At 35.5% G+C, this 72089-nt stretch overlaps 4 protein-coding genes and 1 long non-coding RNA gene across 5 annotated transcripts; 2 read left to right on the forward strand and 3 right to left on the reverse strand.

The window, feature by feature from the left end:
• Nucleotides 1–9130: 9130 nt before the first annotated feature.
• LOC121266771 (syntaxin-81) lies at nucleotides 9131–19540 on the reverse strand. Its single transcript, XM_041170583.1, has 9 exons — nucleotides 19067–19540; nucleotides 18917–18973; nucleotides 17262–17400; nucleotides 16872–16955; nucleotides 16626–16730; nucleotides 16056–16199; nucleotides 14051–14293; nucleotides 13790–13921; nucleotides 9131–9377 (listed from the first exon to the last, which is right to left on the reverse strand). The coding sequence occupies exons 3-9, from the start codon at nucleotides 17337–17339 to the stop codon at nucleotides 9234–9236; spliced, it is 930 nt and encodes a 309-aa protein (XP_041026517.1). The 5' UTR covers nucleotides 17340–17400; nucleotides 18917–18973; nucleotides 19067–19540; the 3' UTR covers nucleotides 9131–9233.
• Nucleotides 19541–35262: 15722 nt separating this feature from the next.
• On the forward strand, nucleotides 35263–39541 carry LOC121266772 (5-oxoprolinase). The gene is made up of 2 exons (XM_041170584.1): nucleotides 35263–35462; nucleotides 35579–39541. Exon 2 carries the CDS (start codon nucleotides 35581–35583, stop codon nucleotides 39385–39387), a length of 3807 nt encoding a protein of 1268 aa, XP_041026518.1. The 5' UTR covers nucleotides 35263–35462; nucleotides 35579–35580; the 3' UTR covers nucleotides 39388–39541.
• Nucleotides 39542–44259: 4718 nt separating this feature from the next.
• Nucleotides 44260–47574, forward strand: LOC121267250. Its single transcript, XM_041171098.1, has 3 exons — nucleotides 44260–45550; nucleotides 46133–46605; nucleotides 46693–47574. The coding sequence occupies exons 1-3, from the start codon at nucleotides 44260–44262 to the stop codon at nucleotides 47572–47574; spliced, it is 2646 nt and encodes an 881-aa protein (XP_041027032.1).
• Nucleotides 47575–48950: 1376 nt separating this feature from the next.
• On the reverse strand, nucleotides 48951–54441 carry LOC121266773 (RNA polymerase sigma factor sigF, chloroplastic). Its single transcript, XM_041170585.1, is given in 10 exon segments — nucleotides 48951–49323; nucleotides 49326–49419; nucleotides 50117–50317; nucleotides 50847–50987; nucleotides 51750–51980; nucleotides 52070–52334; nucleotides 52427–52633; nucleotides 52751–52878; nucleotides 53099–53265; nucleotides 54188–54441. Coding segments are annotated over 10 exon segments (1722 nt in total). The 5' UTR covers nucleotides 54285–54441; the 3' UTR covers nucleotides 48951–49132.
• Nucleotides 54442–65502: 11061 nt separating this feature from the next.
• On the reverse strand, nucleotides 65503–69000 carry LOC121266774. Its single transcript, XR_005940916.1, has 2 exons — nucleotides 66761–69000; nucleotides 65503–66396 (listed from the first exon to the last, which is right to left on the reverse strand). It is a non-coding gene; the product is annotated as an uncharacterized LOC121266774 (long non-coding RNA).
• Nucleotides 69001–72089: the final 3089 nt, after the last annotated feature.

The raw sequence follows: 72089 nt of genomic DNA on the forward strand, positions 1-72089 counted from the left end.
GAAATGACGTTATTTGGTTTCAAACTAAACGGCGTCATTCTACTTAAATTTTTTTTAATACGTTATGAATAAAACATCATTTTAATTTTGTTTAAAACACAATTACAAGATTAAAACGATGTCATTCCACTTAAACTTAAGTAGAACGACATCGTTTTGAGTACAAAATATATAAAAATATATATAATTTCTTTAATCGGCCGGTACAGCGGTTTGAACCAGATTCGAACCGGCCGATATCGGTTTTCTCTATTTTCTGTCGCACACCTACCGGTTCTCCACAGGTTGCTGCCAGTTCCGTGCTTTAGCAGCCGGTCTGATCAATTTCCGGCTAGTTTTGATAGTTCCTATATAGCCCTAGTACATTTGGCTTTAAAACTTTTGTTTTAATTAAATCAAATATTCATTAAAATAAATCATAAATAAAAATAGAAGAGGATGCGGTGGGGTATCCCATACGAAAAATCAATTATAAGTATTAGAGCTTTTTCACCCGACCCGCAGGGTAACGAGCAGGGCTAGCCGATTTCTTTAGAGTGAAGCGAGCGGAGGGTGGGTGCAGGGCAAGACCCGCTCGTCCCACCTTTACTAATAACTTAAAATTTTATCCTTAAGATGACTATTTTACCCCTAAAAATCCTAACAACATTTATTTTTCTCCCTTCCTACTTCCTGTACCATTCATCCTTTCTCTCCCTCTCCTTCTCTCTGTTCTTCTTCCCCCTTTTTTGCTTTTACCTTCTTCTTATCTCTTTATTTTTCTTCATTATAACATGGACAAACCGTGGTCATTACCATGATCCTAACACAAAAAACTTCTTCACTTGCTCTTTCCTTCTATGTCTTCTTTTTTGTTTTCGTGATTGTGCTAATTATATTCATGGCAAGTATCTATTCTCACAGTTGGATTTTCTATTTGGGTTTCTCTGTAGTTGGAAATCTGATTTATTTTTTATTACTTGCTGGGAGATTTGTTGTATTTGTTAGGTTTCTTTGTTACTTGCAATATAGCCTTTCATGGGGATTTTTGCCTTAAAAGTTTGGTAGTTGCAAAGATTTGTCTCAAATGGTTTACGGACGAAAAATGACAAAAATATATCCAATCGCCTATTTGATATATGTAAGTGGGATGAGATTGATGCGGGGCCGGGGTGTGGTGCGAAAAAGTGCCCCCAACCCAGGCAGGAGCGGGGGGTGAAGAGGGTTGTTGCCTGCCCATATAAGGCAGGTAGCACCACTAATTATTGTGATGACCTGCATAGTGCTCGAAGGGAGGTGACTGCCAAAGATTTTCTTTGATCAAACAAGTGGATCAACTCGATGCAGGCCATTACTGTTAATCATACAAGAAGTGTTTGGGGGTACAGGAGGCCTTGGTGCGTAGTGATCCAAGTTGGTGGTAATTAAACAAGTGTGTTGGGGATATGAAGCTTGATCGAGCGGAACATACGAAGAATTATCTAGCTAAGTCCAAATGGATGCACTCAAGGTGCATGATTTCTAAAATATTTAGGGGGGTCTTCAATGATTTATTCATAATTTGGTACCTTTTTATAGGTTTGGATCGGACAACTTTCTTTTCTTTTGACATGACTTGTAGGTTGTAGTAGGCCAAGAGCCTTTGGGCCAAGTGGCCTATCTTGTGCGTGGGTAGAATATCTGTCTTGCAAGTCCCCAAAACCCCGAATCATATTGCTTGAAAAAGTGTAGGTTGAAAAAAATGCGGGCGTTTGGATAGGGGGTAAGGAATCCTAAAAGATTACCTTGTTTAGAGGTGTTAAGTGAAGGGATCTATATGCCCATGAATTTGGATTCCCTCTCAACTCTCATTTGATGGCACTACGGATTCCCATCACCCTAAGAATGTTTTTTATTTGGAAAAATATTGGGAGTAGCCACTTTTGTACACCTTACGTGGCATCATCCAAACCACACATCTCCCAAATTCAAAATTACTACCGGACTGAGAGAGAGACGATGAGAGAGAGAGACCGAGATGAGAGAGAGAGACGATGAGAGAGAGATCTGATGAGAGAGAGAGTCGAGGAGAGAGAGAGAGAGCAGGTGAGAGAGAGACGATGAGAGAGAGAGAGTTGATGAGCATAGAGAGAGAGATCTGATGAGAGAGAGAGTCGAGGAGAGAGAGATCTGATGAGAGAGAGTCGAGGAGAGAGAGAGACGATGAGAGAGACGATGAGGGATGAGAGAGAGTCAAGGAGAGAGAAAGGGCTAATGAGAGAGAGAGCCGCTAATGAGAGAGATGCTGGAGAGAGATGATAAGAGAGAAGGGTAGAAGCCAGAAAGTCTGGTGCGTTTTGCTCCAAAAAAAGTAAAAATAAAAAAGACCAGAAGCAGACACGTAGTGTGTGCAATGTGTGCACAGGTACAGTGGTTGTTCTTTAGCAATACTGTTTTTATTTTGGATGAAAATATCTTGATAATTTATTTAATTACATAAATTATTTATACAAATGATTGGGGTTGCTTTACGTATATGTTGGTTGACGTTAATGGTGTACAAGAAAAGTTGCTTGTTTATATTAAATTTTGTTACGATTAATTTTTTATATATGCTATATGTGAAGTGTGCAATTGTTTTATTCCATACAAAACATAAGGAAACATGTTTTAATTGGTACTAAATAATATACAAAAAAAATATTTCAAACAAGATATCCAGCTTTATTTTTTTAAAATGAATAGAAAAAACCATAGTTTATATATAATTTTTTTATTTTCTATACACTTTATTTAATTTTCAAATATTTTATATATATCAAATTAACGGCCTTATATATACATTTGGAATGAAAATATAAGGATATTTTGAGAATAATAAATAATTTCTATAGGATAACTAGGAAGAAATTATACATGAGAATATCATATCTCGAGCATCACATTTCTAAGAACATGCATGCCGAAGGGAATGTATTAGATTCCCGAACCAAACGCTGCCTTAGTTTTTTAATCTTACCTTACTCATCTTCATCACGTATAACGAGTACCTATTATCTCATTTGATTTCAGGGAGACTCCCATCAAAGCAGTAGCCGAATATTTAAATGGTTATATATACAGTCTATATGAGGAATGGGTCTGGCGACCTTGCTTCTATTGACACGCGAATGATAGGTTTGAAATTTCCATTCTTTGGTTAAGATTTATATAGCTTGATTGGAGGATAGAGTACTTAACATTCTCTCAATGCAATTAGTTAGTATGGGTTCCTCATTTAAATAATCAGTTCTACTCATGGACAAGGAAAAGCAGTATTTTTTTCAAAGCATCTGTGTGCATGGTTGGGTATATGCACATGTATGCTCAGATGGTGATTTATGAACTCACATGCCCTTATGCTTGTGTGTGGAAAATGGTCTTAAGTTCTAAATCCAAAACACGAGGCACTTACTAATTCATTCTTCTAATACATGAATCATTTCCATTTACCTTCACTTCAATCAAATTTTCTTCAGCTTACATGTATTCTCTGTAATTTGCACAACAATACCATACTTTCATCAACATATTTTATATCTAATTCAGTATTGAAGTCAAATGAAAGTAAAGTCAAGACAAACATAGAGGATTATCTACAATTGTAATTTAGATTATGATTATCCATGCGCGGCTGATCTATTCCTGTTTATATGTGATAATTCTATTTTGAACTTTGAAAATGGTAATTTCATTGTTTTGTATAGATTTATTTGTACTCATAAAAGAAATGTATTGTATTGGTTTCCCCTGTTAGTATGCTCTATTTGGCTATTAAGAAATATTCTGATCATTTTATTAAAGCTATTGAAACATATTTGTTAAAAGCTATTGAACTTGACACCTGGTAATATTAAAATTTTGATGTTTCCTTTAGTGGTTTCGTTGGTTTATTTTGCTATTTTCAATTCGATTGTCTTGGTAATTTTCTAAATTCCATTGTTTAGAGCAACTGCTTCATAGACTAGATTGATGAGGTTTGAGGACTACACTACTAGCAGTGTAGTGTGTATAGATTGTCAATGCACTTCCCTTATCATTTCTGCCAATCAGTTTATAAGTTTGATTTATAATCGTAAACATCATAAACATCTTCATCACCATCATTTACAAGCATATTTGTTATGTTAGTGTTACTATTGTTATACTTCAATAGATTGACTTTGACATAAACAGAGGTATTGATTATGCAGATGCAAATTCTGCTGTTCCATGCAAATATCAGAGTCATTTGCAGCTTGTCGACATATAAGGCAAGTTGCATTAAATTAGAGTCAGTTTTTAGTGGTCATGGTTCTTACCTAGTCATTGACTTTATACAATGTACCCTAAATTAAAATCTTACTATACATAATTCTTGCAAGATCAGGAGCTTCATTTTGTATATCAATTTCTTATGATTTCATATGGTTTTGTTGGATAGGGTGTGGAGACCCATCATACAGAAATGTCTTGCGTCAATTGATCTGAAAAGTAGTTAAACATTCGGTGCTCAACCAAATAGCCAACAGACGACCTTAACACACGTTCTTTTCTTCATCTACTGCATCATAGAGAATTTCATCATCCACTATGTCCTCCTCAACGCAAAGAAAATTAAAAGGTTTATCATTGTACTCATTCACATGATAACTTAAAACACCTTTAATGATTTTGTGGAAGGGGGAACCAGTTGCGTGCGGTGTTATCATCAACAGACATCCAACAAATAATGACACTACTAAAATCACATGATATGAATTTCCATGGTTTTTTCAAAGTTCAAAACATGGTCAGAAAAATTACTGATAAATGAAATACATCTAGTCTGGTTTGAACAAGCAACAATAATAAATCACGAGGAAAAAGCCTTCAATCCCTTATAAAAAAAAAAAAAAAGTTTTGTTATGATATTAGTAATAATCGGTATAGACTAGAGAACCAATTTTCCGAGTCAAAACATCATTTCTTCCACTAGGAGATTGATATTATCATTAATTTCTGATTTCCAGCATCAGCAAATTTATAACCCACGCTATATCTGAGAAAACATCATTTCTTATGACGTGAAATGATGAAATATGGCTCCGCCATTCAAACCCACTCCTTGCAGAGTAAACTTCATACATGACCCCATCATCGTGAAATAGTGATAACGTTTCTGGCCAATAAGTACAATGCATATCACTATGAACTACACAAAGTCTGCTTAAAATATGTATCATATGAGGAGGCCTTATTTGATGGGACATCCATGGTGGACAAACCTGTTTGAGAGTGGCTATGTGAAAGGTGGGCCAACGGCAAATTCAAGGTAAATTTTATAGTGTTGAGCATTGTGCATTATTTTTAGTTCATATTCTTGTTTGTATTATAGTACCTGTTTTTCAGTTAGTCATTTTACTGGCTTTCTACAATCAAGCAATAAGTACATATCTGGGAGTTGATATTTTCCATAATATTTCAGGAGTAATTTCGAAGAAACACTATTAATAGGAAAAAAACTAAAGGTGAAACATACAAGCGGGAGGAAATCCTTTGTTAGGATTTTGGGAGGGAAGGTAAGCATGATTGGAGGCTATATAATATATGTCACAAATACATTTGAGCTTGAGCCTTACCTATTGATTTTTATTTGAAGCATGAGACGGCACCAAATATGATTGCTTTCTATAAAGAGACGCACTGGTCAAGGCAGAAAGGCAAATTTATCAATGCCATAGTTGAACACAATTATGTGAGTGAGAGTATGATTTAAATTCTGCTGGACTATGTATTGACTAACTAAAGAATGGCTTAATTTCTTTCTTATCATTTTCAAAATCTTTTTTTTATAAGTAATTTTCAAAATCTTATGGTGGAGAAGTTGAACGAGAAAGACCCCGAAGAGGACGTTGATGATGAGGTTGCGTCTATTTTCAAAGAGTTTTAGGGTTCAGACCTAAATATGCACAAAGAATAGGGCACTTAGTCATGCCCCCCATCTCCTTCAATTTTAAAAAACAAGGCATTCTATGGTTGGCCGATGAGAATGAAAGGAACAAGAGTAGTGCATAAATTTACAAGAGTAAACTAGACCAAATTATGGGTGATATGGCTTCCATGAGAAAAGATTTTTCTGAGAATGAGAAAGGAATGAACTTCCAGATGTCTAAGTTGGAGTTCGATAATGAAGGTCATAGAGAGACTCAGGGAGATTCTTAGTCATCTCTGTTGTTGGAAAGACAAGATTTTTTGTGGATTGTATCAATCCAATGGCCATGGCAGTGTGTTTCAATGCCAATATGTTGATTTATGGATTATGTGAAGTGTTAGGGGTGTTATGTAAATACAAGTGGCAAGGGTTAGTTCTCCTTATATAACTATAATATCATTTTTTGGAAGTTGCAAGCATCATACATTCAAGTGCACAGCTACAAGGCATGCTGATGGTATGTAATTTGCTGAAGCTTGTGGTTTTATGATGGGGTGATTATCTTCTCCCTTAATCCTCGCAGCTTTGTAGTGCTTATTAAACTGATTACCGAACTGGTCATATTAAAGACAAATCTGATTCCACACCTGCATGCATGTAGCTGCAAATAACAGGGGTTCTAGCAAACTTATAGGGGCTGTTTGGTGGAAGGCAGTTGTGGAGAAAAAGTGAAGAGAATTGACAACCACCAACCATTTGAAAAATATAAATGGACAGAAGTAACCAACAAAAAAAAAAAAAAAAAAAACACTGATGCTTTCATATTTCTGAAGCAGATTGTAGGTTTCTTTTCCTAGTTCATCATGTTTGCATATGGAAGTCATCAAGAATTAAAATAGTTTGGTCCTCATCTTAAATAGGTTGATATGCGAGTAGTGGAAATGGTAAGTTTGGATTAGTTATTTGATGGTGCATCTTAGATAGTTGGACCTATCATGTATAAAGACATAATATTGGAGTGTTTCATAAGGGTTTGTTGAAATAAAACATGGAGGATTTTATATGGCTGATCAACCTGTGGAGTTGTATACCTTCACTAAAAAAGCATACTAAAGTGATTTCATGGACTCCTCGTCTTGTTCAATGGAGCCTAAGCATATTTTATAACCACATTGCAATTAACACAATGGATATCTATGGGTTGTTTTAGTTAGTTGATTTTTGGGGGTCTGGTCATGAGGATCTTATGATAAATTGGAGTAAGGTGTATGAAATCACCAGTTGGATTTGGGGCAGATTTATAAAGCCATGATAATGTCCTAGATTCTCTATGGGTATCAGCTTTTGATTGATTTGTTGTAGTGACCTAGTACTATAGAAATGCTAATTATTGACTAATATGCTTTGACTTTTCTTATGATTTCAGGTAACTATCAGCCCCTAATATGTGTGGATGAAGAGGCTATGTGGTTTCTTTTTTGGGGAGATGAATTGGAGCTTGTCTCAGCAACATGGAATTCAGTGCAGTGGCTACGTGTGTCTAGAGCTCCAAACATGTATACATGTAGTTAGGGGTGTAAGGAGTTCGGTCCAAACTAGGACCAAAGTTGAGACCAGTCGATCTCAGTCCCACAAATTGTGTACCATAGAAATTCGGTCCGGTCTCAGAGTCTATAAATTTTGGACCAGACTGGACCCCTATAGATATATTAAAAATATTTTTAGTAATTTAATATATTATTTTTATATTATAATTATATAAGTTAATGATATAATTTTCATCTAATTTATTATCATTAACCATATAAAAATAAAATAATATATGCTATCAATTAAAATAAATCATAAATCATGTGATAATTTATGTCATTATATGTAAATAGTTAATACATTATACATTCATACATACTCTACTATTTACACTTAATTAAAGCAATTAGGATTTTTTTTTTAAATACTTAAGTTGTAAGCAAGCATGAATAATTTATGTACAATGAAATTATTTTATATTCGTTAATCATAAAAAAATGTATGACATTATTCATAATTATACATATTAAAAAGTAAAATCTAAGTTAGTAAGTAGTAACTATCAACATTATAAATATAATTATAGTTAAATATTTTTTTAATGAATTAGTTACATAATTCAAATTAATAGTTCACTTAATTTTAATTTTAGTAATTTAAATAATTTTTTTATTAATTTATTTGAAAAAAAAATGAAACAAAATAAAAAAATAATTGGGCCTGACCGACCGATAGCTACTAGTCCGGTCCGGGAAAATGGACCGAAAATTTCGTTCCATCACCCCACGGACCGGACCAGACCAATTTACACCTCTACATGTAGTTACAAGCAAATATATGTTATGAACAATACAATATGCATGTAGGCTTCCCTCTTGTACTTCCCATTTTCCATGTATTGATGTATTTCCATTGGCTTAATTGACGTCGGAGTCTGGGACACGTTGTAATGAAGCAAATTCTATGTTATATAATTTCACTGTTATATGGATCTAGTTGATGTTTTTCCCATGGTTTTCATATGCATGTTTTTCCCGTATTTTGGACACAGGAATGGCCATTGGAGGAAAAACTTATTATTCTTTTTGACAGTTGTAGAAACATTGGTGGGTGCAAAAAACAAAAATTGTTGAATTTTTCATTCGAAGCCTTTGTATACGTGTAGTGATGGTCATGGTTCGTGGAAAAAGGTTCAAATCACAGGTATTTCCCATAAGCAGTTTCTATGGAAAAATACCTACTCGCGAGAACATGTTTATAGAAAATGGGTAATCTAAATATGGTTCTGAACTTTTACCTACAAGTTGAGTTCATGGAAATTCACAGAACCGGCGAGGTTTTGTGGGAAAAGGGGTAGGGCTCCTCACCTTTACTGACGACCACCAGGTTTGGTTGGGAAGGAAGTAATTTCCACCAACAGTTTGTATCGGTTAAACTGTAACCCACGATAACATTTCGTGGCAAAATGTCCTATTTATCACAAGAACTTTGAAAATCATTGCTTATATGCGGCGAGGTCAAAAGCGTTTCACAACCGTTATCGTCGTGGGAAAAAGTGGTTTTACGCCACGAACTGGGCTTTTGGTGGGAAAAGTGATTTTAACACTTTCATTCTATGAGCTCCCATGGACTGGAATTGGTGGGAAAAACGTTTTTCCCACGGTAATCATGCTTTTTGCCACCATCTAAAACTAATGTCACAATATAATATTGTCACAAAATTTTGGATCATTTTTTTTTCCTCTTATCAAATATACAAATAGTACAATGTATTTCTCTCGAGTAAAGCATTAAAATCATTGGATCAATCCATTCAACTATACCAATCAAGAAAGATGATAGAGAAGGTAAGTACAAAAAGAAAAAGAATAAGAAAGGTCCTGCTGCTACTATTCCGCTGAATAGCTTGGGTTAACTCTTTGTTACCAAGCTCTACATTCTTTGTAGCTTCAACAGCCTGTAAAAGTAAAAGAGCAAAAGACATGATAACGAAAAAGAGAAACACAAGTTAGACTAAACGCCGCATCTAGAATAGCATGGGAAAAACAGCAGTCATCACATTTAGCTGTTACTAAAAAGAACAGTGGAGAAAAGGCATGTTGCATTGTGTACAGTTCAAGTATTGCACCACACTTGCTGCCCTAGGAAGCTGGTAATGCAGTGTTTGGGTGACAGCCAAAGTCATGTTCAATACCCAGCATGCCTATTCATGTCTTGTTGGTTTTAAATGTTCCTCAGAAGGTTTTGATATCTATAAGAAACTTTAGAAAAAGTGGGTGGCTTAGAGCAATATGTATAAACCTTATGAGGAAGGAGGATTGGGTATTAGGGATCTTCAAGAAATAACTTATCAAAAAAAGTGGTCTTCAAGAAATAAAAATTGCTCTACATATGAAACTTGCATGGAAGTTTTTGTATCATAGATTCATAATTCCTTGTGCATTTCTGGGTCTCTTCCATTTCTGGCAACTGCCACTTGGAGGGATTCATCCCTGTGGTGATCAATCCTTTCCCTGATTAAAGATGTAATAAAGAAAAAGGGGAAACTCAATTTCTGGTTTGATAATTGGTCTGCACTGGGTATTTTAGCTGAGAAGGTTGATAATGTGCAGCATCCTGAGACCAAGCCACATGATGTGTTGACCCCAGCTAAATGGGAGGGGGAAAAGTTGTAAGTAATGTTGGAAACAGATCTTTCTAGACAAATCAGTGCCTTGTCAGTGGCCCTGAAATGGGGGAAGATATTCCTATTTGGAAAGCTTCCGAAGATGGCAAATTCTCAACCAAATCCACATGGTAAGTAAGCCGGGAGAGGGGACAAGTGGCTGGTTGGTATAAATGGTTTTGGTGTAGTATGCTTCCCCTGAAAGTCCCTCAAAAGAGTTTTGTGGCTTCACAAAGCAAATAAAAATGATCAATTTGGTTTGTTGATTAGTGTGCTTCCTTCTATTATAAGTTGAAATTTTTGGGTGAGATGTTGCTCAGCTAGGATGGAGAATCGACATGGAGATTTTGCTGGTCATATTTGAAGATCAAATTCTCTTGCAGAGGCTCTCTCTGAAGTTTCTTGGGTGAAGAGCTGGGCATGTCCATTGTGATGTATTCTAGGGGTGGGCAAAATTTATGATTTTCCGACTCCGGTCAAATTCTGACAAGGCTACGACTCTGACGGAGTCAGAGCCCACATAGACTCCGAACTCCGATATTTATTTTTTAAAAAACATATAATCAAAACAACGTCGGTTCACTTTTAGAGGAACGACGTCGAGATTGTTCGATCGAGCTTTCGTTCGAGTGTGGCTTGAGCGAACATCACATAGATTGTTCACTCGAGCCTTCGACTCAAATGCATGGACTATCAAGACTGATGCGGGGGATTGTGGTTATTTCATATTTGAATGAAATGTATGACATTATTAATATTTTGATGCTGTAAATTTAAATTTATTGCGACTTGTAGTTTTAAATTTAAATTTATCATTTGCGAGTTGTAGTTTGATTTAGTCATTGTATTTAAATTTTAGCTTTTTAACTTATTTTTTTACAGTATTTTAGATTTTTTAATTATTTTTTTTACATTATTTTATTTTTTTAAAAAATATTTTTAAACAAGGGTGGGCCAATCTAAATTTCAGATTGGGCCTTGGATATTGGGTTGTGGGCCTAGGCCCAACTGAGTAGGGCAAATGGGGCCCAATTGTTGGGAAGCCCACTTCTACTCCGGTCAGATCTCTGAGCTCCAACTTCGAGCTTTGAACTCCGATCAGAGTCAAAGTCGGAGTCGGAGCAGTTTTTGGCCTCTGACCCTAGTCAGAGTCGGAGGTCGGAGGTGGGCATTCCAACTCTGTCAGAGTAGAGTCGGAGCCCACCCCTAGTGTATTCTCATATCTTGGGTTAACATTAATTTTATGTAAACAACCAAGTCATAGGTTGTTAAATGGGTTAGACCAAGAGCAGGGTGGTTTAAACTTAATTTGGATGGAAGCAGCAATGGAAATCCTGGTTTTTGTGGCTGCGGTTGTATTATTGGGGATTGCTTTGGGTGTTGTATAGGAGGTTTTTATTTTTTCTATGGATGGGTTCAAATGTTATGGCAGAAATGAGAGCCATACTATATGGTTTGAGATTGTGCATTTCAAGGAACATTTGTCCTGTTGAATATAATTCTGGTGTTGGTCTGGGTGAAGTATATTGGGAACATTTGGAAGTTTGGGAGGAGATTAAGGGGATGTTTGGTAAAAGTTTCCATCTCATCCCATTCATTTCCTTCCCAAATATCATTCACACACAAACACTTTTAAACTAATTCATTACAACTTTTTCAAACTAATCATTACAATTTTTCCAAATGAATGACATGTGCTTTAATAACAAGGAGCGTGCAGCGGGAAAAATCTGGAACTTTTTTGTATTCTCTCTTTTCCAGTGGTTTTCTGCTATTGTATTGAAGGGAGGGAATGTTCATGAGTTTTTATCTTCTTTCTAGCCTACTAGAATGTAATTAGGTGTCTCACTTTGTATACTTCCTATGTACTTGGGCATCGCCTAATTTCATTCACATCAATAAAGATTATTATTTATAAAAAAAAAAAAAACTTTCCCAAACATCCAAATAAAAAACAAAAAATAATTCAACTTTTTCAAATTCCAAAACAAAAATTATATTAAAAAATTATATTCTAACAATATTTTACTTTTAACTTTTTTTCTCTCCTTTTCCAAAACCTAATAAATACTTAACTCAAACTATCTCACTACTATTCACAAACCATCTTACTACTATTTCACAAAATTCTCATCTCATCTCATTCCTCAAGCATCCTCTAAAACTGCCAAAGTGAAGCTCAATGTTCAATTTCAGCATGTGTGCAGAGAAGTTAACCAAACCAAGGATTTTTTTTTTTTTTTTTATAAGTGAATTTTTAGTTTTAGATGAAAGTTTAAAATATTATTTTTTAATATTATTATTGTTTTAAGATTTGAAAAAGTTGAATTGGGATTTGAAAAAGTTGAATTGTTTATTATATTTTGTGTGAAAATTTGAAAAAGTTGTAATGATGAGATGAGATAAGATGAGAAGAGAATTTTGTGTTTTGTCTTTACCCCAAACCTGCCTAATGTGAACAAGAAAACCAAACCAATGATTTTCTTGCAAACAAGGGTGGTACTTTATCTGTGCTAGATGCACAACATGTTCTTAAAGAGGCTATAGGAGTCTTGAGGTTAGAAAGGGCTGATTTTGCCTACCTAAGATTTAAAGGAGTTTTGTAGAGGTGTCTTTTGCTTTTATGAGACTGTTTTTGTTATGTTTGTGTAGGGGTTGATCATACCCTGATGTAAGTTTGTTAATGAAAGTTTTCTTTGTTAAAAAAATAGTCACGCTCAAGAATACTCAAAAGAATTCAAAACGACGTCCTTCCCGAATACCTGATACACGATATTAAGATTGGGCTATAATCATTTTAACAGAGGAAGAACGGAGAAACAAAAAGTTAAACCTGAGAGAAGTATCTACATATTGCCACATATTGCCAATACCCCTGACTGCAAAAATTCTTAATCTGATCATATATTAGATCATGAGCCTAATCAGTCGACGCCCCCCCCCCCCCCCCCCCCCCCCAGCCGGCGGGGAACAAAATAAACCCGTGACTATGATTCATACTCAGGTCAGGTATTGGTCTAACATATTTAGAGTTTATATGATAACCTTGTATTTCCAAGTTTCATGAAAGGATGGATCGGTGGGCTTCCTCTTCGCTATATGTACAATATAGCGAAAGAACGGAGAAACGAAATTTTAATCCTGAAAGAAATGCACACTGGCATACCCCTGACTGTAAGCTTGCAATTCTTAATCTGATCTCCCCCCCCCCCCCCCCCCAAACAACAAAACCACCAAAAAAAAAAAAAAAAAAACAAGAAGTTCACTATGATTCGTACCTAGTTCAGGTGTTGGTCTAAGGTATTTGAAGTTTATATGATAACCTTGTATTTCAAAGTTTCATGAAAGGATGGATCGGTGGGCTTCTTCTTTGGTAAACATACAATAGGACCTGACAAGAGAAGACATGCAAGAGATCTAACAGAGAATAGAGTTTTTCCTTCCCTTTTCTTTCTGTTTGGGGGCATGGCTTGTTGATGAGTTTTTTGCCCTCTAACCATATAAAAAAGTTAAGGCTGACTGAGCAGCCACCTTGGCAGCCTTCACCCGCAATGCATGATGTAGAGTTTTGAACCCAGAGTACCAATGTTTCCTCAGTTACTGCCTTGTAGCTTGATGGCATTTGCCTCCCTATTAGGGATGTCCGTGGATAGTATCCCCCCCCCCCCCCACACATATAAGAAAAATATGGAATATGCTCTAACCTGCTCGTATAAAATTTCTATTTGTTGAGCTTGTTGCAAAACATGTGTGGACATAAGGTGATTCAATGCTGACAATTCCACCATCTTAGTTTCAGTTTCTTGAACAACATCAAGGAGACTTGACAACTCTACCTGCATAAGGAATAGAAACAAATAAATTTAGCCATACAAGGACCTCAAAGTCCAGAATTGAACAAGAGAGGAAACACCTGTATAGAAGCATCAAACAAAATGTCATCAGAGAATCAATAAGCTCGCTACCTGAAGGGCACGTGTTTCATCATCCAAATGCTGCTGCTGTAGTCTCAGAGGATCAGATTGAAGTTCATTGAGCTCCCTGAGCTCTGATGCATTTGGTTTAGATGAATCTTCAGAATTTGAATTTGCATTACGTTTAAGTTTTCTTCTAGGCATTGCTCTACTAATGGCATCCTGAAAGCGTATGGCTCTTAGCTGATCAAACTGTATTGTGACCGAATGAAGTCTCTCGCTTAATATTAAAACCTGCAAATCAACAAAGTCGAAATAAAATAAATCTAGCATTCATACCATGCAAAAAACAAAAAAATGATAGGTAAACAAAATTTTATTGATAATAGGGATAGGCAATAGCCCAAGTGCACGGGACATTTCATCACCTATGCTTGATGATCTAGTGATACCAAAAAAAATATACCAATCAGATACTAGAAATTCTTACAGATTGATTAAAACTATTAGCCACAAAACATATTTATATAAGTCACCCACATCTAAGTCAGTTAGAAGGAGGGATTCCATATCAGAGCAGAGAAGCCAGTTTATGTGAGCATATCAATGAAAATATGAATTTGATCTCACAAAAAGGTTTAAATAAACTAATTGGTCACTTCCAGATCGGGTATGATCAGACTTTTCAAATCCAGCCTTTTCAAGTTGGTCAATTGCACAAAATCCAGTGGCGAATGGCAAGGTGGCCATGGCCCCCCAAAAACTCAGAAACCTGGCCCCCTCCCTCAGCTTTTAATATTTATAAGGGATAGATACAAAATTAATGCCATGGAATGCCTCAATTAATTTGCTCCCCGTCTTTTTGTTTTATAGATAAAAGAATTGTTCCATGTTTTTTCAACTATTTTACTCCTAGAGGTTTTAAGATTGATCAAATTGGTCCCTCCATTAAAAATCAGTTAGTAAACCAGTAACTATGCTGACATGGCTGCCACATGTCAAAAGACTCAAAACAAATTTTAAAATTGTTTAAACTTATATATTGTTTAAAAAAACATTAATAAAGAACAAAAAGAATTAGAAAATATGATAAATATAAAACTTAAAAATCAGAAAATGAAACTATAAACTTAAAAATAAAATTGAGTTCAACATAAAATAAAACTACGGGAAAAAAAAAATAACTCCAGTGGCCTCCCACCACTAGCCACCCATCCAATGGGTGTCTTTGGGATGGTCACCCCTGAGCCGCCACAGGCTGATGCACAGGGGTGGGTTAGAGAGCCACCAAATCGGGTCGCCTCAAAGTGGCTTGTGATGGCACCACCACAAGGTGGCCAGCAGTGGGAGGGACAACGCTCACCTCCCTCACACGCTTTTTTTTTTTTTTTAAATCAGTTTTTAAGCTATAATTTTTTTTTTCAGATTTTGATTTTGAGGCAAACTATAAGGAATAATTTTTCATTTAACCATAATTTACAAAAAAATATCTCCTACCCCCTGCCCCCTTCCCTTTTTTTTATTGGCACCGGGTGTCCAAAAACAAAGTCCCGACTAATCCCGAGAGTGCACAAACCCTTGGCAAGAAGTTTTCTGTAAGTACACCTCGGGTAATTCACAGGGAAGTTCCCCCAATCTGATGGCCCTAGAAATTATTTGCACCCAAGAGGAATCGAACCTTGGACCTGGAGGGAGCATACCACCAAGACCAAAGCCTTTATCACTTGAGCCAACTCCTAGGGTTCCCTCTCCCTTTAAACAATAGAAAAAAGAAATAACCTCCTTTGTCCTCCAAAAATCTATGATGACTACTAAAACTCAAAATTTAGCCTCAAAAAATTTCCATAAGTCAAAAAAAATCTTTTCCAAAAACACATAGTACATGAATTCCTTCAACCTCTCAGGCATATAGATTAAATTTTTTATTTATTATGACATTAGTTCCCTTAGCTTTTTTTTTCTGGATTGGGGAGAGTGGGGAGGGGGGCATATTACAGCCAACACGAACTCCCATACGACTAGACAAATTTTAGTAAAGCATGTAAAAGAAGCATACCACGCCATGTTTGTGTGCTATAGTATCAACATTTGAATTATCGGCCCTTATGCCAAGCCATCCTTTAGAGTCTGATTCTTCACTATTTATGCCATTTTTTAAAATATCAATTTGTTCCTGGCATGCTTTAATGAAAGCACTAACCTGCAAAGCATTAATTTGGGAGACAAAGTAAGCATTTCCTGATGCCAATGCAGCTCATTACAAGAAATGACAGGTGGATTTACCTACTCAGAATGATAAGCAAAACATATCGTTATTCTGTTCTGGAGAATGAAAGCAAGCGAGACTAGACAATTAATCACTTGCAATAAAAATTGAAATAGGGTCAATGTGAAAGGAACTACAATGTTTCTTAGATGTACAGATAACATACTTAAGAAAGAAATCATATTGAATGCCTGGCAGATCTAACCATGGATAATATGAGAATTTTTTTATAAGTATGAGAAAAGATTACCACAAAAACATTAACTTTGCGTTAATTGTTGATGATGATATTAATATTTCATTAAAAGGGATATTAATATTTCATTAAAAGGGTTTCTGAGGATAAGTTTGACAACTTACTTCATGCTCAATGTTGTCTCTCTCCTGTACAGTAGTACGATGAAGATCCACATAATCCTTTCGATGTTTCAACATAAACTGTTCCAAAGCTTTGATGCTTTCAAGCTTATAGATGACAAGGAAAAAAGTTAACTACAAAACCGTACCTAAACATTCACATGCCCCCCTTCTTTCAGAGGAAAATATATGCTCTTATAGAACTATTATTTATGATCAAACTCTACTGAACTTATAAAAAGAGTGTACCGTCTTCAGTGCAGCTTTTGTGAAAGATGACCTTTGTAGAGGTTTATGAATTATGAAAGATGCCAAAATGGCTGCCAATTTCGACTGCATAAGGAAACAAGACTTGATTTAGAGTGAGAAAAAGGAAGGGTGCAAGGAATTTACAATGGTAACAAAATTGGGCTTCGTGCAAAGACAAGATACTGAATGGGAAAACAAATTATATGAAAAAAGATTTATGCAGATACATGTACCTACAGAATTACAGGAAAACAGAAAAAGTTACAACTTGTATATTTATCCATACATCATGCCAAACCCTATTTTTCAGAACATTTATCATGCAAAGCTTCCACTCAAGAACGTCATCTTAAATATGACTAGAGAGAAAATGGATCCTAAGTAACGAACCTCATCATATCCCAAAGATAGGGCAGTCTGCCGTACAACATCCTTAAAATCCTCAGTCCTGTCTCTTATTCTCGACATTCTTCACTATCAACCAGCTTAGAACAAATCCTCTATAAGCTTGAACAGAACCCAAAGCACACTACAGAGAGCACAAAAAAGGCAAATTCCCAGAAATTACATTACAATAACAATTGATCATAGATTTCACGATAAAGACTGTAGTTAACCTGGATATACGAACCCCAATTTTTAATCTGCAATGAATTTGAAATTACGATTTTTGATCATTCGCCATTTCTAGTGAAACAATCCTGGATCAGAGACTGATAGGGGAGAGAGAGAGAGAGAGAGAGAGAGAGAGAGAGAGAGAGAGAGAGAGAGGACCTTGGGTTGTTATGTCTCAAGACGCAGTGGGAGGCTAGAAGCTGGGGATTGTGAAGAGGACTAAAGAAGTTGAGAGAGGCGATTGCCGATGAGCAATGATTTATGGTTCGGGACTTTCCATTGAGCAAGGTGTGAAATTTGGTTCTTGCCACTAAAACTGCACTGTTTTTGTCACATGATTTTTTTGTTTTTTATATTTTTGTGACCAAAAGGTTAGAAGGTGTTGGTGGTGACTTGTACCATTTTCATACTCTATAAATCCAAAACAAATCTGAAATTATATCCTACAAAGTAAAAAATTAAAAATGGATAGTTGAAATAATGCAATTCATTTCATTCCAACTAAAGCATGTAGAACTTAAAGCATACTCTTTAAAAAAATAATTCTAGCTGTCAATTTGCATACTCATTAAAAAACAAAACGCAAACAGAATTTCATGATTAATGGTGCATGCAATTCAGTACTCTATATATATAAAACCAGTGTCCCAACATTACAGCATGTCTGATGCAATTCAGTACTCTCTATATATGCAAGTCAGTATGCAAACAGAATTTCATGTCTAATGCTTTTTGGACCAGACTAGACTGACATTACAGCATTAGATCATATATAAGCCCTAAGCCATCCTATATTATATAAATGCCAAGTACCTTAATATCAAAACCATGAAATTAAATTATGGGCCCTGCAATATCGAAGTATCCCAACTGGTATAGAGTATATCTGTATATTTAATTTTCATGATACTGATTTTAGTAAGTGCAGAGACCATTTAATTTCGTTGCCAAACCAAGTAACAAAAAATGCCATCGTTTTCAAAACTCCCACTATAATTAGGTTGGCCTTGAAGCATTTCTCTTCCATGCATGCAAAAATTAGCAGAGATTGAAACATAGATTACCATGGAGAGCACTAAAATTACTACTACCAAAGTGCCAATCATCGATGCAATTACAGTCATCATAAATGAATAATCACAAAAAAGAATAACCACAATCTGGCAATCTGTAATTTAGATTAAATTTGTAAATCTATAATCACAGATGAACCACATCATTAATCAATCCCAAAACAGATTTATGTAACCCAGCTGAGGACAAAAAAAAAGAAGTCTAAATCCACCAATTATATACGAATTTATAATCACTAAAAGTCTAAATCTACCAACTATATACCAAATATATGAATCTAAAAAATCCAAATCTACCAATTATATACCCAGCGATGGAGGGGCTGCGAGAAAGAGAGAAAAAATCCAAGACCGTACCTTAGGGGGCTGCGACGGAGGGCTGGAGAGGGGAGGGATAACGACGGAGGGGATGCTCTGCTAGGGTTCTGAGGGAAAATGTGAGAGAGAGGGAGAGAAGAAAAATGCTAGCACACCCTCCAAATCAGCATTGTGAAATATCTATTTTACCCCCATTTAAATCGCAACCTTCCTCTCTCCCTTGCTGCTCACCAGACACCCACGACGGATTAGATTCCCCTTTCTCCCATCTTCTTTTTCCAGTAGAAGTGCCCACGATGGATTCAGATCCTTTCTCCCATCTCCAGCAGCAGTTCGATGCAGGAATCGTGGGTTACTCTTTTTTCCTTCAATTTTTCCTTGGCAAGAGGTTACGCTTTTTGCCCTCCCTCTTTCCCCTTCAACATTTGTGGACAGTTAGGATGATACATTGGTCTGCGATTTTTTTGCCCATTGATGAAATCGTATTTGTGATTTTTTGTAGCTTCGATTTTTGGTCTGTGATAACTGTGATGAGATCGCGATGAAGAATAGTGAAATGAGAATATTATTGAGATCGTTTGTAGCTTCGAAACAGTGATGAGATCATGAAATTTTGTCTGTGATGACGAATTTTTTTGGTCTGTGATTTGGTGTTGCGCAGATTAGAGATTTGGTCTATATATCTGTCAGATGATAGAATCTCAAACTATTTATTTTAAATAATTCAATAATTTTACCAAATATTATTTGGTTACAATTCTCAAACAGGTCTAAAGTTCAATTGCTTATAAAAATAAGTTTGAAATACATCTAACTCCTAACTAGTAAACCAAGTTATTAGTAAACCAACTTTTACGACTATCACGTTCCAAATAACCAACAATATATATAAGTAGAAGTATTAATAATTATTTAAGTGGGAGATAATTCATATATTTCTTATTTTTTAAGTATTAATTATAATTTAAATTTACTTATTTTTTTAATTATACCTCATAGTTTTTAACCTCATTATCTTTTAAGTATTAATTCTAATTTAAGTATTAATAAATCTTATGTTTCTCATTTTTAAGTATTAATTATAATTTAAATTAAAGTATTTTTTAATTATACCTTATAGCTTTTAACCTCATTATCTTTTAAGTATTAATTCTAATTTAAGTATTAATAAATCTTATGTTTCTTATTTTTTAAGTATTAATTATAATTTAAATGTACTTATTTTTAAATTATACCTTATAGTTTTTAATAAATTATCTTTTAAGTATAAATTTAGTATTAATGCCCATCTTATGTTTCTTATTTTTTAATTATACCTTATAGTTTTTAATAAATTTTCTTTTAAGTATTAAATTTGAGTTTAAGTATTACAACATAGGTGTACACCCATTAGAATACTTCAAGATCTGTTAGAACATGATAACGTGTTCGAACGGGAAATCATTATGTTTGAACGGTTGCAACCCAGATTTCAGACACGAAATAGTGACAAACACAATCTCAGAGAACATATTTATGGGAGAAACACAAATTCATGAGATGAATATTTCACAAATATTGTACAAACACAAATATATTTTCATATTTGTTCAAAAACACAAATATATTCCTACATCCAAACACAAATATATTTACATGTTTCTCACATCTAAACACAAATATATTCTTCTAACCTTAATTTTTTGTTCAAAAACAGAAGAGAAAATAACTAATTTGAGTTTAAGAGAACATAAATTTGAGTTTTTTAATAAAACAATCCAATGGAAATAGAATATTAAAATAAAAGAACTTACCAATTTGAAGAGAAATAAAGAGTTGATGTCTTGCCCTCTCACGGTCTCTCTCACGCTCTCTGTATCTCAAGAAAAATGTAGCACAAATGTCCGGCACGTTTATGCTTTTGGACGTCTTATTTCTTATTTTCCAATTCGAACGTAATTTACTAATCGTTTAAATCCAAAAACAGCAAGAAAGTTGAAAACGTCTTGTTCTATAGATGGCCCCAGAAGAAAGAACACAAAAAAAGTAAAAATCTAGCTCTTTTCCGGACTGGGAATTTTTTTCCCTTTTTGCATAACTAAAAGGACATGGCTTGAGTTGTATACATCACTCTCCAACAACCATTTTGATGGCAGTCTGGATTTACAATGGTATTTGACAATCTCAAAAACAAGGAATATGTGGAGGTGAACCACTTCATTCAATTGCTTGCTTTTAGTACATTCCAAAATCTTAATTGTGGTGGCTAGCTCACCAGACATTATTGTAAAGTCCCACACAACTCAATCTCCCTGAAATGATCTTAAAATACAGCCCCACTAACATCCATTGCTTTACTTGTTTGGAGATAAGAACAGTTTTCTAGAATGTGAGAGTAATTTGTAGGAATGATTCTCATTAAAAATTGTAATATAGGTACAAGGCAGTATATATAAATTACAGCTGAAGAAAAAAAGGAAAGAATAAAGTAGGAAAAAATATATTAAATGCTAACTTCTAAGGAAACTAAATCTCCTAGAATATTCACACATTTACAGTCAATATCTCCTAGAATATAACATAGTTGACTAGACAGATTTTAGAAACTTTCCAACACTCCCCCTCAAGCTGGTTTGAAGATGTCTTCATAGCTAGCTTGCTGATTAAGTTTTCAAATTGTTTCTTAGAGAATCCCTTTGTAAGTATGTTGCTACTTGCTCAGCTGTAGAAATATAGGGCAAACAGATTACCCCACTATCTATTTTTTCCTTGATAAAATGTTTGTCACCTTTACACGTTTTGTTCTGTCATGAAGAACTTGATTGTGAGCAATAGCTATTGCAGCTTTATTATCACAATGCAATTTCATTGGCAATGAACTAGTAACTTTCAACTCTTCCATCAATCTTTTAATCTACAGTGCTTCACAAATTCCATGAGCAACAGCCCTAAACTCAGCCTTTGCACTACTCCTTGCCACCACATTTTGTTTCTTGATATGCCATGTTACTAAATTTCCTCCAACAAATGTGCAATAGCCAGCAGTTGATCTTCTATCAGTGACACTTCTAACCCAATATGCATTAGTGTATATTTCAACTTGTAAAAGCCCATGACCTCCAAACAATAAGCCTTTACCTGGAGTCCCCTTTAGGTACATTAGGATTTTGTATACAACATCAAAATGTTCAGGTCCTGGTGAGTGTATAAACTGGTTTACCACACTTGTTGCAAATGTTATGTCAAGCCGTGTGTGAGAGAGATACAGGAGTTTCCCTACCAATCTTTGGTATTGTTCTCTATTGATTACTTCTTTAGGTTTAGCTGGTTGGAGTCTTAGATTTGGCTCTATAGGTGTTTCTGCAGCTTTACACCCTAATAAACATGTTTCTCCAAGTAAATCAAGAACATATTTTCGTTGGGAAACAAATATACCTTTCTTTGACCTTGCAAACTCCATGCCAAGAAAATATTTCAAGTTACCTAAGTCTTTGATTTTAAACTCCTTAGCAAGAATCTTCTTTAATCTGTAAATTTCATTGTTGTCATCCCCTGTCATAATAATATTATCAACATAGACAATAGTATAGCTAATTTGCCTCCACCAGTGTGTCTATAGAACATAGTGTGGTCAGCTTGACCTTGGCAATAGCTGTGACTCTTTACCACCTTTCCAAATCGTTCAAATCAAGCTCTAGGAGATTGCTTAAGTCCATACAAGACTTCCTCAAGCTGCACACCTTCCCCCTTACCTTCTTTACCTTTAAATCCTGGTGGTAGATCTATAAAAACTTCCTCCTCTAGGTCTCCAATTGAGAAACTATTCTTCACATCTAATTGATATAAGGGCCCATTGGAATGGACTGCTAGGGATAGTAACACAGATTGAGTTCATCTTGGCTACAGGAGCAAAAGTTTCCTGGTAGTCAATTCTATATGTTTGAGTGAATCCCTTTGCCACAAGTCTTGTTTTGTACCTCTCTACATTACCATCAGCCTTGAATTTGGCTGTAAATACCCATTTACAACCCACAGTCTTCTTCTCCTCTGGTAGATCACCAATTTCCCAAGTGTCATTAGCAATTAGTGCATTCATCTCTTATTGAACAGCCAATCTCCATTCCGAGTGATCTGAGGCTTCTTGAATGGTTCTTGGAATAAACAAATGAGAAATATTGAATGTAAAGGCTTTATGAGTATCAGAGATCTACGATAGGATAGATGTTTGTCAATAGGATGTATGGTGCAGGTTCTTACTCCTTTCCTAAGGGCTATAGATAAGTCTAGATCAGCAGAATATTCTTTAAAAGGAGTAGGACTGGAAGAGTTACCTGGTGTATTGGAAGGATCAACTTGTAGAGGTGATGATGATTGACTTTGCTCCAAATTGGAAGAAGGATTTTTGTTATTCTGACAATCTCTTCTTCTAGTATAAACACGAATTTCATATGAGGTAATATCTGGGAGTATTTCTCCCCCTGGTTGTGAATCACTTATGCCTTGTACAGGTAAACTTGGAATTCCATTATTTTCACTAGATAAATTTTTATGTTTCCTGACCTTTTAAAGGAGTATGGATGTTCATCTCCATGTCAATGAAAACATTAGGAAAAGATTAGAAGTTTGCCAGAACTCATCTTCACTTTTCTCTCTCTCCCCTGAAGATAGTTATGACTAAAGTAAGGTTGTTTTTCAAGGAAAAAGACATCCATATTGATGTGAGCTTTCTTTCTAATAGGGTTAAAACATTTGTACCCTCTTTTATTAGGAGCGTATCCAAGGAAAACACATTTTTCTGACCTGGGGTCAAGTTTGGACCGAAGATGGGTTGGTATATGAACAAAAACAGTGCACCCAAAAACTTTTAATTGTAAATCTAATGTTACTCAATAAGTAAGGAAAAACTCCTTTAGGCAGGCTAAATGAGTGATATATTTTAAAACACGAGTAAGCATCCTATTAATGAGATAATAGGCAGTCGAAATAGCATCACCCCATAAATATTTAGGAACATGCATAGAAAACATTAGGGCACGTGCAACCTCTAATAAATGATGATATTTCCTATCTGCAATACCATTTTGTTGTCGGGTGTTATGACAAGTAGATTGATGTTGAACACATTTTGCTGACAAAAAAGTTCCTAAACATTTGTTAAAGTATTCAGTACCATGATCAGTTCTAAGAATATTGATTTGTGATTGGAACTAATTTTCAACCATATGATAAAAATCCTTGAATAATTTTTCAACTTCAAATTTATCACTCATCAAATACACCCAACACAACTGTGTATGATCGTCAATAAACGTCACAAACTATTTTTTTTCCAGATGCAGTAGTATTTTTGAGGGACCCAAAACATCACTATGAATTAAATAAAAATGTTTTGATGCGTAATAACCTTTTGATTAATAAGTGTTCCGATGACTCTTGGATAAATGAGAAGTATCACGATGAAGAGAGTTGCAATCAACAATTTTAAATAAGCTGGGAAACAAATGTTTTAGATAGAGAAAACTAGGATGTCCAAGTCTAATATGCCAAAACATAATTTGTTCTCGTATAAGCATTGAACTAGTACTACTACTACTACTAAAACCCTGAGCTTATTAATGTTGAATAGGGTCTCATCAAAATAATAGAGTCCATCAATCATCCTAGCACTGCCAATCATCCTCTCCGAGAATTGGTCCTGAAATTCACAATGGGAGTCAAAGAATATGACATGGCAGTTAGAATCCCGTGAGAGTTTACTGGCAGACAGAGAATTACAAGCAAGTTTAAGAACATGAAGGACAGATTTTAGTTCAACTTTGTCAAAGATTTGGACAGAACCTATTCCTGCAATGGATAAGAAACTTCCATCTTTTTTATTACCAGGACAAAGGTAATAAGATTGAAAAAATTGTTAAGTACTAGTCATATGGTTGAATGCACCAAAATCAATAATTCATGGTGCAAGAGTTAAGCTACAAGAGTAGGTACTAGGGGGTATCACCTGTTTGGGCCAAGAAACTAGTAGGAGGACCAGATATAGGAGTGTATTTCAACAATTGAAGAAGATAATCCACCTGCTTAGCACTTAGGAAATTAGCATTTGCTTCATTGGCTCTAGGGGCTATATAGTTGATGCCAGAGGTTCTAGATTTGCTGCTCTTCCAATTTGCAAGCTTTCCATGGAGTTTCCAACAAGTCTCTCTAGTGTGGTATGGTTTATTGCAACAATCACACCATATCCGAGGCTTATCTTCAAACCTCCTTTGGTTAGAATAGGACCGTTGTGCAGAAATATTGGCAGTGGATAGATCTGTGATAGTAGCACAATAAGGAGCAAGGTTGGCAACAACTAATGCAGAGTTCTCCACAGTTTCATCCTCCTTTTTTTTCATCATGACATCCCGACGACAATCTTCTCTTTGCACCTCTAGAAATACCTCTCCAAGTGGTGGTAATGGCTGTCTCCCTAGAATTCTTCCCCTAACTTCATCAAATTCATCATTAAGTCCAGTCAAGAATTTAAAAATTATGGCATTCTCCACCATCTTCTTATTATGATTGTAATTATCAAAATTTTTCCATTCATAATCATTGAATAAGTCTAAATCCTGCCAAAGTCTCTTAAGAACATTGAAATACCTGGTCACATTGCCTTCTCCTTTGTGAGGACTGCTGATTTTCTACTGCAATTCTTATATCTGAGAGTAATTTCCAAGGTCAGAATACATCTGACTAACATTGTCCCATAGCTCCTTTGTAGTCGAATAGCACATGTAGTTGGCACTAATTTCTTTATCCATAGCATTCACAAGCCACGCCATCACCATGGAATTTTCTGCATCCCATACATCATAGAATGAGTCTGTTTTCTCGGGCTCTTTGGTTTCACCAGTCAAGTACCCTATTTTCCCTCTCTCTCAAATATACATCCTGACTGATTGTGACCATCGTAGGAAGTTAGTCTCATTCAGTCTTATGTTTGTGATTTGGACAGAGTAGGGTTCAAAATGAGTAGGTTTTGGTTATGGTATGTTCTTGGATTTGGCCTCGTTTGAAGTATCAGCCATTGTAAAAGGCTTGACAACAACAGAAGAGAAAGGTAAAGATGAAGAAGGAAGAAAACTCAAGATATTAGGGGCTGATTTGAGCCGCCAGAGGGAATAGGATTTTTAGATGAATTGAAAAATGAACGTTGTTCTTGATACCATATAGAATGTGAGAGTAATTTGTAGGAATGATTCTCATTAAAATTTGTAATATAGGTACAATGCAGTACAGGGGCTGAAATAGTTATAACATTGGGAGGACGAACTAGTTATAAGGTTTGGGGGGCGATTTTTTTTTAAAAATTAATATAATATGTAAATAAATTAAATTTTTCTTTATATAATTAAAATTGCCCCACCCCAATACTCAGACTTCTAAAATTTTTATTGAAATTGTACCCCCAAATCCCAATACTCACATAATCTCATTCTAACTTTTCACTTCACTTCACCTGACAACTGACACATAAATCTGCTACTTATCAATAAAGTACAAATATCTAGAAGTAAACTTAAATCTTACATGTAGATAACACATCACGGAGAGAGGAGAAAATAACAACCGCAACTCAAGTCTGGCCTTTGCGACTTTCTCAACCTTTCCACATCTCAAGTGAGCTTCGCCTTCACCTTTAAGTTGTTGTGGGCTACCTTCTAGTAATCTAGTTCTTGACCTTTCGGTGATGAAGTAAGTTCAGACTCTCAGTTTTTTTTTGGTTTTTTTCTTTTCTTTTTTTCTTTTTTGTAGAAAAATGTGTTCTTAAATCTTAAGGTATAGAGCCTTTGGCCGATGGGTTTTGTTTTTAAAATTTTAATAGTCAATGCAAGTGTGAGTCTACGACTCAGTGACTTGGCCCTTCGTAGTTCGTCCTTCGAGTTCAAGTATTATTATATTAAGCGTCTAAAACCCCTTGCCTAAGTTGCCTTGACGACTGATAAAGTAAAATGCTAAAAGTTTTGATTGGAAACAGAACACAAAAATTCAAAGGTGTATATTAATATAATATATTATTTATTGTGATTCTTGTGAGTTGTAAACAATAATTAAACAAGTACTAGTAACTGGAAGTCTGGAAGGTTTTCTTTTCTTGCAAGTTGGAGATTTCTTCCAATCCAGTGCGTGATGACTCATGAGTGTTCTACATGCCTTTTTTTAAATAAGAAAAAAAATTAGTTGGGATTTTTATTTTGATTCCTATGAAATGCTGAAAATTGAAAAAAAAATAAGTTTGTTTTTTTGTGTAGGTTACCCATAAACTTTTAAGTAGTGTTATCTAATTTGTTTGCATTTTTTCTATGAGTTTATTTCAGGGATCAAATGCTCATAAAAGGTACTTTATGATCTTTGAGAGAGGGCCATGCTGCCATAAGCTTCTAAAAAGTATTTTATGAATTTTTCAATTCTACCATCTTGATGATTATTCTGTTGTTGATAGCGTGATAGAACATTTGCATCTAGTTTTTTTGTTCACTTTAATAAATACAAACTATACAAAAAAATCTAACAACTTTATATCATTACTTATTAGGTACTTCTCAGGTTTATTCTTGATCTATAATTTTTTTTAAAGTATAAAAAAATATAAGCAAGCCAAGAACAATTGATTCCTTTTTCTAAAAAGAAAGATGTGGACAATTCGGAGAATAATATACATTTAGAGAGCTCGGTAACAAAGAAAGGTGATACTTTTATCACTGACGAGTGTCCCTCTAAAACTTCAAGAACCCAAACTGGAGAGATGGATGCTACCTCTTTGAAACGTGATCCAGGATTACGTCCACAAATATGAAAATTTCCTACTAACCTACAAGAAGAGATCAGACGTGCCTATCTTAAAGTTGGTCCATATCAACCTAAACTTTCAGAATATCCATTTTCAGGAATAGGCAATCAATGTCGTCGATTTCAATTTTCTTAGTTTCAAAGATATTCAAATTGGTTGGAATAGTCACTATCGAAGAATGCTATATTTTGTCTTCCATGCTACATTTTTGCTAAGAAATCAACAAGGCCATCCAGGATCAGATGCATTTACCAATAAAGGTTTTGACAATTGAAAAAAAATGAATGATAGAATGAATTGTCCTTTAATAGGACACATGGGGAGAGATCCAAATTCACAACATAAAAATGCTGTAAAATGTTGTGAGGATCTAATGAATCTGTCAAGACATATTGATAAGTTAGTTGAAAACAAGTATCACAAGAGATGGAGAATAATCAGTTGTGGCACAAAACTTCGATAAAAAGTGTTCGATGGCTTACGTTCCAAGCTTGTGTCTTTAGAGGTCATGATGAAAGCTCTAACTCAAAAAATCAAGGTAATTTCATTGAACTGATAAAACTTTTGGCAAGTTATAATGATCAAGTTAATGGAGTTGTCATGGAAAATACTCCACAGAATGCCAAATATACATCACCCACAATTCAAAAGGAAATTTTGCATATATTTACAAATAAAGTGTGAAATATGATTTGCAAAGAAATCAAAGATGCCAAATTTTGTATTCTTGTTGATGAAAAGCTCGGGATGAGTCTAAAAGAGAACAAATGTCTATTATTTTGAGGTTTGTTGATAAAGATGGTTTTATTAGATATTGATTTTTTCATATTGTGGGTGTCAAAAATACTATGACACTAACTCTAAAAAATGAAATATATGTTTTTCTTTCTCGTTATGACCTTCAAATTGAGAATATTTGAGGTTAGGGATATGATGGAGAAAGTAATATGCGTAGTGAATGGAATGGATTACAAGTTTTATTTCTTAAAGATTGTCCCTATACATATTATGTGCATTGTTGGACTCATAAACTACAATTAGCTTTAGTTGCAGCCTCTAGAGAAGTCAAACATGTTCATCAGTTCTTTGTCCATTTGACATTCATTATCAATATTGTTGTTGGTTCTTCTAAACGTAATGATGAATTACAATTGCTCAAACTGCTAAAATTGAAAGTTTGATTGCTTCCAATGAGATTGAGACTGGAAAAAGGGCAAATCAAATTGGTACGCTACGAGCTGGAGATACTAGATGGCGATCTCATTTTCAATCTGTTTGTAACTTGATGAAGATGTTCATTGCTACTTGCACAGTTATCAATACTATCTCAATGAGGGATCAAATTATTCCCAATGTGGTGATGCTGAAGCGACTTACATGGTATTAACATCTTTTGAATTTATTCTAATATTACATATCATAAAAAAAAATCATGAAAATCACTAATACACTTTACCAATCTTTACAACAAAATTTTCAAGATATTGTGAATACCATAAGCCTAGTTTCAACCATAAAAATACTCATTCAAAAGCTAAGAGATGATGGGTGTGAGTTTTTGCTTACTGATATTAAATCATTTTGTAAAAAACACCAAATTGATATGAATGATATGAATGACCAGTATACTAGAGCTCGAGGCAAATCTCATCGTCAAGTTGACAAATCAATGGAGCATCATTTCATGATTGATATATTTACTGCTACAATAGACTTTCAGTTACAAGAACTGAATAATAGATTTAACAACCATAAAATGGAACTTCTCATTCTTAGTGCTGCTTTAAACCCTAAAGGTGCATACAAATCATTTAAAATTGATGATATATGCAAATTGACTGAGAAGTTTTATCCACAGAATTTTACTGAGCAAGAAAAATTCCTTTTGAGAATTCAATTGCAGCATTATGAGCTTGATGTGCTAACGCATCTAAATTTTCAAGATATGCCTACATTATCTGAGCTATGCAGAGAACTAGCAATTTCAGAAAAGTTAAAGATTTATTATTTGATTGACAGGTTAATTCGTCTAGTATTAACTCATTATGTTTCTACTGTTACTACTGAGCAAGCATTTTCTGCCATGAAACTTATAAAAACTAGATTGCGTACTCGAATGGAAGATGAGTTTCTTGGAAATCATTTGCTAGTTTATATTGAGAAAGAAATTGTCAAGAATTTCACTTCAAAGATGATAATGGATGAACTTTATTTCTTGAAAGATTGTCGTCAAGCTTAATTTGAAGGGAAAATCCTATGTTGATATTTCATTTTCTTTTCCTTCTGTAATGGTCTCTAGTAAACTATGAAAATCCTAAAGAAAATTATCTTATAAGATGATTTATAGACATTTATTTTTTGTATACAATTTTATGGCGTATGATTTATTTATTAAATGAGGCGATAGTGAACATAAAATTACGTTCAATTATTAAAATACACAAATAAAAGTTGGTTCAATTAGTATAATCTGGAATAACTTCATATTTATTATTTATAGTATTCTTTTTAAGTGTATAGCGAGCATATACCAAGTATTTGAAAAATTAAAATATATTCCTAAATATATCTTGTTTGAATTCTTATATATAATTCTTGTTACATCAACATATAAAATTTACAATAAATCAAAGTTCGTTCTTAAAATTTATGGTTGAAGTCATAAGATATAATATAAATAATTTATTTTATCAAAATTTATTAGGCCGTGAATAAGTTCCAACTCGCTTGAATGATAAATGAGCAATTTGTAAACATAAAAATGTAGCTCAATGATTAACTCGAGCTCGACTTCTATTCAAATCAAAACTAAACGAATAAACTTACCACGTCATTCTCACTTGAACTTGACTCCTTTAGGCCCTTAATTATGGCCTTCTAGCTATTTTTGTGTTTCTATCATCTTATCAGCATGACTCTATAATTTGCTGAACTGACATAACCATTGTTATTGCTTAAGACTAATACTTGACAAATAGACGGGCTCGTTTAGATAGTGAGATAGAATGAGATAATTTGAGATAGTTTGTAAATAGTAATGAGATTGTTAGTTGAGATGAGATGAGATGAGATGGTTTCATCTCACTTCTGTATCCAAACGGGTCTGGAAGTTTTACAAATCTAGTGGCTATTTTTAAGTCGAACTATTAAATTATTTTGCCAACTTGTGATCCTCATTTGAGAAATGTCAGTAAGGTCAACTAGATTACTAGCTTTGGAGATGTAAAGAGATACACATATATTCATTTAAAGGATAAAATTTTATCTTACAGCATACCATTTAACACTCAACTTTGAAGGCTAGAGTTCTACTCTAGGCTAGCTTGATTCTTGACCACTTTCAAGAACCACAAACTGTAAAGGCATACGAGAAGCATAACAGTATAACAATGTGAAAACAGCTAAACAAGCAATTATGTACATGCCACAAGTCCTTCACTATCGAGGCACTGCTTAAGCCTATGCAATGCTCGGTTCTCCAGCTGCCGCACCCTCTCCTTTGACAACCCAAATATGTTCCCGATTTCTAACAATGATTTCTGTTTGCCATCTTCAATGCCAAACCTTAGCCTGATTATTCGCCTTTCCCTTGGGCTGAGAATGCTTAGCAGGTTGTGTGCATGCTGCCTCATCAGCTTCTTTGCAACACTCACTTATAGGATCTCGACCTCAGTATCTACATTTATCTCCTGCAGATTTAGAGGGATAATGAATAGTCTCTTCACTTTGATCATTTTTCAGAAAGCTTCTTTTCTAAACTGGTGGACATGCAACTAAACTAAAGGTCTACAGAGGTAAAAACTTGATATGATCCTATTGACCATTAGTTTTGGATTGATTTATATACTTTCTGAGATATAATTTCCTCCATAGCAAAAAATGACTATGTATGAAATTTGGAAAATGCAATATTCTAGAATCATAATAAAAAGGCAATGAAATGAGTGTTACATTAAGAAACCGCTAATGTTTATTAATGGCAATACTTCTTTAGGAAAGTATTACAAATGCTTATTAATGTTGCAGTTATTATGTCATTTTAGTAATACAGCTAAACTTAAGTATCCTTACGAATTTTGTTTCACTTGGGCATATATACCTAAAGACAAATCATGAAAATGCAGGAATTTAAGAGTACTGATGGGAGTCTCTTCAAGGGACTAATTCTAAAAAGGTCTCAATCATGTTACGAGTTTTAGTTATTCAACCTCTTCAAAACTGCTATAGTATATATTCCCTAGAAAGAGCTGCATGCAAGTAGAATATATTCTATTTGAGTTTAGAAGCAGCATTAGAACTCGTTCATCCTTTTAGAAGCTTCAAAATTCAGATTTCAAATATTATACTCATACTTCATACTTCATTTCTTTGGGCTAGCATGTTTCTAATATTATATTCTTCTCAAAGACTGACCTTGGATATTGAACAACGTGTACAGGGCATTGGATCACGCCCGATGCAATGATATGGTTGAATTTTAATTTCTGCAAATTTTTTTTTGAAACTTTATGGATGTAGATTTTTTTTCTCGGGGGGGGGGGGGGGGGGTTTGAACACCCAACCCAATCATGGACTCAATATATGACATGATGTCATAATAAGTATGTGCATAAAAATCGTCTATTAGATATGACTTCTATTAAATATTCTTATTTTAACCGCAGGAGTAATGTCTATGGAGGTTGTGCTGCTTAGGACATGTTGAAGTTGCAATGGAGAGTAGCCACACTTTGAGCAAATGCATTTATGTTTAATTGTATATGTAATTTAGCTTCATTTCCAAACTGGTCATAATAGAAGTGGGAAAATGAGTTATTCCCATGTACTGTTAATTAGTCTCTCTTATTATAGTTCGTGCCGTTTGGTACTAAGATAAAATTTTTAGAGTCTTGTGGTTTTGTATGGTCAAAACAAATGGGTACATTTCTTTATGTTGGAATTAGTCCCCAGGTTTTTGTCTCCATTGTTTTTTTCTTGAATCAGACCTTCAAGTGGTACTCTTATCCTTCAATTAGAATACAGGTTTTAAGTAATGAAAATGTCATTTTTTGAGTTTTGGTATTTTAGTTGAATGCTTGGTGATTGCAATAGGGATAATTGCAGGACACGAGTCTCACTTCAATCTACAAGTGTCTTTTCTATTGTTCATTTTCTCCCACTACAAAAACCAACAACCACCATTATAGGTTCACTACCAATGTACCTTTATTGATTTGCACTCCCAGTACACCTCCTTAATCATAAAAGCTATAGCTTGAACTAAACCCAAAAATACACAGAGGCACTTGCATTTCCTCAAACAAACAGAATATATATATATATATAAACTTGCAAATATAGAAAACTATTAAAAATGCAAACCCTGTCTCAATAGTTTGAGTGTCCAATACATGAATTACATTCATTACATGTTAGCTACTATATAATCTTGGAAATGAGTGTTACAAGAGTTACACTGCAAACGTATAACTGGAATAGTTTAGATAATACATTGTAGATCATAAGCTGCAAACAAATGTCTATGTGAGCTCCTGCTATAAATGTCTTCAGAATCAAGTAAAGGTTTAATCTTCTACATTTGTACTCAATGCCGGCTTGCCAAGTTTATGCTTTTAAGCACAAGATGCCAGTCATCAAGAACTGAATTGTATTAATAAACATCAAGCGGATTATGAAATACAGAACTGAAACTTTATATCATGTATTCATACCAATTTTTTTCTTCCAACAAAAATATTGTCATAATTCTTATTATACATTACATAATAAGAATTTAATTTCAAATTGATCCATTCAAAACATTAACGAATGAGAGTTATTACCTTTTCTTTTTCCTTTTTTGATAATTGATTATAAATAATAATAAACAACAACATCCACCTCAATTTGAAGTACATCTAGGAACTTTCTTCATATATATTTTGATAACATCAGTGCACATAAACCCCTGAGTTTTCAGTATCCAAGTCAAAGAGATGCTCTGCAACATATTCACTCAGTTCAACACGCCATGAATAGAACAATCTTCAAGAAAAGAACCTCAAATGGTCCCATTCCCATATTCTTATGACCTCTACTTCATCAAACATCCCAGCTTGGCCAAGAAGATCTAATTGTTCCTGTTTAATTTGGTGAAATGTTAAAACGATGGATCATTAAACTAAGATATTGGCGTAGAAGTTCTAGCAACCCGGCTTGGGTACAAACAAATAATAAACCCACAAATGTGATATCAACTGTTATTTTTTTTTTTTTAAAGTAGATGTTGATTACTAACAAAAAAAATCTTAATCGGGAGGAAGAAACATTAACTTAGCTGATAATCTTTAGTAGAGTTGATAATATTGAAAGAATAGTAGTAACTGTTCCCCGCCATAGAATGAGACACTGAAAACATACCAATGGAGCTGAAATCCTCCTATTAATCTCCAAAGAAAATTAAGGAAGTGATAGATCCAATGGCAAAGGGAAATGCCTCACGAATAAGACGGCTCAGATGGGAAAAGTGGACTTAAAAGGAAAACCCTAGAGAGAACCGTACATGATGATTTCGCGCGACTGTGACTCGACATGCTTCCATGATTGTTTCACTAAGGAAGGCGATCTTAAGGGCCACGCTAACATATAGTTTAACAAAAAACAACATAAAACAAAAAAAAAAAAAAATTTAAATTACCGATGTAAGAAATCCATCGATTACCAGAGTCCTTGATCACCTTCTTCTAGAGTTAACAACGACCACAAAGGAGGGAGGGGGGCTTCTTGGGAGGGCTTCAAGAGAGGGAGGCTTCGAGGGAGGGAAATGGAAACACAGATGGAGGGAAGGTGGGGGGACTTCGGCTTCAAGAGAGGAAATGAAAATGTAGAGAGGGAGGGAAATGAAAATTGCTCAAAACGGTACGTTTCTTTATTTTGCCACATTAGCTGCGCTTACACGACGCTTACATCAGCCGATTGACTCTAGAATTTTTCAGAAAAATTTTAGTAAAGCATGTAAAAGAAGCGTACCACGCCATGTTCGTGTGCTATAGTATCAACATTTGAATTATCAGCCCTTATGCCAAGCCATCCTTTAGAGTCTGATTCTTCACTATTTATGCCATTTTTTAAAATATCAATTTGTTCCAGGCATGCTTTAATGAAAGCACTAACCTGCAAAGCATTAATTTGGGAGACAGAGTAAGCATTTCCTGATGACAATGCAGCTCTCATTACAAGAAATCACAAGTGGATTTACCTACTCAGAATGATAAGCAAAACATATCGTTATTCTGTTCTGGAGAATGAAAGCAAGCGAAACCAGAAAATTAATCACTTGCAATAAAAATTGAAATAGGGTGAATGTGAAAGGAACTACAATGTTTCTTAGCTGTGCAGATAACATACTTAAGAAAGAAGTCATATTGAATGCCTGGCAGATCTAACCATGGATAATGTGAGAATTTCTTTTTATCTTTGGATAGTGAGATATTTTTTGGTATTTATAAATAATAATAAAAAAATATTAAATAATAATAAATAGTAATAAAAAATAGATAAATAATAATAATAAAATAACGAATAAAATGGAAGATTCCGATGTATTCGGCGAGAACCAACTATAAAATGCTCGTTCGTTCACTTGATAGTTCCGAACCGTAACGTTGCCGAGAACTGTAATCATTGCCTCTCGGTAATCTCCTATCTCTAGTCCTCTTCATTGTCTCGGTGGCGGCGGCGGCGCCACAGTCCCGGACTTCCTGCCTTCCACCACGTCGTCGACATCAACGAACCAAGGTCTCTTTCTCTCTCTCGGTCTCCGTCTCACTCTCTAAACCAGATTTGTTTCACTAGAAAATTAACCTATCGGGTTGGCGCATCAAGGTTATCTGATTTCTGGTATTTGATCATAGGCATGGGGTGTGCCAGTGAAGGGAAGGTCAGGTTTTGCATTGACAGAGGGGGAACCTTCACTGATGTTTATGCTGAAATCCCGGGTCAGCCTGAGGGTAGAGTTTTGAAGCTTTTGTCTGTTGATCCATCAAACTATGATGATGCTCCGATCGAAGGTATTCGGAGAGTCCTTGAGGAATTTAAGGGAGAGAAGATCCCTCGGACTTCTAAAATACCCACTGATAGGATTGAGTGGATTAGGATGGGTACAACTGTGGCAACAAATGCACTTCTAGAAAGAAAAGGAGAAAGGATTGCTCTGTGTGTGACTCAAGGCTTCCGGGATTTGCTACAGGTTGGTAACCAGGCTCGTCCCAACATATTCGACCTCACCGTATCAAAACCATCAAATCTTTATGAGGAGGTCATAGAGGTCGAGGAGAGAGTTGAGCTTGTTCGCAATGAGGAGGTAGATATTCTCGATTCTTCTGTACCATTAATTAAGGGTGTTTCGGGTGAATTTGTCAGGGTTGTAAAGCCTCTCGATGAAGATTCTCTAAAGCCTTTACTCAAAGGATTGTTGGAGAAAGGAATTAGCTGTTTGGCTGTGGTGTTGATGCATTCCTACACTTATCCACAGCATGAAATAGCTGTGGATAGGCTAGCTGAGAGTTTGGGCTTCAGACATGTTTCTTTATCTTCAGCTTTGACTCCCATGGTTCGAGCCGTTCCTAGGGGTCTGACAGCTAGTGTTGATGCATACTTGACCCCTGTGATCAAAGAGTACTTATCCGGGTTCATTTCCAAATTTGATGAAGGGTTGGGGAAGGTCAATGTTCTGTTTATGCAATCAGATGGAGGACTTGCACCAGAAAGTAGATTTTCAGGACATAAGGCAGTCTTGTCCGGTCCTGCCGGCGGGGTTGTTGGTTATTCTCAAACTCTTTTTAGTCTTGAAACAGAGAAGCCTCTTATTGGGTTTGACATGGGTGGTACATCTACTGACGTGAGCCGTTATGCTGGAAGTTATGAACAAGTTTTGGAAACTCAGATTGCTGGTGCCATAATACAGGCACCTCAACTTGATATAAATACTGTTGCTGCTGGTGGTGGATCAAAATTGAAGTTCCAATTTGGAGCTTTCCGAGTGGGACCGGAATCAGTGGGTGCACATCCTGGTCCTGTCTGTTACCGGAAAGGTGGGGAATTGGCAGTTACAGATGCTAACTTGATTCTAGGGTTTGTGATTCCTGATTATTTCCCATCCATCTTTGGCCCTAATGAAGATCAGCCTCTAGATATCAAGGCAACCAGAGAAGAGTTTGAGAACCTTGCAAGGGAAATAAATTCCTACAGAAAGAGTCAGGATCCATCTGCAAAGGGCATGACAGTGGAGGATATTGCACTGGGATTTGTAAATGTTGCAAATGAGACAATGTGTCGTCCAATACGGCAGTTAACCGAGATGAAGGGCCATGAAACAAGGAACCATGCTCTTGCTTGCTTTGGAGGTGCTGGGCCTCAGCATGCCTGTGCAATTGCTAGGTCTTTGGGTATGAAAGAAGTACTCATTCACAGGTTCTGTGGGATTTTAAGTGCATACGGAATGGGATTGGCAGATGTGGTAGAAGAGGCACAGGAGCCATATTCTTCTGTTTATGCTCCTGAATCTTTCCTGGAGACCTCTCGCAGAGAAACTATGTTGCTGAAGCAAGTAAAACATAAGTTGCAAGAGCAAGGGTTTAGAGAGGAAAACATTACCACAGAGACATATTTAAATTTGAGGTATGAAGGTACAGACACAGCCATCATGGTTAAGAGGCAAATAGCTGGTGATAAATCAGGATTTGACTATGCTGTGGAATTTGTGAAGCTCTTTCAGCAGGAATATGGATTTAAACTACAAGACAGGAACATTTTAATATGTGATGTAAGAGTTCGTGGTATAGGAGTCACGAATATATTGAAGCCAAGGGCTCTTGAACCTGCTTCTGGTACTCCTACAGTTGAAGGCCACTACAAGGTTTACTTTGGGAATGGGTGGCACGATACACCTCTATTCAAGCTTGAGAATTTGGGGTATGGGCATGTCTTGCCGGGTCCTTCAATAATCATGAATGGGAATAGTACTGTGATAGTAGAACCCAATTGTAGAGCTATTATATCCAAATATGGCAACATTAAAATTGAACTTGAGTCTATTTTGAACACCAGGAGTTTAGCCGAAAAAGTTGCAGATGTTGTGCAACTATCAATCTTCAATCACAGGTTTATGGGCATAGCCGAGCAAATGGGAAGGACCCTACAGAGGACTTCTATATCCACAAATATCAAGGAACGGCTAGATTTCTCATGTGCTCTCTTTGGTCCTGATGGGGGGCTAGTTGCCAATGCTCCTCATGTCCCTGTGCACCTAGGAGCTATGTCCAGCACTGTTCGGTGGCAGCTCAACTACTGGGGTGACAATTTGAATGAAGGTGATGTTTTGGTTAGCAATCATCCTTGCACAGGCGGTAGCCATCTTCCTGATATAACTGTTGTTACTCCTGTTTTTGATAAGGGGAGGCTGGTATTCTTTGTTGCAAGCAGAGGGCATCATGCGGAGATTGGGGGTATAACTCCCGGAAGCATGCCACCTTTTTCAAAGTTCATATGGGAAGAAGGGGCTGCCATAAAAGCATTTAAGCTCGTGGAAAAGGGCATTTTTCAAGAAGAAGGAATTGTGAAACTTCTCCAGTTCCCCTGTTCTGATGAGGTGGCTTGCAAGGTCCCAGGATCACGAAGGCTTCAAGATAATTTATCAGATCTCCGAGCACAAGTAGCTGCAAACCAGAGAGGAATCTTCCTTATCAAAGAGCTTATTGAGCAGTATGGGTTGGAAACTGTTCAGGCTTACATGACGTATGTGCAGCTGAATGCAGAAGAAGCTGTGAGAGAAATGCTCAAGTCCGTCGCTATGAGAGTTTCATCTCAGGCAACTAAGCTTGGAGATGGAAATTCAGTAACCATTGATGAGGAGGATTACATGGATGATGGATCCATTATTCATTTGAAATTGAAAATTGATTCTGACAAAGGTGAAGCAAATTTTGATTTTAGTGGAACCAGCCCTGAAGTTTATGGGAATTGGAATGCTCCCGAGGCAGTGACAGCTGCAGCAGTCATTTACTGTCTTCGCTGTTTGGTGGATGTTGATATTCCTCTCAATCAAGGTTGTTTGGCTCCTGTTAAAATCCATATTCCAGCTGGTTCTTTTCTCTCTCCAAGTGATAAGGCAGCTGTGGTGGGAGGTAATGTTCTAACGTCACAGAGAATAACTGATGTTGTACTTACTGCATTTCAAGCTTGTGCATGCTCCCAGGGTTGTATGAACAATCTCACATTTGGAGACGATACTTTTGGTTATTATGAAACAATTGGAGGTGGGAGTGGGGCTGGTCCAACCTGGGATGGGACTAGTGGAGTCCAATGCCACATGACCAACACCAGAATGACTGATCCAGAGATTTTTGAGCAGAGATATCCTGTTCTTTTGCACAAATTTGGACTACGAGAAAAAAGTGGAGGAGCTGGACTTCATAGAGGAGGTGATGGGCTAGTGAGGGAGATAGAGTTTAGGCGCCCTGTTGTCGTGAGCATTTTATCGGAGAGACGTGTTCATGCACCCAGAGGATTAAAAGGTGGAAAAGATGGGTCTCGCGGGGCTAACTACCTAATCACAAACGATAAGCGGATAGTTTACCTTGGGGGTAAAAACACAGTTGAGGTGCAGGCAGGGGAAGTTCTTCAAATTTTAACTCCTGGTGGTGGTGGATGGGGTTCGCTTTGAAGCTTTTTCTGGTTGAGTTCAATCCTTGTGTTGCTTTTGCTATAAATGGCCATTTCTTCTTCCGAGCAAATGACATTGATCTACAATACTGATATATATGGAGTCTATGATGTATGGAAACCTGTTCTCCGACTGAATAAGAAATTTGCTTGTTTTATTTAAAATCTAATTGTTCTGTAAAGAAAAATCTAATTGGTTTCTTCTGTAGAATAACACTTCTCTCCCCTTCCCCTACTTAATTTAGATGCACAGTTTTTGGAGCTCTTTCACGTTTTAGATTGCTTTTCATTCCAATGACTCTTCAATGTTTTGAAATCTAGTTATGTTTGATCATCTTTTACTCGTATAAATTGTACTAATCAGTAGCTACAAATCTCCTTTACTTGTTGTATTCATGGTCAAAACCGACAGATATGGCTATACAAAACATTGTATTCATGGTTAAATCCAACATAAGTTCTACAATAATCCTCGCAAGTAGAGTTCTATGACATGGGGTGACTTCAGGAGTGGTTAAGGGAAGGCAGAAAACCACCCGCAAATGGCAAATCAATGTAGTCCTCTACTGAATGAAAATGCAATATTCCGCAATTGGAAAGTTGAAAACGTCTTGTTCTATATATAGCCCTAGAAGAAAGAACACAAACAAAAAAAAAAAAAAAAGCAAAAATCTAGCTCTTGTTTGGACTGGAATTTTTTCCCCTTTTTGCAGAACTAAAAGGACATGGCTTGAGTTGTATACCTCACTCTCCAACAACCATTTTGATGGCAGTCTGGATTTACAATGGTATTTGACAGTCTAAAAAACAAGGAATATGTGGAGGTGAACCACTTCATTCAATTGCTTGCTTTTAGTACATTTCAAAAGCTCAACTGTGGTGGCTAAGCTCACCAGACATTATTACTCAATCCCTCTGAAATGATCTTAAAATACAGCCCCACTAACATCCCTTGCTTTTACTTGTTTGGAGACAAGAACAATTTTTTATTACTCTTCTGACTGTCATATTATCTTCAGAGAGATATAAACTGCATTGGGTTAAGATCACTATTGCAACTATATGTACGACCATAAAGTGTTTTTCTTGACAGCATTTTCATCCCTTGGGTTTACAAAATTTGTATCTCTAAATCCCGAATCAGGATGCTAAAATCCAATACTAGGAAAATATAAAACTTGAAAAAAAAAAAAACATGAATAAGCAAAATCAAACCAACAAAACTTCAACTCTTACAGCGCGGACAGTCTCTATCATTTGCATCTTAGTTCGAAAAACCTTGCTTAATCGACCTTTTAAGATATGAGAAATGATTTGTACAAATTTCAAATAGATAAGTCGTATATCAGTTCTTGTAAAAAAATAGACTATATTTTAAAAAAATATAAAAAAAATTATTTTTTATTAATAAAAATTATTTTTTTTATAAAAAATTTATACGAGACTTGTCTATTTAAAATTATTTTTTACTAAAAGAATATATTCTTTATTATTCGAAAGAGTATCCACTTGTGCCAATGCCATCAACTCCTGATCATGTGGCTCCGAATTTGGATCTATTGAAGCTTTTGTTTTACATTTTATTTTCAATCTTTAGTTTTTGTTGTTTTTATGTTTCTCCAGTTTTTTTTTTTTAATTTTATTTATGGTTATTTTTATATCTTGTATATAGTAGCTTTCTATGTTGGTTACATGCTTCACGCTTGCTTTTTCTTGTATTTATTATATTTTCTTTTTCAAATTTCATCTATAATTTTTACTGTTTTTTTTTAATCTTTATTTGTTTGTTAATTGTGCCTTTTTAATGACTTTTAAAGTCTACCCGACAAACCCTTTCGGATTGATTAAATTCGAATTCGACTCGATTTATTTATTAAATGAGGCGTGTAAAGTTATGTTCAATTATTAAAATACACAAATAAAAGTTGGTTCAATTAGTATAATCTCCAATAATTTCAGTACTACTCCAACTAATTAAGAAATACCAACAGAGTCCTCACTCGGTTGAGGTTTTTTCTCTCGTGTTAGAGTAGAGTCTCTCAAGTTGGACTTCCTTGCTTGAAGAGTTGGAGATGGCTGAAGACTTGACAAAGCTATGGGAAGGATTTAGCCTTACTGAGCAGGAGAGTTCAGGAGTCAAGGTAGAGTCATCCACCCTTCACAAAGCAAAGGAAAGAGGAAGGTCCTATTTGCTAGCCATGGTCATTGCAGACAAAGTTATCAACCGAGAAGCTTTCAAGATGACCATGTCTAAGATAACATTAGGCTGGATAGAATTCTCTGACATGGGTGAGAACAAATTTTTGTTAAAATTCCAAAAGTGTGAGGACAGGCAGAAGATCATCCAAGGAAGGCCTTGGTCCTTTGATAGATGGTTGGTGTGCCTTCAAGATTTTGATAGTGATTTATCTTTGAATGCCATTCCTTTTCAAAAGGAAGATTTTTGGATGCAAGTTCATAACATGCCTCTTGCTTGTATGACAAAAGAGGTTGGCATGAAGGTTGGGGAGTGTGCAGGGAAAGTGGTGGATATTATTGTTGATCAATGGAGGATTGGATGGGAGAAATTCATGAGACTCAAAGTGGAAGTGAATATCTCCAAAGCTTTGGTGAGAGGTACTTTTTTAAATTATGATGGTCTCCTAATATGGCTGCAATTCAAGTATGAAAGACTACCATCTTTTTCCTTTAAGTGTGGTGTTATCAAAATCATTAATAAGTTATGCCCAAAACTGTCAACTGTTAGAAGAGAGGATGGTAATACTCATCAATATGGCCCCTGGTTGCATTCTGCTGCTACTCCTTTTAATAAGTTTAATCAAAAGAGGTATGGAGGGGGAGATGATAGGGCTGAACAGACTACTAGAAAATCATGGCAGAATGGTCACTGTGGTGAGGATGACGACTCAAAAGGAAAGGATCACATGCAGGAGGATTCTCAGGAAGTCAATAAGGAAAATAGTACTCATAAGGAAAGTGGTTTTATTCTGTCAGAGGAGAATCGTGTGGAGGAAGGAGAGGCAGATAAGGGGGTTATTAAGGAGGGAATGGGAGGACTGGGAAAGGAAACTTTATTTCAAATGAAGGGGTTACCTATTGATAATGGGGTCAGACTTTCCAAATCAGATCGAGTCTCAAATAAGGAAGATGCTATTATTAAGGCTTCAGTTTCTGATAGAGATCAGCAAAAGACCAAAGCTAGTACTATATCAACAGATTCCACTCTGGCATCACACATTAATGATCTAGATCAGTTTTTGACTGAGCAGGCTCAATTGTTGGAAAATTCAAAAAAACAAGTTAGCTGGAAAAGAAGAGCTCGAGACAAATTTTATGTTGAGCATGCTACTGACAGGAAGGAGAAGCTGCAAAATTGTGATGAGAGGAAAAAGAGGTTGGGAAGTGCAAAGGCTGAGGCTGAGGCTTCTGAGTTATGTGGGAATAAGAAACAAAAGAAAGATCATGTGGTGGAAATGGAGACTTTTGTTAAAGATTTGGTGGTGGCTGATTTTCAGCCCCACCAACAGCAATGCGTTGTCTAAGTTGGAACTGCCGAGGGCTTGGGAACCCTCGGACAGTTAGAGAACTTCACTTTTTGGTGAAGAATAAGGTCCCAAGTTTTGTTTTCCTGATGGAAACAAAATGTAAAAGATCCAAGGTTGAGAAAATCAAGAGGTTTCTAAATATGGAAAACAGTTTTGTGGTCAATTGTAAAGGCTTAAGTGGTGGTCTGGCTTTCTTATGGAAGGAGGATGTGGATGTAGTTCTGGTGTCTTACACTATGCAGCATATTTCCTTGAAAGTTAAGGATTCAATAAAAGAGAAGACATGGATCTTAACTGGATTTTATGGAAACCCTATTACTACTAACAGGAAAGGTAGTTGGCAGTTGCTTAGAAAGTTGAAACCAGAAAATGATGTGGGTTGGCTTTGTGTTGGGGATTTTAATGAAATTATCAGCACTAATGAAAAAGTTGGAGGGCCTCTAAGACCCTATGGTCAGATGGAATGCTTTCGAGAGGCACTGGAGGACTGTGACCTTAGTGATATGGGGTATGTGGGGAACAAGTTTACTTGGTCTAACAATCGTGGTGGGACTGAATTCACTAAAGAAAGGCTAGACAGAGCCTTATGCAACCCTCAATGGGCTGCCTAGAACATTGGAGTAGTGACCCTTTCATTAACTGCACTCAATTCAGATCACTGCCCAATTTTCCTCACCAATGGAAATCATCAGCAGGGTGCAGGAAGTCATACCAAAATTTTCAGATATGAGGTGAGTTGGGGTAAAAAAGAAGAGTGTAACAAGTTAATTGTTGATGAGTGGAAGAGACCTAGGTTAGCTTCAAATGAGCTGAGCTATACTACTGAAGGTTTGAAGAGGTGCCAATTTAAACTACAACAGTGGAGTAAACAGGCTGTGAGTAATACCAAGAAAGAAATACAACAAAAAATGGATCAACTCAACTTACTACAGCAGTGCAATCAGGGAGACAAGCATGACAGCATAAAAGGCTTGAAAACTGACATTGAAAAAGTGTTGGAAGAGGAGAATCTAAAATGGAAACAAAAAGCAAAACCGAGATGGCTTCAAGAAGGAGACAGGAACACAAAGTATTTCCACCAGTGTGCTTCTCAAAGGAGGAAAGTCAATAGAATCAGCAAACTTATTGATGATAGAGATCAGGAAATTACCAATGCATCTGCAATTTGTCAGCAGTTTCAAGTTTTCTTCCAGGAGCTTTTCACCACTGCTAACCCTCAGAACATTGATGGTTGTTTGGCAACCACCAATCCCATAGTCACAAATGAAATGAACTAAGCATTGTTGAGGCCCTACTGTGCTCAGGAGATTGAAGAAGCTTTGTTTCAAATGGATGGCTTGAGCTCACCTGGACCTAATGGCTTTCCAGCAGCCTTTTATCAACAAAACTGGGATGTGGTGGGGAGGCAGGTCAGTGAATCAGTTATGTATGTGCTTAATTCTAAAGGCAACTTGGATGTTATTAATAATACTTTCATTGCTTTAATCCCAAAAAAGAATAATTGTACTAAAGTTTCTGATTTCAGGCCAATATCTATTTGTAATGTTTTATATAAGATTATCTCCAAAGTCATAGCCAACAGGCTTAAGAAAATTCTGACTAGCATCATTTCTCAGAACCAATCAGCTTTCATTCCTGGAAGGCTTATCTCTGGTAATGTAATAGTTACTTTTGAGGCTTTGCATTCTATGAATTGTAAAATGGCAGGAAGAGAAGGGTATATGGCAATGAAGCTTGACATGAGCAAAGCATATGATAGGGTTGAGTGGTCTTTTCTAAGAGCTGCCTTATGTAAAATGGGGTTTGATTTTTCTTGGGTAGAGTTGGTGATGAGATGTGTGGAATCAATGTCCTACTCCATTTTAGTCAATGGTGTCCCTCAAAGTGAGTTTAGACCTTCAAGAGGCATTAGACAAGGTGATCCATTACCACCTTATCTCTTCATAATGTGTGCTGAAGCTTTGAGCTCTATGATCAGTAAAAGGGTAGAAGAAGGAGTCATCTCAGGAGTGCCTTTTGCAAGGGGTAGAATCAGAATTTCCCACCTGTTTTTTGCTGATGACAGTTTGTTATTTTGCAAAGCAAATGCTTTGGAATGGGGTAAGCTGCACAATATCCTGAAAATTTATGAGGAAGCCTCGAGTCAAAGATTGAATCTTGAAAAAACTTCAATACAATTCAGTAGAAACACAGCTAAGTCAACTCAAGATTTCATCCTTAGCATTGCAGGAGTGAGGTCCTCAATGGCTTATGAGAAGTATCTTGGTTTACCAACTGTTGTTGGCAAAGCAAGAGAGAAATCATTCAGAGATATTCTGGATCGAGTCAGAATGAGGGTTAGCAATCAAAGGGTTAAATTTTTATCTCAAGCAAGAAAGGAAATATTCAGCAAGGCTGTTGTGCAAGCCCTCCCAACTTATAGCATGTCTGTTTTTATGCTACCTGCCAAACTCCTTCAAAATTTAAACAGCATTATGCATAAATTTTGGTGGGGTCAGCATGAGGCAAAAAGAAAGATTCATTGGGTAGCTTGGAGCAAAATGGGAAGATCTAAGGCTGATGGAGGTATGGGTTTTCGAGACTTAGAAGGTTTTAACCTTGCACTTCTAGCAAAACAAGGTTGGAGAGTGATTCATAATAGGGGTGGGCAGCGGGACCCCGCCCCGCTACCCCGCCCCGCTTCCGCTCCGCCTCCTCATGGCGGGGCGGGCAACCCCGCTCCGCCCATGCGGGGGCAGGGCCCCCGCCCCGCATCTAGGGGCCTTAGCAGGGGCGGGTGACAGGGAGGGCCCAACCCCGCCCTGCATTTCCCCCGCCCCGCCCCGTCCCCATTTATATATATATATATATATTATATACATATATATAAACATAAATATCTATTTATATTTTACAAATTATATATGTATATAAATATATATTATAATTTGTTAGACTTGTTCACAAAATATGCATTGACAATTTAAAAACTACGTAGTTTAAAAATTAATACACTACAATTTACACAAAATATGCACTAACAAATTTAAAAATTACATAGTTTTTAAATTATAGTCATATTTAAAAATTTTAAATTTTAAATTTAGATCTAAAAATGTATTTTTGCACTTATAAATAATTTTTAAATAAAATAAATATAGTATTTTTTTTTAAGTGAAAAGAAATGGGGAGGATTGGGAACCCTTTTCTCTAGTTTCACAGGTTTAAGAGCCAAGTACTTCCAAGAGACTTCTTTTGTGAATGCAAAGTTGGGTCAGAAACCATCATATATATGGAGGATTATGCTTAAAGCAAGAAACCTGATTGATGCAGGCTCTTTTTGGAGAATTGGGTCTGGTGATAAGGTCAGAATTTGGGGAGACAAATGGCTACCTAAGACCATACCATCTGTAGTTAAAAGCCCAATATCCCAACTTGATGGCAATGCTAAAGTTCAAGAACTGTTAAAGCCAGGGGAAAAGAGATGGAGTATGGAGCTTGTGGAACACATCTTTTGCAAAGAAGATGTTGATATCATTGCTCAAATTCCAATCAGCTCATCCACTAGTCCTGACCAACTGATATGGAAAGGAACCTCTTCAGGTTTTTTCACAGTCAAAAGCGCATACCATATGCACCAGGAGATGAACCAAGCTCTTAAAGGGCAACCATCGAGCAATCATAATTTCAAGGAGGTTTGGAAAACCCTCTGGCAGCTACAAGTTACATCATGAGAGAAAGTGTTTCTGTGGAGAGCTTGCTTAAATGCACTTCCAACTCAGTCAAATCTTTTTAAGAGGAAGATTGTTGCACATCCAAAGTGCCCAATTTGCGAGATAGAGAAAGAGACAATAGCACATGCTTTATGGGATTGTGAGTCAGCAAGAGATGTTTGGAGCCAATGTACCAAGAGCATTCAGAAAAGGCATTTCCCACATATGGATTTTTTAGAGATTTTCGAAGCTATTGCAGAAGGAATGAGTTTTGAGTGCATACAAGAATTTGTTATGGTTGCAAAGCAAATTTGGTGGAGGAGAAATGAGTTTATTTTTAACCAAAGGTTTAGACATCCTAATCAAGTCGTCTTGGTTGCAAATCAGAACTTAAGAATGATGAAGGACTTGGAAATGCAGAAAAATGGCTCCTCAGCTCGTAGTAACAGCAACATAATTATTTGGCAACCACCTCCTATACTTTTTTATAAGGTTAATTGGGATGCGGCTGTGGACAAAATTAGAGCTAAAATTGGTATTGGTATAGTAGTCAGAGATTGTGAAGGAAGAATAATAGCAACTATGAGGAGAAAACAAAGCCTTCTTCCCCTTCATTCTTTGGCTGAAGCATATGGGGCACTATTAGCAGTGGATTTTGCACTAGACCTAGGGTTAACAAAGACTATCTTTGAAAGGGATTCACTCCAAACAGTCCAAGCTTTGAAGAAAGAGGAGGATCAACTGTCCAGCTTTGGCATGTATGTCTCTGAAACCAAGATGAAACTTAGAAATTTTGATACTTGGAATGTCACTCATGTCAAAAGTAAGGGTGGGCAGCGGGGCCCCTCCCCCGCCCCCGCTACCCGCCCCTCTTCCGCTCCGCCTTCGCATGGCGGGGCGGGCAACCCCGCTCCGCCCATGCGGGGGCAGGGTCCCCCGCCCCACATCTAGGGGCCCTAGCGGGAGCGGGTGACGGGGAGGGCCCAACCCCGCCCCGCCCAGTCCCCATTTTTTTTATATATATGTATATATTATATACATATATATAAACATAAATATCTATTTATATTTTACAAATTATATATATAAATATATATTATAATTTTTTAGACTTGTTCACAAAATATGCATTGACAATTTAAAAACTATATAGTTTAAAAACTAATACACTACAATTTACACAAAATATGCACTAACAAATTTAAAAATTACATAGTTTTTAAATTATAGTCATATTTAAAAATTTTAAATTTATAATTTAGATCTAAAAATATATTTTTGCACTTATAAATAATTTTTAAATAAAATAAATATAGTATTTTTTTTAAGTGAAAAGAAGTGGAGCGGATTCATAACCTATCGGGGCGGGGGTGAAAACCCCATCCCCCGCCCCATGCGGGGCGGGGTGCGGGGAAGGGGTGCCCGGGGGCGGGGGCACCCTTAGTCAAAAGAAGTGGAAATGTGATGGCTCATGTTTTGGCACAAGATGCCTTAGTCATTTTTTATGTAATTGTTACTATGGAGGAAATTCCCCCATGTATTTCAGATCTGATATAATGGAACAAGCTCTTAAGCTTCCTTTCAAAAAAAAAAAATCTCCAATAATTTCATATTTATTACTTATAGTATTATTTTTAAGTGTATAGCGAGCATATACCAAGTAATTAAAATATATTCCTAAATATATCTTGTTTGAATTCTTATATATAATTCTTTTTATATCAATATATAAAATTTACAATAAATCAAAGTTTGTTCTTAAAATTTATGGTTGAAGTCATAAGATATAATATAAATAATTTATTTTATCAAAATTAATTAGGCCGTGAATAAGTTCCAACTTGCTTGAATGATAAATGAGCAATTTGTAAACATAAAAATGTAGCTCAATGATCAACTTGAGCTCAACTTCTGTTCAAATCAAAACTAAAGGAATAAACTTACCACGTCGTTCTCGCTTGAACTTGACTCGTTTAAGCCCTTAATTTTGGCCTTTTAGCTATTTTTGTGTTCATCTTATCAGTATGACTCTGTAATATGCTGAGCTGACATAACCATTGTTATTGCTTAAGACTAATAGTTGACAAATAGACAAGTTCATTTAGATAGCGAGATGAAATGAGATAAGTTGAAATAGCTTGTAAATAGTAATGAGATTGTTAGTTGAGATGAGATGAAATGGTTTTATCTCACTTTTGTATCCAAACGGGTCCGGAAGTTTCACAAATCTAGTGACTATTTTTAAGTCGGAATATTAAATTATTTTGCCAACTTGTGATCCCCATTTGAAGAATGTCAGTAAGGTCAACTAGATTACTAGCTTTGGAGATGTAAAGATATACACATATATTCATTTAAAGGATAAAATTTTATCTTACAACATACCATTTAACACTCAACTTTGAAGGCTAGAGTTCTACTCTAGGCTAGCTTGATTCTCGACCACTTTCAAGAACCACAAACCGTAAAGGCATACGAGGAGCATAACACTATAACAACGTGAAAACAGCTAAACAAGCAATTCTGTATATGCCACAAGTCCTTCACTACCGAGGCACTGCTTGAGCCTATGCAATGCTCGGTTCTCCAGCTGCCGCACCCTCTCCTTTGACAACCCAAACATGTTCCCGATTTCTGACAATGATTTCTGTTTGCCATCTTCAATGCCAAACCTTAGCTTGATTATCCGCCTCTCCTTGGGCTGAGAATGCTTAGAAGGTTTCGCGCATGCTGCCTCATCAGCTTCTTTGCAACACTCACTTCTGGGATCTCGACCTCAGTATCTGCAGTTATCTCCTGCAGATTTAGAGGGATAATGAATAGTCTCTTCACTTTGAGCATTTTTCAGAAAGCTTCTTTGCTAAACGGGTGGACATAAAACTAAACTGAAGGTCTACAGAGGTAAAAACTTGATATCCTATTGACCATTAGTTTTGGATTGATTTATATGCTTTCTGAGAAAGAATTTCCTCCAAAGCCAAAAATGACAATGTTTGAAATCTTGAAAATGCAATATTCTGGAATCATAATAAAATGGCAATGAAATGAGCTTACAGAATACGAATCTGAAAAAATGTCAAAATCTGGAAGAGTTAGCAGAAAGGGAGAGAGAGTTACATAAATTTGAACAAGTAAATCTAAGGAGCAGCCCAAAATCACTACTCATGACCACTTATTATTATTATTATATGTCGAAGTGATGGCTTCCTCTCACAAAACCTTTTAGACCTGTTTAAAAATATTCCTATTACTTGTCTGAAACTTAGTGGCAACCATTGTCTTCCAGCTTTGTCTACTCCAATATTTGATCACAGCTCACAGAAGATAAAGTAAAAATAGGACACATCAAATTGAGCAATGAGACACTGCAGCTCACGTTTTTAGCTGGCCAAAATGTACAAGGTTCTGAAATATTTGCCTCCAACATTTACATATAACACAAAGTTTGTGTTATATCTGATCAAAGGAAGCTGAAAGAACACGAAAGCATTACCTGAAAAGTGGTATCTTGGTCTGTCCAAACTGGTCGTTGCATTGAAAGTGGTAGTCTGGTTGTATATAGCAATTTTTCTAACTTGTTGACTGTAATCCCAACATGTCGTGCTAATTCTTCTTTGGTTGGATGATGGTTTCCTTCCTGAATGAGTAGTCTCTTTGATTCCATCATCTTGCCCAGTAGGGCATGTACGTTCTCCTGCATTTAACATATTTCACAAGGTGCTAAAGTCCTTCACTTGGATACTTCAGCATATCACGTATCTTCAATGAATAAGTCTATTTGCCATCCCCCAGGTATGCCATCCCGGGACATTCTTATGTGCATGGGGAGTGAAAATAGTTTATAAACGTAGGACTTTCCTCCAATGGAGGTGTGCCTCATCATGGGATGGCTGGGGGATGATACAAGAAAGGCTATTGTATGGAAGTGATCATCTTCAATAACATACAAAATGACATGATCCATACAACATCTATACCATGAAAAAATCATCAACAAGCTATAAGAAATCAAGCTGTTAATTTCAATTACAAGACTTCTTTATCCTTTATCAACATGGAAAGTTAGTGAACTTCCACCATTTCCAGAATTTAATTAAAATACAAGTAATTTTGTGCAAGCATAGGGCATAATAATTGAAACATAGATGCATGCTCCCACAATATTCAAAGCACAAATGTTTACTGAAAAACAGAAACTAGAGAAACAGAATGATTTACAATACCGGCAAACGGATTGTCCGGGAATGTTGATATATGGCCTTCCTAATTGATTGCCTTATCCACCAATAGGCATAAGTAGCAAACCGACAACCGGATTGGGGTTTGAACTTCTCAACACTTTTCATAAGACCCATACTGCCCACCTATAGCAAAGATATCAGCAAACTTTTAGTAGAGATTATCATTATATTTTCACCCTTACAGAGCCATACTTCTGTAAACAACACTGATTGATACCCTGCTGTAGATTGGAACGAAAACTAAATTCACTTTTTCTTTTTTTTTTATATCTGAATATTTTGGTGAGCAAAAACATTCTTCTGTATCATACAAGCACATGTACAGAGCACATAAAATGTATTTGGGACCAAAAGATCTAAAACTCAAGATTCTTCATCCAAATAATTGTAAGGGGTTGAGATACAGCCCAGCTGCACATATGGAGTACGTTAAAAACTATAGCATGTTGGGATCTTAATGCAAGAAACAAGATTAAATTATCTCAAACAATGTTCAGTGTGGCTGTCTCAATGTGTCATGATGCAGGGGCAAAGGGAAGGCAGGCGAAAAGGGGCCACCCCCTTTTGACATGGTTAGGTGGGATTTCATTGAGGGAGTCTTATAGGTGGTTGGGTTTCCAACCTGCAGTCTTCAGGTCATGGGCCTGATGAGTCGACAAGATACTTTTTGCTTTGAATTGGGTAAGAGAGAAAGTTCAAAACCCTTCAGCAATGGAAACTGCTGTAAGCATGTCCTATTCATTATATTTGACAAAGTTTTTATGCATTCTCTGCTCAATAATACTTATCTCAGTTTTTGTTTTTTTCCCTGCTTTTCTTGGTTGGTGCAGGGTAAGGGGAACTTTAAAATGAGGAAAGGAAATAAAAAAGTTAATTGTGTCAAACCTGCAATAAGTCCTGAAAGCTGAGACCTCGCCCTGGATATAGTTTAGCAACGTGAACGACCATACGTAAGTTTGCATAAATCAGCTTTTCCCGGCTGCTATTACCAGAATACAGTCGTGACTTCAGGGCACGATAACTGAGACCCACTCCTTCAGCCCATTCAACCAATGTTGGTTCACGGCCAAAATGAGATTGGAGCCTAATCTTCACTTCTTCTAATTTCATTAAATCCTGTACACAGTTTCAACCCAAGCAAGAATAAGACCTCTATAAACCAAACATCCCTCACCATCTTGAATGGACAGGTTTTAGAAATACACCTGTACTTGGGCAATCAATTCAGACTCTTCTTCAAAAGTCAAAAGTTGTTTTGTTTCAGGACCCCACAAGAACAATCGAAGGGGATCATTTGGATCAAAACCTTCACTAATCTTTCTTTTCACATCTACATTTCTAGAACTGTGATTCTCGTGAACGTTTGACTTTGGCACTCTTCTCTTCTTAGATCGCCTCTCTAAAATTCGTGTAGACCTTACCACTTTCTCCTCCTCGAGTGGTATATTCACAAAAATCCTAGACCCAAAACTGAAAAAAATATTTAGGTGTTAGTCCGCAAATAGATTGCTTAATATGAGGACTGCATAATAGAGAAAGAGAACAGTTAAGATAATACTAACCCAGAAGAAAGTGACTCATCAAAATCAGATCCTATTAATTTGGAGTCTTCGGCTAACAAGGCTGCTTCTTGAGAGGCTGACAAAGCTTTCTTAGCAAGGGCCACTATATCACATTCTTCAACATCCATAGGATTCTCTGTACTAGCAGTAATAGGCTGCATACTCAAGGAGGAAGACATTGTTTTTCCTGTTTGCAAAGGTGGTGACCTGCAACACAAAATTTCACAAAAGAATACATAAGGATGCAGTTCAGGAATAAGATTACAACAATAAGAAATTGAGGCAATAGCAGAACTGATTCAGCTTAAGATTGGCTTAACTTACAACTGTCCCAAACCAGGCCAGTGAAGCAACTGGCGCTCAAAGTTGTGCAGCAATTGGTTAGAGTTTTCAGGAATTTTCTCTTCATTGACTGAGGCCCCAGCCACTATCCGGGTTCTCTCTAAAATTCCCTTTAACAAAACAGAAAGAAAAGAAAGAAAAGAATTGGTAATGGATCAGTTAGGAGTTGCAAGAGTGACGTAATGCGTATTTTTACCAAAAAATGACACTTTTGAAGCATGAAAAACATTGATCAAGAAGAGTTTTATGAAAGTGATAGGATTTTCAATTAATGTATTAGAAATAAATTGACAATCGTAAAGTGAGGATGCATGTGCATTGTAGGCAAACCAGAAAGAGCCCAACCCAAGACATTGTGTCTTCCTTAAATACGTGCAACAGAGGGTCATTTTCATCACGCTGCTCTTGCAATGGAATTGAGGCACGGCGACGTTGAGGTGTGCAAGTGCTTAGCATAGAGGTGACAACAGAAGCTGCTTGTTCATGAAGCATCAAAGCTGCAAAATTAAGAGCACATGCATACATGATGAACGAAAACACAAACACAAAGAAATAAAATGATTATAAACTCTGGGCAACCTAAAAGATTTTTTCTTTTGTTCGATTGTGGGTTCAAAGAGTAAAAATTAAACAGCTTAAACATAGAGTACCAGATGAGACTATTGACAAGAAGAGTTCAATGTTACAAAACACGTTGGGGTATTGGGGGAGACTTTAATGTTACAAGATTTCCAAGCGAGTGTTCAGAGAATAGATTGCAGGAGGAGCTGAAAGATTTATTCTTTAGAACACTATATACTTGGGCCATTGCTGTTGACTTCAATGGCATGAACCTACATGATTTTCTTGTCTATAATGCTACGTAGCTTAGGGCATGCCTTTGTTTTTTCTGTTTAGAATTCTGCATATGGCTTTGCCTATTCTTTGATCAATAAAATTTGTTTACTTATAAAAAAAAAAAGAGTTCAATGCAAAAAGAGCTCGCAAACTCACTCACCGAGAAATAACAAATCTATAAAGACGGTAATACAACATATTATACAGATTAGTTAAATCAACAAGTACTATAATACAATTCAACAAGCACATGTACACATTGCAGGATAGTAGGATACAACTGAACAAAATATCAAACATTAATGGGCGCGTCTAGGCTTCCATTCCGCTGAGTCTAAATTCGAAGTATTGTTTTGTTTTCACTTTTAAACTAGAATCAGTCCACCAGAGGAAAAGTAACGAGGTCTGTGCTATAAAATTCACACTACCATTACGCTTTTCATTATCATACAGCATACGGTATATTACAGCATTTGCGGCAAGAGATATATACAGAGGAAACCCGCTAGTCAAATGTGTGGTATAACCGCACTTCAAAGGAAGAAGGGACGAAAATGAGAATTGAAAGGCGTATAAGCTTACCTGAAGTAGAAGAAGAAGTAGAGGAAAGACAATTTTTAAGGTGGATTCCTGAAGGAAACGACGGCTTTGAAGAAAGCAAATTCCTTCCAACTTCCATGGATAAATTCTACAGTAATTATACTGTCTGTACTCTATATCAGCCAGCTTATCCGTAAGGTTTTCTATGAAAATCGATGTGTTTCTCTCTGTAGATAAAGAATCAGAGATGGGTCTGCAATGCAGAGCAAAGGCTCTATTTCACACCACAAAATTAGTAAACCCCTTCACCGAGATGGATTAGGTTGCTATTATGGTGGGCTTAACTGCATGTCTCCATGCCTCCCTGACACCATTCTGTATCTGCTGCCTGTCTGTCGACAACGGTTCTCCCCACGATGTTCAGCCCAGCTCGTTCAACCTAGCCCACATTTCACACTCTCAAGTCGATGCTTCTCAGACTCGGACAATCTATCATTTGGTGGACCGTGGGCCGAATCTCAGCACAATACCTAGATGTCAAGAGGCCGTTAAATTTATCGTTAATTGCAAATTATTACAAGATTTTTACGTCTCTTTAATTCAATACCTCAGTTTATAACTTTTTCAAAATTGATAGATAAATTTATCTCTAACAATTTTGAAAAAAACCATCTCAACTCATCTCATCATTATAATTTTCTTAAATTCTCGCACAAAATACAATAAATAATTCAACTTTTTCGTATTAAGCCACAAATGCCACATTTGTTTTGGAATTTAGGACATTTTTTAATACTCATTTATATTGGTTCTCACTCTTGAAACACATTTAGATCAACAGGCTTCTGAAATCCAAGGGGCCTACTTTTGACAATGCTGAAAAGCATGCTTGAACTTTATTGTGGTCGATGGATTCTAGATCTCTTGTACATATATTTATCTATTTTGAAATTTCGCTATCAATGACCCAAATAAGGTCTTGTTTAGTTCTTAACAAGTTTGTTAATTTTGGAAATCATCATGCCTTAATGTATCAACCCCCCCTACCGATTATAATGTTATAGGCAACAACAAAAAAGAGTTCGAAGACTTTAATCATCTTGTGCAACATGATTATACGCGCTCCCAAATGTTTGCCAACCTATGAAACATAATCTCTGGAAGGATAATTTTTTTTTATTGCTTTTCAATTTCTATACAACACGGTAAAGCAATTGCTATATTTTTCATTGCTTTTCAATTTCTATATAACACCGGAAAGTTACTTCCTCATGTGAAATGTTCATACTATGTACAGGGAGATGCAAAATGTGAATTTTTCGTATGGGTGGATGTACTTAACTTGATAGAGGAGAACATTTGGAGAAGAGAGAATGCATTTTGGAAGAGGGAGAAGGACATATTGCGGAGAAGGGAAGATAAACTGAAGAGAGAGAGAGAGAGAGAGATGCTCCAAATGTTGAGGTCGAACAAAATTTACAAAGGGTCAAGAATAGAAATGTGCGAATATTATTGTGTTTATACTGGATTGTATCAATTGTAATAATTTCTGCCTGATTCGGATAAACTATAGGGCACATGTAAATAAGTGGATATTTTCTTTATTTTTCTTGTATGAGTCAAGTGTAATAGTACTCCTCCTTGAATTAAGCAAAGTAAAGGTCGAGTAAATACTGGATTAGGCATTTTGTTGTATAGGAAGGAGAGGTACTGTGGAGGCTATGAAAGAATATGTTGTTTTTGGTCACTTTTCTGAATCTGTTAGGCTCTATATATTTTGATTCCATTCTTAAAGTCCCCTTTGAGCTTATCTAAGATATTCTTTACAACATTTTGGATCAATCTACTGTACACACATGATGATAAGTGGAACAAAAATCTATACTTTATAGATTTTTTTTTTCCAATCTATTATACACATAGGGTGATACATGAACAAAAATCAGCACAAGCTATGCGATTTTTTCCCAAACTCACGCACGCACAGACCGCAATAAGCTGAACTTACATTGAACCATGATTCAGTTCGTAGACAAATGCAGATGGTATGTTTTGCAACAAGTACTTTGAGTTCCTAAGGAATCAAAATCTACACATCAGCATTGTTAAAGGTCTCCAAAACCCAAAATATTCATTAGGTGCTCACACAATTGGACATAAAACCATCTGCACACATACACCTGGACACAATAGACAACATTTATATACATGGAATGTATACATAACTGCCCACAAACAACATACACAATCTAGCCATGTTTATCTACACAAGCTGTCAATATTTACATCCACAAAAAATTCTACACAACATGTCTGGAAAGCGGCATGTACACAACTTGCCGAAAAATAATTCTCGAGTCCAATCATACGATGCTACCAAGAAATATGGGAAGTTCAGTCGATAACATCGCACACTAATAATTGACCAGCATACTAATATTGTCTGAATAGGTACCTATCTTCATGGAATTACATTGCATCAATACGGTCACACACCTGAAGTCCAGTCAGTGAAATCAATATGGCACCAATCTCCATCAATATTTGCTTTATCCAAACCTCAAGTCTTGAGGTGAAAATGGTGGTAAGAGAATGATTACCACACTCTGTAGCTTACAACTTTAGTTAAAAATTATAAAGTTGATGTAGAAAAGGATCTACTTGTATGGAAAATCATAGAACCTAACCCATGTGAAAACTCTGTTTGTTGAAGATGTAAGAAAATAGAGTCTATTCTATGTTCCCACTTGATAAAAAGAAGATGAATGCTTATATTTAAAAACCTGGAGAGAACATGGGTGAGCCGAAAATCACAGTAGAAATATTAGGAGACACCTTCAGTTATTAATACAACCCTATTATCAATACAATTGCAAGGAACAGACTCTGTTGAGTGTAATACGATTTCTGTAATGAACTAAAGGTGGAAAAACACTGATCAAATTACAGTTCATTTCAAACCTTCCACTTCAAGATAATCGATAATCATAAATGAATTGATAGAATTAAAAACCAAAATAGATGATCGTTAAAAAAAATAACTGAAGGACCAGGGTTCAAAATTCACCAGCCCTTAATCTGCTCTTAACTTCTCCATGTCAATATACCAAGAAAAAAAAGAGTAAAAAACAGTTTTTTATTGGAAAAACACCGATGAAATTACAAAAGTCCAATTTCCTCAGAAACATGTTTTGTTGGCCCTCTATTTGATGCTCCCTCAACTTCCTTGATAAAACAAACAGAAAGAAGAAGGAAAAAACGTAACAAAGTTCTTTGTTTCCTTTTCTTTGAGACATTTTTTGAGGTCAGTAGAACCATAAAAGTTATTGATCCCAAAAAAACTATAAAAAACGTAAGAACATAATATAATACACATGAACATGTAAGAACAGAAACATATACACATATAACAAGACCCATATATCATACGAGAATACTTTTTGTACAAGAACAAGTGGGATTACCTGTTCCACTCTCTTTCTCTCCCACTCTCACTCTATTCCAGTTTCCATTTCACGAACACCTTTAGTTCATTATAGAAATGATATTACACTCAACACAGTTCATTCCGGTCCTTCCATTTAATTCACTATTTCCTTACATTGAGATCAACTACATAACATACTCATGTATTGGAAATTTTACAATGACAAGCCATGGTAATGGTTCTGCCTATAAAAAATTTGAAACTTCTTCCCCACCCTAAAAGAACAGTTACCAATCCTAATGTTCCCAATTTGAGGTTGATCTTGATCAATCTATAAAAAGTGAATGCTTTGAAGATATCGTCGGTGACGACAAATCTTCCATCGGTGGTTCAGAGAACATATAGAGGAGTATGTCGGCATGGTAGAACACACACGAAGGGTGCTGGCGTGCGCCAAAAGGCGGCTGGAGAAGATTTCAAATGGTGGGGGACATGAGAAGATTTCAAAATTTCAAATGGCAGGGGGCTGGAGAGCATTTGACAAAGGAAAATCTTCTTACAGGCAATTTTGTGCATCAAATCACGAACTAATATTAAATGGATGAGTTTTACTATATATAAATAAGTTTCCTTACTAATTTGCATATTAATATTATTGTCTTCATATTTTAAATTCAAATTAATACTGTTTTCAATAAAATCTACTTTCTGATCAATCATATTGAATAAATGCGCATATTAATACTCAAAATCGCTTACAATTAAATTTTTCCTTCATAAAATAGTGTAAATAAACTTTCTTTTTCTCTCAAAATTTTTTATAAAATAACCACTACAGCAAAAACGTAAATGACAGTATCAAAAGATAGAAACGCACCGTTTGGTTTATAAACACCAAACGTTGCGTTTTACATAAAGTAACCGACATAAGCAATAAAACAAACACTACAGCTCCAGAAGCTTCTTCTTCTTCAATCCAAAACGCCGCGTATCACCATTCCTTCAGTTGTGCGTTTCATTATTCCTCAACGATGCCGTTTAGAGTTCACACCCCCTTCACTTCGAACAACTCGCAGCCTTCGGTTCTAACTCCCAACTTCACTTCATGTCATGCAGTTTGCCCCTTCGATCTAAGGTCCCTAACACCCATCTGGGTCTCCGAAAAAATACATACCATACAATCTCTCCCTTCTCTCTCACGGCTCCAAGAACTCATTGGCTTGTTTCAAGGACTTGATCTGTTGTCTGCACTTGAAGGTTTCTTTGAGAAGGAGAGAGTTGAGGGACTTGAGGTCTGGGTTTGGCTTCCTTCTAGGATTGAGGGGCTGGTTCTGTGTTATTTGGTTTGATGGGTCACTTTCCTTTTAGCCATTATTTCCTTCTTCTTTTCGAGGTTGTGATAATAGCAAGATGGGATTGTTTGTAATAATGTTCTTTTTGTTTTTAAATCCTTTTATTGTTCTTTTCCTTCCGGTTGTTGTTCCATCCGGTTGACAGTCTTCACAGTTTGCCAAAAAAATGCAGATTGAGAGATAGGGAAAGTGTATTAACAGGAGACGTCATGTGGATTTTTTTATTCTTTTCATTTCATGAAGTATGCATAAAATCATTAATCCATCAAAAGTGGCATAAAATCACGTCCAAGTTAAGAATGATCGTATTGATTTTATATATTAGTCAAAAAAAGAGAGGAAGAAACATACAAAATAAGGAATTTACCATAAGAGAGGATATGCATGTGTGATTTCAATTATAGCAGAATACTTTATAGGTACTAACCCACCAACATCCAAAAACCCGAGACTGAGGGTAGATTTGGGAGGTGAGATGAGAATTTTGTGTTTTGTTTTAGTGTTTAAAATATTATGTTTTGGTATTATTATTGTATTGAGATTTGAAAAAGTTGAATTATTTATTATATTTTGTATGGAGATTTGAAAAATGTGTAATGATGAGATGAGGTGTCTCATCTCACTCCCCAAACCTGCCCTGAATTTTCTTTCTCAGCTCTTCAATATATTGATCAGACACACTGTTCTGAAGACATTGATGATTTACCACTTGCTGTTAAAAAATATTCACTTTTTCCAACGATTCTTTGTTCTCCGAAGACTGAAAACAACCAGATAATTAATTTTAATAACTTGAACTATGTACAAAGAGGAAAAAGAGTCAATTTTAGCAACTACATGCATGCAGTTACTACAACCTAAATTCTCTTTTACAAATCATCTATACTTTGTCCTTTCAAAACAGAAGAAAACAGAATTATTATTAAAAATCTCAAATTAAAGCATGGCATACCTGAATCAAGTCTATTTTTTTTTTTAAAAAAAAAAAAAGCTAAACAATTACCCTCCAAGTTTCAAACAAATCCCTTCTTCACATGTAGGATATCAGCACTTCATAACAAACTATCATGCATTTGGGCTAGATTGGTCACATTGGGAAGGGGATGCGCTTGCAACTTCTGCATATAAGGAAGGATCTGCATACAAGGAAGATCTTCCAATTCCATTTTTCTTTTAAACATTACTCAAGCTAGATCCTATCCCACATCCTCCTATGACTTCTAATATTCCATCAAAGGGATCCTGGCAGGAGTAAATTACTCCGAGTAGCCCAAAGTACCAGAAGCGGAAGCAGAAACAGTAGCTGCAGTAGAAGAAGAAGAGCCTAGGTAGAGTGTGTGACAGATCAAATTTTTTAAGACCCGTTATTAATTACTGCTTAAGTACGACACACCTACGTAAATAATCAAATATGCACTACTTGAAGAAGAAGAAGAAAATGTCACAGAATATTTTTATTTATTATTTTTCTTTTGGCTTGCTTTTTCTGTCGTTTTGGTCTATTGCTTGCTTGAACTATTAAACTACTAGTATGCACGTGAAAAACTAAAACAGAGTACTTTTTTACATTTGAAAACTTTCTCTGCACAGTCCATCATTCAGCTCCAGTCTCTACTCTCCGTCGCTTTACTCCAGCTCCTATATATCAATAACAACATTAGTCAAAGAACTGCAAAGAACAAAAAAAAAAACAACTCAGCAATTAAAAAGAAACTTCTAGCAACATAAAGAACATATACCAGACTCGTAGATTATGCAACAAGCAATAGAATCAGACATCATCTTCATTCATTCCACTATCATCCAATTACCGCTTGGCCCTCCACCTTGTTGCATCCACACTAGGACTTCCCTAAATCCAAAAGTTATTTTGTCACGTACCAAAGATTTTTGAAATAAAAAAGATTTCCATTCACCGACTTTTGCCCGTCTATCAATTCCATTATTGGTTCTACGCAAGAGAGTGATGATGTACCAATTCTCATTCTTATAATCAAAACATATCTAAAATTTTTAAACAAAAACACAATGAATCAATATATTATGTATTAGCGAAAAAATTCAAGAAAATTTGAAAAAATAACATATATCTCATATTAAAGTAAAATGCTAAATGCATACTTGTAAGTTCAGTGGGATTATAACGATACATGTCTGTTTCTTTTATGAATGTAGTACGAAGCAGCTCGCCGACTTTTCTAGGCACCAAGTACTCTTCTATTAGTTGTTTATATGTAGGTTTAAAAGGATTGGGGATATGTTGGACTAAAATGAAAGGAACTGCACAAATTTCATCCAAAAAAAAAAAAAAATCTTATGTGGCAGATTACTACGTTAGTATGTGGGATTCTGAATTCTTAGGGGCCTATTGGGTTAAAAAAATGGCAGGTTTATGCCCCATCGGCCTTTAAAATCCGGTACTCTATATATAGCCACAATTTCAAGTTCCTTTTGGCGGTTTAGAACACACACTGAAATTTATCTTTCATCTCTCTCGGCCATTTTCGTTTCTTTTGTTAGATCTCTAATTTATTTATTTTTGTTTAGAATTTTAGCTCATTGGTGTAAACTTTACTAATGAATGAGGTATACATTTTATATATTGTTTTATCTTACTTTCTGTTTGATTCCTCGCAAAACAATAGAAAATGACTCAAACAAATAAATTCTGAGTCCACATTTTCGATCTTTCTATTTTCCGTTTGTTTATTAAATCTTGCAAATCTAAAATGATTTGATATATGTTCTTTCTATTACTTTCTCTTATATAGGTTTATCTATACTTGATTTTTCCTAGTATTGATACCTTATGTATATTCTTGATTTTTATTCAGTGTTTTTTGTGTCATTGAATGATGACTAGTGCAAGTCAATGCAGATAATAAATTTGTTTTCCTTCCATTATGTAACCTTTATGGTGATATCAAAACTCAAGATCTTTCACTTTGGAATATTTTCATTCTTAGAAAGTTATATTTGACTTAATTTTGTCAAATTGTTCTTAACTGTTATTTGTCGTCTCTTGTTTTTTATTATTATTTAAAAAATTGTCTTTATGGGCCTAAATGTATTGTTTTTTCTGTGCTCTTAGAACATAATGTTCAATTATTTGGTTTCTTTGTTATCTCTACAAACCTATGATGACTTTCTTTTTACTAGTTTCTCTTCTGCTTATAGAGATTTTTATCTTTACTTGATTTTCTCTAGCAGTAATATCTTAGGTATATTCTTTATAGTGCAGCAAGTTGTTTTCCGTATCTGAAATATGTTACTAGCAATGACAAATTTTGTACTCATGATATTTTCGTAAAATCTCTGTCTTCAAGAAAAAAGTTACTTTTTAAGTATTCATAAAAGATATTTGTATAATTTTTTGAAGAGGCATGAGCACACTTTTTGAGTTTTTTCGCCAAATACATGAATTAGTTTATAATTTTTTGACAATAATGATTGCACTTTGTTTGTTTGTTAAATTTCAGATTTATATCACTATGCTGCCTGAAGATGTTAAATGCAAACTAAATACCGAGGATCCAGACATCCCTGAGAATGACCACATCCCTGATCAGACTGACTGCATACTAAATAATGAGGATCCAAACATCCCCTCACATCCTTGATGAGGCTGAGTGCATACTAAATACAAAGGATCCAGACATTCTTGATAATGATCACGTCTTTTATCATGTTCACATCTCCGATCCTTTTAAACTCACATATAAGCAACTAATAAAAGAGTACTTGGTAACTAGAAAAGCCGGAGAGCCGCTTCATGCTACATTCATCATAGAAACGGACATGTATCGTTATAATCTCACTTGAGCTTACAAGTATGCATCTAGCATTTTACTTTAATATAAAATATATATTATTCTTTAAAATTTTCTTGAATTTTTTTGTTAATATATAATATAATGATTCATTGTCTTTTTGTTTAAAAATTTTAGATGTGTTTTGATCATAAAGATGATAATTGGTACATTATCACTCCCTTGCATAGGACCAATAACGAAATTGATAGACTGACAAAAAATGGTGAATGTTTTTGAATTTAGGAAAGTTCTAATTTAGATGGAACATGGTGGAGGGCCAAGCGGTAATTGGATGATGGTGGAATTAATGGACTTAATGTCTGATTTTATTATTTGTTGCATAATCTACCAATCGGGTATATGTTGATTATGTTTCTAGAAGTTTCTTTCTAATTGCTGAGTTTCCAAACTGGTAGATTATGCAACAAACAATAAAATCAGACATCACCACCATTAATTCCACCATCATTCAATTACCGCTTGGCTCTCCACTATGTTCCATCCAAACTAAGACTTTCCTAAATCCAAAAATTATTTTATCGCGTACTAAAGATTTTTGAAATAAAAAAGATTTACATTTACCATCTTTTGCTAATCTATTAATTCTATTATTGGCCATATACAAGGAAGTGATGATGTACCAATTCTCATCCTTACAATCAAAACACATATCTAAAATTTTTAAACCAAAAGATAATGAATCAATATATTATGTATTAATGAAAAAATCGAAGAAAATTTTAAACATATATTTCATATTAAAGTAAAATGATTGATACATAATTGCAAACTCAGTAAAATTATAACGATACATGTCCATTTCTGTTATGAATGTATTACGAAACAGCTCTCCTACTTTTGTAGGCACCAAGTATTCTTCTATTAGTTGCTTATATGTAGGTTTAAAAAGATTGGAGAAGTGAACATGACCAAAGACGTGATCATTATCAGGAATGTCTGAATCATCTGTATTGAGTATGCACTCAACCTCATCAAGAATGTGACCATCATCGAAGATGTTTGGATCCTCATTATTTAGTATGCAGTCAGTCTAATTATGAATGTGGTCATTCTTGGAGATGTCTGGATCTTCTGTATTTAGTTTGCATTTAGCATTTTCAAGCAACATGGTCATATAAATCTGAAATTTAACAAATAGAAAAAGTACAACCATTATTGTCAAAAAAATTATAAGCTAATCCATACATTTGGGGAAAAAACTCAAAAAGTGTGCTTATGCCTCTACAAAGGATTATACAAATATCTTTTATGAATACTTAAAAAGTAACTCTTTGCTTGCAAACAAAGATTTTACAAAAATATCATGATTACAGAATCTGCATTTGCTAGTAAAATATTTCAAATATGGAAAACAATAAAACAACTTGCAGCACTAGTAATCCAATGACAGAAAAGAAACCATTGAATAAAAATAAAGAATATACCTAAGCTATCACTGTTAGGGAAAACCAAGTATAGATAAACTTCTATAAGCAGAATAAAAACTATTAGAAAGAAAATAAATGAAAGTATTCTAGGTTTGCAAAGATAATGAAAAAAACAAATAATCAAACATTATGTCCTGCACCATCTCGGAGCACAGAAAAAACAAACCATTTAGAGCATTAGCATTAGATTCATCGTTTTCATCTTTAAAATTTGATGAAAAGTACATATTTTTCATAAATCCAAAACCTCTCTATCCATAACCCCACATTGGATTAGCTATTGGATTCATCAAAATAATAATATAATATTATTTTGTTAATAATATTTTTAATTTATTTTTTTTCATATTTTACAATTACACGAACTAAATGTTAATTAATAATTTAATTTGATACTTAAATTATTATTTCTCAACTTAAATATATTGTGGCTCAAAATTGGAAAACAATAATTTAAGTAAATAAAATAATAGTTATAGAGTGAATAATGAGTCTTCAAATTTAAAGATGAAAGGAAATGTACTGTAACTAAAAGCTTGATATTTGAGCATATGGTAAATCCAATGCCAGGATTTTAAAGCTAAAATCATCAAATTTTAAATATTGGACTCATTTGATGAGTCCAATGCTAGTGCTCTTAGGCCCATAAAGAGATTTTTTTATAAAACAAAAATGATAATAAAAAACAAGAGACGACAATAGCAGTTAAGAACTATTAGGCAAAGTTATGTTAAAGATGACTTTCTAAGAAACAAAAGGAATGAAAAAATTGAAAATATTCCAAAGTAAAAAATCTTGCCACTTGAGTTTTGATATCACTATAAAGGCTACATAATAGACAGAGAACAAATTTACTGTCAGTATTAACTTGCACTAGTTATCCAATGACACAAAAAACACTAAATAAAAATAAAAAATGTATATAAGGTATCAATACTAGGAAAATCAAGTATAGATAAGCATCTATAAGAAGAGAAAGTAGAAAAGAAAATAAATCAAACCATTTTAGATTTGCAGAATTTAAGAAACAAACGGGAAACAAATTGAAGATATAAAGAAAATAGAAAGAACGAAAATGTGTACACCGAATTTAACTATTTGAGTCATTTTCCATCATTTTGTGAGGAAACAAACATAAATTAAGATAAACAATATATAAAATGGATATTTTCTTCATCAGTAAAGTTTACACCAACGAACTAAAATTATAAACAAAAAATAAATAAATTAGAGATCTAACAGAAGAAACGAAAATGGCCGAGAGAAAGAGAGATCTTACCTATGAGCAGGAGAGAGATGATAGATAAATTCCAGTGAGTGTTCTAAACCTCAAAACCCCCAAAAGGCACTTGAAATTGGGGCTATATATCGAGTACCAAATTTTAATGGCCGATGGGGCATAAACCCGCCAATTGTTTTTTTAACCCAATAGACCCCAAAGAATTCAGAATCCCACATACTAATATAGCAATATGCCACGAAAGTTTTTTTTTTTTTTTTTTGTACAAAATTTGTGCGGTTCCTTTCCTTTTAGTCCTCCCAATTAATAAATCTGAGCCTTGCTCAATACATGGTTTCTCTTGCTCTACTAGATACATAAGTTCAGCAGGTCCATTTTCTATCCAGTAAGATTCCTCATCTCTTCTCAATGCTCTCTTTGCCAATTGATCTGCAATCTGGTTTCCTTCTCTGTAAATGAAGTTAACAGACCAATTAGGCCTATGTGACAGCACTTCTTTTATGTCAAACACCAGCTGCTCCATCCACCCATTGCATACTTCCTTGCTCCTCACAACTTTAATCACCTTGTGTGCATCCCCTCTGAAACAGACCTTCTACAAATTCAGCACAGTAGCCATCTCCATGGCCTTCCACAAAGCTTTTACTTCAGCTACCTCAACATCACCCACAAATCATCTTGCAGCACATATAGAAAACATTAACTCCCCTTCATGGTTCCTTGCCACCTCCCCCATCCCCATTTTCTTACCAACTTTATCCACTGAAGCATCAAAATTAATTTCTGTCACTTGTTCAAGAGCCTCCAGCCACTTTGTATTTGCTCTACTTGTACCAGCAATCTGTTTCTGCCCACTCAGAATTCCTTCAGCTTCCTGGAACCCTTCTAACATCATAGCTGCTTTTTTGATCACCAGACCAGGACCATCAAATCTGTCCTCAAACACTGCTCTATTTCTCCTATGCCAAATACCTGAATTAATGTTTTTACTCACCAATTAATTCATGACGATGGGTTTTTTTAGATGATGAATTTTGGGGGAAATTAATATTTCCAAGATATACATTGGTCGGAAAAGAGCATTTCTTGCGAACTTAATTGCCACAAAGAAATCTTATCACGGGAAATAATCACTTCCAACAAAAAAATAGTATTTGCCACGAGATACATTCATTGTTAATGCTAATAGATTTCAGAAAAATAAAATAAAATTTGAGGGCCTATCCCATACTATTTAAGCATCATGTAGTATCGACCAATGAAATATATGCAGACAACAGTAGATAACTATACCCGTAATCAAGCTTTAAAAAAAACTACAACCATAATCACAGACCTTGTCCATGAGAGACACATAGATTTTGGCAAAACAAGGAAAGGTTGGAACCAATGGCTTCAAGGTGATACGTGGTGCAGCAAACACTTGCAAATCCACCACATGAAATCATCCCAACTGAACAATATTTAGAATCAGCTCCCTCACTCCCTCCCTTTCTTTCATATAACAAAATCTTCCTCACTGAGTAAAACAAACCAATCACCAGTACAGTTGCTTTCAACCCAAATGCTTTAACAGAAACAGTGATATTAGGATTTGTAGTACATTTTAACAGCAATTATAGGCTTTGCAATGTTCCTTGCAGTCATGCAAATTGCCTATGAGAAAATAAAGAGCATCAAATACTTATGAAGAGATATATAGAAGCAGTTAAATCTATACCATAAAAATAGATCAAATGAAATTCAGGAGCAGTTAGACCTTGTCAAGATATGGTCACATATACTCAAGAAACTTGTTTATCCAGTCAACCTTCACAAAAACAAACACAATTGGAACATAAAAAAATTGCAATTTTCAAGACAACACAATTAAAATACAGAATATGTGGCAGCATAATAAAGAAGTTTATGAATACTACTTTACATAATCGATCATAGTCTGGATTTTTCACCCAATTAAAACACAGAGTATGTGGCAGCATAATAAAGAAGTTTTTGAAAGACAAGACGTTCAATCTTATCCCATTCTATATCTGGGATATCATCAGATGGCTTAAATTTTGATGGAGATGGGGGATCACTAAAAGATATTCCCAGCATCTAATGGCACAATCTCCTGAAGATGTAACTAATGCCAACACAAGACGCAAACGAATTATTAATTAAAACAAGCAATCTCTCTTAAACTTTTTAATTTTACCCAATTTTATGATGAAATTCTAGTAGGAAGATTCATATTCAAGTTCCACAATTCTGAAATTCTAACAAAATACAATTCTGCGCAATTAAACACGAGATTAATGATGTTTATTCAAGAATTAAATGTCTTCAAGTGCAGCCACAAAGTGGTACAGCTTCCTCCATCACCGAAACAAGAATTGCTACAATCTCAAGAAAAAGCTACTGAAAATTCATGAAAATCTAAAGAAGTGACGGTGCTGTGCTATGACATACAAAAACCAAACTGCAAGCTGCGAAAAAGAAAAACAAGGCCTGCTGGATCCTCTGGTTGAGAGCAACGCACAGAAAAATTAAACTACAAGGAAAAAATAGATTAGCAAATAAGATCGACAACAGCGAGAGATTTGGGTTTTAAGGAATTAGAGAATACGGGCGTTGAGATCGGACATGCAGAAGTTATCCTTGTTGTTGCTCACTGTAGTTCGTGCGTTATTTTGTTGGAAGAGGAGCTACGGAGATGCGAGAGAGAACAGGCAATGAGGCAGTCGTGATTGGTGGTGGCCGGCAACGGTGTGCTCGTGGTGGTTAGGCTGGCTGCTCACAGTGGAGGCGTACTGTGTCACTGGGGCTACAGAGAGAGAAAAAGGGAAATAGAGAGATACCGAGAAGGGAAGGGAGAGGGGTCGTCGGAGGGAGGTCATCAAAGGGAGAGAAGCTCACCGGTGAGGGCGGCGCGGCTGGAGGCTGGTTGCGGCAGCAAGGGCTGTGAAGGGGAAAGGAATCGGGAGAGGGAGAGGGACAGGAGGCGGCACGAAGGGGGAGAACGAAAAAGAGGAAAGGGGGGGAAAATATTGAAAATAAAGGGATTTAATTTTAAAACTGTTTGCAACGTTGGGGTTAGGGATGAATTTGGGATCGTACCAGTGCGACCGGTTTTATATTTTTAAACAATTCCACTACGGGTATTCAGCGTTGGGTACTTAGTTGCGAAATCATAAACCATGTTACTTTTATATTATTATTTAAATACATTACTTAAAAAAAAAAAAACTCGATTTTAGAAACTTGCGCTAAACTCATCCCTATTTTACATCTCATAAATTTTATTCGTCCTCTTCATTTCGTGGGTATGAGCAGTTTTTTTTTCTATTTTTCTTGTTCAAATTTATGTTCAATGTTCGCACACTGCAGGCTCATTTCCGTAGGCATGCACCATTTTTTCCCTTCTCTCATTTACACAATCGAAAGAAAGAAAATCCAAATTCTTGATCTGAAAACTTCTGTTTTCCTACTCTTTGTTTGGGTCGTGGGAAAAAAACTAGAAAGAAAAGAAGACCACACTGAAGAATTGGGATATATGGCCGAATGAGTAAAAAGGCAAAGTGAATGACCAAACACTACCATTCCATGGGGGAATCGTTTTCGTAGCAAGCTTGGGAAGCTTGGAGGTGTGATATGTGCGAGGTGAAGATTGGGGTTCGTAGCAGTCTTCCATAGGTGTTTCGGTGCGAGTTCAATTCTGGAGGTGAGGTGAACTGGTGAAGATTATCTTGTGGGGGTGGAGCTCCATTTCAGAAGTAATATACATTTGAAAACGCATCGTTTAATTAAATGTTAAGTTGGAATCCCGGATACGCGGAGTGTCCCCATCCTGGGTGAAAGTAGCTTTTTTGATTTTTAAAAGAGTGGGGCTACTATGTCGCCCCACAGTGGTTTTTTTTAATATATTTAAATATTTTAAAAAATAAAAAAAAAATATACCAATGCACTTAAAATCACTTACTTAATCACTAAGTAAAAAAAAATAAAAATTGACCAGCGGTCAACTTGGGGTGGCATAGTAGACTTTCTCTTTTTAAAAACCGATTTCACATTGGTTATGCTCTTAAACCGGTACTTCAAATTTTATCGATTCTAGTCTGGTTTTCTGGTTGTAATATATTATATAATATATTATAATTGTATTATAGACTATAGTGATATATTATAATATATAATATAGTGATATTTTATATTATATTATAATATATAGTGATATAGTATTAGTATAACTATAAATACAATAGACTATAGTGATATAAGATTTAATATTATCTTAATTAGTAATTTATCATATAATACAAAAATATTTTATATATAATTATATATTATAAATAAAAATTATATATAATATAAAAAATTATAATATATATATGAACCGGTTCAGTTCGCTCCAATCCGGTTTTAAAAAAAGAAAAACCAGAACTGAATTGATTTTGACCAGTTTTAAGAAAAATAAAATCAATATCGGACCAAACTCGGTACTAGACCAAACCCACGAGTTCGGTCTGGTTTACCGATTCACTTATTTTTTGTTACACCCCTAGTTGGGCAGTGTTGAAGGATGAAAATGGTAGAATCCTTAACTTAGTAGAGCAGAAATCTCGATGGAGGGTTCAGAGGATATAGAGTTACTTGCCATCTTCAAAGGTTTGCAACAATGTGTCACTATGGGTGTCTCAAATATTCTTGTGGAGAGTGACAGTTTGTTAAGTATTGACGCTCTCAATGATGATAGCATGACTAACTCTCTGTTAGGTGTGCTATATTATGAGATCAAGAAGCTTGCTACATGTTTTGCTGCTTGTATGTTTTTCCATGTATATAGGGAATGCAACATCTGGTAGCTCATAAGTTGGCTAGAAATGCTTTTAAGGTTGAAAGTATGGATGTTTGGTGGAATTGTATTCCAGATTGTATTTCTCAAGTCTTATAACTTAATAATTGTCTGTAATCGCTTTTTCCTGTTGATTAATGATATTATCATTTTCTAAAAAAAAAAATTTAAAACTGTTTGCAGCGGTTCATAGTCTTCGCAAAAACTAATACTTCCTCGCCGCAAAAACCAAGCCACAGGTGAGTTTATTTGCGGCTACTTTATGTTGCCACAGAAAAAAAATTTCGCCGCAAAAGTTTTTTCCACAAAGTTTTTCCTTAACTAATTTGCCACAAAATTTAAAATTTCTGTTAATTTATTTGTGGCAACAAAAATGTCATTGCAAAAAACTTTTTTGTGCTACAAAAGGGATTTTTTTCACAAAGTTTTACTTGTTGGCGTTATCTTGTAGCAAAAGGCTTATTTTTTTCCCACGAATAGCTTTCGTGTCATCAACACACTATTTACCACGATCGTATATCTTGGAAAAATATTTTGTGGAAAAAGCCCATATTTATTGTAGTGAAAGTAATGTACCATTGCCGATTGTTCACTACCAAATTAAGGCTTCGTTTGAAACTATAAATCATCTCAACTCATCTCAATTCATCATTACAACTTTTTCAAATCCCAATACAAAATATAATAAACAATTCAACTTTCTCAAATCTCAAAATAATAATAATATTAAAAAATAATATTCTAACAATATTTTATCATCTTAACACAACTCAACTCAACTCACTTCAACATCCAAACACAACCTAAGTAACTTTTCATGTGAACATTTCGGAAAGCTTTTGTAATAAGAAACAATATTTGTAATTTTAAGGTGTGAAAGGCTGGCATATGTTTTTTTTAGAAAAAATAGATAAATATAAAACTCACATGAAAAAACTTTTTTTTTTTTTTTACAGATCCTTTTTTTTAAAGGAAGTATACGGGATTTGCATACCTTAAAATTATATCTAGTATTATTCTTGTAAGATATACTCAAACAAGCTCATCATAGGTTTAAAATAGTATATTATTTGAGGATTATATTTCTCGAATAATATTATTTTATTCTTTTATTTTAATATATTTTGTCAATTAACAATATATTTTATATGCCACATGAATTATATAATAAAAAATAATAAAAGTTAAATTGAAAACATCATTTATCGGATTGGAAAAAAAGAAAAAGAATAAACGTAGATTTCATCTTCTCCAAGCCCTAGATCTTGTCTTCTTCAGAGAATAAACGTAGATTTCGTCTTCGGAGTCGTCAGATTCACATCCAAAACTAGATTTCCATCAACCCACGAAACGAACCCACGAAATCCCACGAAGCCTGAAGATGAAATCTCTTCGTCTTCGCCACGAAGCCAAGTCTTTCTTGATTTCATCTTCGAGATTCATCGTTGTGTCTCCATTCACATCCCTTGAAATCGTCTCACTAGGTTTTCAGATTCATCGATGTGTCTCCATCAACCCAAGACACGAACCGATGAAATCCCATGATGCCCGAAGACGAAATCTCTTCGTTTTCTCCACGAAGCTCGGTCTAACTCTTCGTCTTCTCCACCCACCTCTCAATCCCCTTCCCACAAACAAACGAAACCTTAACCCCAACCCAAAACCCTAACCCTAACTCGAAACTCTAACCCTAACCCGAAACCCTACCCCCAACCCAATACCCTAACCCTAACCCTAACCCTAACCCGAAACGTAACCCATACCCTCACTTCCACTAGCAATGCAGTTTGGCTCCCAGGTAAGGTTGCATTTTCCAAGTTTTGATATA

This window comes from Juglans microcarpa x Juglans regia, chromosome 5S (genome assembly GCF_004785595.1).
Source record: "Juglans microcarpa x Juglans regia isolate MS1-56 chromosome 5S, Jm3101_v1.0, whole genome shotgun sequence".
NCBI classification, from domain to species: Eukaryota; Viridiplantae; Streptophyta; class Magnoliopsida; order Fagales; family Juglandaceae; genus Juglans; species Juglans microcarpa x Juglans regia.

Excerpts from the sequence above, each read along its gene's own strand:
- LOC121266771 (XM_041170583.1), bottom strand. The coding sequence starts at position 17,339 with ATGTCGAGAATAAGAGACAGGACTGAGGATTTTAAGGATGTTGTACGG. Across the intron at positions 16,731-16,871 it reads CAAAAGCTGCACTGAAGACG|CTTGAAAGCATCAAAGCTTT; the intron begins GTACACTCTTTT and ends GTCATCTATAAG. Across the intron at positions 16,200-16,625 it reads GAGACAACATTGAGCATGAA|GTTAGTGCTTTCATTAAAGC; the intron begins GTAAGTTGTCAA and ends AATGCTTTGCAG.
- LOC121266772 (XM_041170584.1), top strand. The coding sequence starts at position 35,581 with ATGGGGTGTGCCAGTGAAGGGAAGGTCAGGTTTTGCATTGACAGAGGG.
- LOC121267250 (XM_041171098.1), top strand. The coding sequence starts at position 44,260 with ATGGATGGCTTGAGCTCACCTGGACCTAATGGCTTTCCAGCAGCCTTT. Across the intron at positions 45,551-46,132 it reads TGCACTTCTAGCAAAACAAG|GTTTAAGAGCCAAGTACTTC; the intron begins GTTGGAGAGTGA and ends CTAGTTTCACAG. Across the intron at positions 46,606-46,692 it reads GCAATCATAATTTCAAGGAG|TCAAATCTTTTTAAGAGGAA; the intron begins GTTTGGAAAACC and ends CTTCCAACTCAG.